The following is a 71228-nucleotide window of genomic DNA, read 5'->3' on the forward strand; positions in this document are numbered from 1 at the left end:
ACTACTGCATGTTTCCATCAATACTTAAACCACCTAAACACATAATTGTACTTATTCCTCAAATTGGACACCCTTTATAAAAAAAAAAACAACAACAAATGTCTCACAATGTATCATGTCAATATTAATATCCTAAAATAAGAAAGCATTGCATGTGATGTAACAGAGAAAAAAAATAAACAAAAAAAAAGGTCAATAGGCATGTTTCGTTTGCTAAATACTTTATTAAAAGACAGTTTCCTATTTACATTTATATGTTTCACAGAAGTTTGTAATTTTTTACTCTGGGATGGGGATACATGATGTGCGTCCTGCACCACCCATACCCATACGATCTGGGGCGTATCGGAGCCATTTCTGCACTGCTTGTGCAAAGACAAACTCGGACATAGAGTTTGCCCCTAACTGCTGCGTCAGGCCATCTAGGAAAAAAATACACACACACAAACACAAAAAGTGAATTAGAGCACATGAATAAGCTCTTGTTAACTGTCTTCAGCGGGGAGAAAGTATGTAAACTCCTAGGCTGATAAACATGAAAGTCACCAGGCGTAAATCTGCAAACTGCCGCATTTGATTCCCAAAGAGCTATGAGCTGTGATAAGTGATAAGTCTTAGCATGGTGTGCCGTGTATCCTTTAAAACAAAATAAACATGGGGTCCTCGGGCTGTACAACTACAACCCGAGGACTAAACAAGCCAAAGACCAAAGACTCCATCTCCAGATTAACCGGACATGAAAGTCTTGTTATTAAGAAAGACAAAGTAATATAGCAAAAAAACTGTAAAACTTACCACCATATATGCATTTGCAGAGCGCTGTATCTTTAAATGCCATTTTTTGCTTTGTCTGGTCCTTGGTTTTTTTCCCTGCCCAGTTGAGTACCGAGGCCAGCTCGTTTGTAATGGCATAAGCCATTACACGGCAGACTCGCACCTCCAGTGTGGTCCCTCCAATCAAGGCAAAGCGTCTCACCTATAGACACATTTTAAGAGATGGAATTAGCGTGTCTCATGTCTTAAATGTGTATGCAAGTGCTTGTGTGTTTAATCAACAGGCCGTTGTTATGTATTTAAATCACATCTGACAGCTATTACACTTTATAGTTACAAAGTGTACATAACCTTTATATACTTACCATTGCCTTATTTGCCTCTTATGATTGAAGAGCTGCCTCTGCATTGTTTAGCTCCTCAATGTTGTGCAAGGGCAAATCCAGAGGCAGTACCCCAGCATCTACCGATTCATTTCAGCAGGGATGGCGGATGGCTCTGACCTCCTCACGGAGTTCGTTAACAGCTGTCGTCAGGTCTGACAGCATATCTTTTGTGAGGTCGCATCTGTTTAAAAAAACAATTCCAGAAAGATTAATGGCTTAAGCAGTGAGAGGCGAAAAACTAATAAATAAATAATAAAACGCAGTTTACGTGTGGACAAAAGGTGCAAACGCAAGGTAGGTGAGCGTGCAACGTAAAGTTAGGTGAGCGTAAAGTTTGAATTGAGTGCGAATCGAAGCGGCCGCTTCGATTCGCACTCAATTCAAACTTTACGTTGCACGCTCACGTTGCACGCTCACCTCACTTTTAATGATTGGAGAGCACCCGGGTGCTCTCCAATCATTAAAAGTAACAAAGTCATTGAACACATTTATACAGTTACCTTTACGTTTATCAATCATATATCACAGATTTACAATTTTTTGTAGTACTATGCTAAAAAGCAACTGCAGAGCGAAAGTCTGGGTCAAGCGCCGAGGCGACGGCAAGAACAAAGAAACCCTCGAAGCATTACAGCTAGCTAGCTAGCTTTGTAAGGGAATATAACGGAAAAGTATGAAATGAAAATGTTTTCTTTGTTGACTTTGTTCGCAGTGCAGTTTATTTGTTGCCGGATTGTAAGATGAAAGTAGACACAATTTCGGGCTCCCACATTTTGTCCGAAACTTTACATTAACAAGTTTGTTTGTTTTTTACTGTTATTCAAATGCAACCGTGGAAATAACGAATAGAACAAAAGTCATTCATTCTTACCTTATATTAATCGTGGTGCAGGCCAGTGCAGTGCATGAACTGATGCCTTCTCCGGTCGCTGAGAGTAAATCTAATGTCCCGCTCTACCGTACAAGACAATGGTTACCTGAAGGGATGTACCACTGTGAGAGGGGGGGCTATGGAATAGTCCAAGTGGTAGCAGCTTTAATTTCCCGCGAAACCATAAATCAATGGTTTTTCAACGTGATTGTTGTCACCTTGTCAACTATAAATAGATCAACAATCAACGATGACAGAACAACAGTGAATCAATGTTATTTCAATGTCAGTGTCAGGTTTCATCAGTATTTCAATGTTGTTTCAACATTGGTTTTGTGTTGACATTTCAAGCATGACGGTTCTGATGGTTCAGATGGAAAATCAACATCTGTTCAATGTCTCCTTGCTATCTGGGTCTTCATATGTATGTGTGTGTGTGTGTGTGGGGGTGGGGGTGGGGGTGGGGGGGGGGGGGGGGCGCCAGAGGGGGTGTTCGCCCAGGGCGCCTAACAGGCTAGGACCGCCACTGCTTGTTGGGAGGAATAAAATCAAAATGTTCCCACACAGGGGAGGACATCCTCCTCTTCTTAGCTGGCTCCATTCTCTCCTGACTTTCTCTCCTCACTCTCATAAACCTCCAAACTGTCTCCAAACTGTCACTAACCGCAACTCTCCATCAAACAGCCACATTTTGAATGAAGTCTGAGGGGTTTATATCGCTGTCATATCTCGCGGCAAAGTTCGAACCACTTCCTGAACCAGTCCCGTGGTACAGTCGGGAAGCTAGGCTTCGGACGTCATCATTTTCAGCTCCTCCCATAAATGAAGCAAGCCTCGTTACCACTGACTGCTCGATACGCGCATCGCGGAAACGCCCCCTCCATTACTCGACACAAGCGTTGAAGCCTCGATACAGAACGTCACATCACTAGTATTAACAGAAGTTCTGAAAAGTGCACCGACTTCCGAGATAAACAGATATCAGCATTGGAAGTCACCGAGAAACTGCAGAGATGAATATTCACTTTATTGCGGCGTTCTCCCTCTTAAGTCATGTAGTATCTCCAGGTAAGCTCGCATTTTATGTATTTTTTTATAACTGTCTCTTAAAATTGAAACTGAGTTTTACGCAGCTAACTACTTTCACTTTTATTAGTGGTAATTACAAATGTTTCTTATTTCATAGAATTAAAAACACTTATGCAATGACAATAAAGCAAAACTGACGCTTTATACATTTTCTTTCACTGAGCATATGGCGTTATTTTTTGCCACTATTCTTAGCGCACGTAACACAATTTTGCAGGGGCAAGTGTTGCATTTTGAGGAGAAATTTATTTTGAGCAAAGAAAAGCTAAATTTGAGTGAACAAAATTCACTGCTGCGTGCAAAAAATGTATTTTAGTGTTTGCTATTATCCATACACACACACACACACACACACAATAGCAGCCCCTCTCGCTCAGGTTTTGCATTTGCATTTGCGTGCAAATTCAAAAACTCAGAATAGTGGCACAAAAATAACGGCATATGAGCACAGCAAAAAGTGACTAATGCCACTTCGAGATGAGATCAGACATTCGTTCTTTTGTCTAGCAGAATGTTTATGTGTGTGTGTGTCTGTATGATTTCTTGAATGAGGAAATATATTGAAACTACTTTCAGATATTGAAAATAAATACTATTCTTAAAACGGGAAAAATATTGCAGTCTTGTTGTTCTTTAGCAAAATGTAAATAAATATATACAACAATCTCAAATCTATAGTATTGTTATTTTTTTTCTTTATTTATTCCATGCAGTGAAACACTCCCTGAAGTTAATTTTCAGTGAATCATCTGGAGTCCAAGACTTTGTGGGTGTCCTGTGGGCTGATGAAACTGAGCTGGTGCACTGCAACACCAACCTCAACAAAGCAGAACCAAAACCAAACTGGCTTAAAGATTTCATGCAAAGCAATCAAGAACACAACGACTTGTACACTCAAGAGTGTCTTCATAGTAAACGTTTTTTTAAAGACATATTAAATGTATTGAGAAGGAGTTGCAGCCAAACTGAAGGTATTGTTGTAAAGCTAAAATGTTCAGAAGCTTTTGCTTTGCCCAAGCAGAACAAGCTTGCTTTGATATCTTCTTTCTTTCTTTCTTCCTTCTGTCCCTCAGGTGTTCACACCCTTCAGAGAATGTATGGCTGTGAATGGGACAATGAGACTGAAGAGGTCAAAAGTTTTGATCGATATGGTTATGATGGAGAAGACCTTATGGAATTTAACCAGGAGACACAGACATGGCTCATTTCAACTCCTTGTGCTAGCATTGTCAAACACAAGTTAGACAATCAGCAAATTAGAATAGCAGATATTAACCATTACCTCACAAACGTGTGTTCTAAATGGCTGAAACAGTATCTGGACTATGGAAATTTTCTACAACGAACAGGTAGGTTTCCATCACATAACGCTATTTTGGGGAAACAATATCTACAGGGGTTATTCATTTCATTTCAAATGAAAGGAATAAAGGAATATATATGCAAAGCATAACGCTGTTCTCTATTAAGGTATAATGCCTTATTTTGGTCTCTTTAGACTGGCCTTCAGTGTCTCTCCTCCAGAAGACTCCCTCCTCTCCAGTCAGCTGCCACGCTACAGGTTTCTATCCTGACCGAGCCGTTATGTTCTGGAGGAAAGATGGAAAAAAACTTTATCAATTCACGGACCGTGAACAGATATACCCTAATCAGGACGGGACGTTCCAAATTAATGTAGTCCTAAAACTTTCATCAGTCACACCTGAGGACTGGTCAAGGTATGACTGTGTGTTTCAGCTTTCTGCTGTCAAAGAAGACATCATCATCAAACTGGACCAAAAAGTGATCAAGAGTAACAGAGGTAAGAGTGAACCCAAAATAATGGATTTAGTGTGTGTGTTCAGGACCAGATGATGGGAAAGTAATAACTTTAAACCTAAGAAATCTACATGCTTTATGTTTTCATTATAAATCCTTGGCAAAGAAGTAGACCAGCAGACAAATAGAAAAGCATTTTTTTGTGTGGTAGTGTGGATGTAATAACTGTTATACAGATACACAACTTTGGATTGATGGATGTTTTGTCTTTCCAGATTATTTAATCTGTACAAGTCCCGAAGAGAACAATGATTATTACATCAAAGTTTCCGTGGGTTTTTTTTTTGTTCTGCTCATCATAGTCCTTGTTTTCATCGTGTACAAGATTACAGGTGATGTGTATATGTATATGGTATTTTCATTAAACGATTATAAAATTTTATTGATTCAGTTTACCACCCAAAAACAGTTCATTTAAATCCAAAACATTCATGATGTTGTGAAAGAAAAGTTAAAAGAACAAACATATATTAAAATATTAAAGAGAGTTAGATTTAATTTGTTGTTCAGTTGTTGGTTTAACGTTTTATATCTAAGGTTTAAGATCATGGTTTGAGTTTGTTTGCCATCTACAATCATTTATAGAATTTTCATCAGTTTAAAATACCCCAAATTAAAATTATTTCAACAGAAAAACTTTAACGATGAATCAGATATAAATTGAACCTAACCTGTGGTGACTATCTGCAGTATAACATAAATTTGATGTCAAGACTTAAGTCATTATATATTTTTGAAGACTGGATATGGTGATTAACACTTTGTTTGTTTGTTTGTGTCTGTGATTCCAGTTGACGAAAGCAATCAAAAGAGTAAGCATGAGTTACATTCATTTGAAATAAAAACTGAGTTAGATAATTTGTTGAGTAAAAACTTTCTTTATTTTTCCAGAAGACTTGGAGACTTTGAAGTACTCCCCCATCGCTGCACTGGTTCTTGCTCTCATCCTTTGTTGTTTAACTGGAGTTCACTTTTATGAAACGAATACTGGTAAGCAAACAAAACATTTAACTCAAATCTTCACATTATATACATTATATAAATAGAACCTCAGGTCAGTACAAAAATTAACATTTGGTTGTTCAATGTGAGATGAACAACACAACATGACATATGTCAATTCAATTCAACTGTTTTCATATAGCACCAAGTCACAACAACACTCAGCCTGCTTTATGTTGTAAGTCAGAGACCTCAAAATAATACAGAGGAAACCCCTCAAATCTGTCGACAACCTATGAATAAGCATTTGGTGGCACTGGGAAGAAAAAAACACATTTTTGACAGGAAGAACCAAACTCAGGAAGGGGCAGTTATCTGCTGCAACCAGTTGAGGGTGGAGACAAACAGAGGGAAACGGAGTTTTATCTGTCCTAAGCACTGGAAACCTAAGTTCTGCTGTTTTACTCTTTTTAATGAGAAGAGACTATCTCCTGGTAATCCTTTAAAACTATTTGTTCGGTCTTTTTCTAATTGTTTTGTTATCAGCTTTAACATTAGAATGGTAACTGAGGCCTGTAAAGTAAAAAATCTAGCTCTTGGTTTGTTTGTTTTTGTGTGAACATGGCACAGTGTCATGATCCTGGGTTTTCAACCAGCGTTTTCCATTCTTACAATTTCTGTCTGTTCTCTGTTTTAATTAATTTAGGCTTGGTTTAATATTATGCTTTTGCTTAGGCTGTTTTCTCCTTTGTGTTTGTTTCTAGTTCCCCTTAGAGTGACAATTTGTGTTTTGATCTCTATTCTTAATACCCAGCCCGTTCTCACTCCCGAGGCGTAACATGCCGACGTTTTGTCACGTCCCGCGGCGTTCCTGAGGAACGCAAAAGGACACCTTCGGCGTTCTTATGGTACGCGGCGGGTTATGGCCGAAATCCAGTGCAATGATGCTCCCGCGGTAATAGACGTTCCAGCCCTGTATTCCAGCCCTAAACCTAACCTTATCCCTAGCCCTAACCATAACCTTTTTCCTGACCTTAACCAAGACTTTAATGATGTTAAATAGCGTGTTTCTAAGCGATTTGAAGAAAAAGAGCAAACATGTGTAGATTGAGTCCATACGGTTCTCATATTTCCTCATTTTTCCGAGGTCGTCATTTAGGAACGTGGTGGGTAGCCAAAAATGTAATATGTTGACGATTTGTCACCTAGCCTAAAATGTTACGCTGTGGGAGTGAGAACGTGTTGCAGCACCATGATTAGCTGGGTTGTGCTCTTGACTTCTGGTTTGTATTAATTCCTTATTGCAGTTATCAGCAGTTCTCTGTTCCCATTGTCAAGTCATCGTCGTCCCTGTTTGTGTTTCCGTTTTTTGTTATTTCCCATTTTATTTTTTTAGTCTTTGTCCCCTGTGTGCTGTTTAATTTTTCCATGTCTTGTCCTCCTTAATTGTTGTCAGCTGTTTTCCCACCTATTGGCCATCTGCTTGTTGTCCTATGACTCTATTTATTCTCTCTGTCTCCAACTGTTCATTGTGGTTTTGTACTGTTTGTCAGTCCTTGTGTTGCTCCATGCTATTTTTTGGATTATTGAACTTACGTTTCCTACAGCATCATCTGTTTGCTGCCACAACTACAATATAAGTTAGTTTCAGTTAAGTTAATGGTTTTCCTTGTCTGCATCTGGGTCTACGCCACAACCTTACACACCATTTGCCCTTCTAGTGAATCTGCTAGAATGTCCACACATTGCAAAGCTTGGCAATGGTTTCCCACAATACAGTGAATGAACAGAATAAAATGACTGACAATGAATGTTCCAGACCAGCAATCTGAAAAAAATGTTCTGCCTTGATAGGTGTTCACATTTACTTATAATCAGTTAATCACATGTATTTAATTAGCAGCATCTGGCTGTTACTTACTATCTTAACTCCTATTGAAGCAGTAAAGGTGTACTTAGATTCTCACAGGACTGCTTCTGCATTTTTATTAAATAATGACATGGTATAATAATGTATGTCACGTATTGTTGCCTACCTGATGTTTACATTATATTCTGATATGTAGTCTTATAAGGGTTATGTTGACAGAAGTTATACTTTTGTTTAATTGACCATAATGTTGTTCAGGCTGGAGCGTTATTTCCTGTATATTTCAGTACTTTGACACAACAAGGGAAAAGTGTTAAGATTACAATCAAAGTGGAAACAGTATTAGAATAAATGTTTTTATAAACCTCTAAGTGTGGTAGGAGAGAGTTCAACAAGGGGACAGAGACATTAATTTTTTGTGTTTCAGATTTCTCCATAATTCTTCGATCTGGTAAGTAAAGCATATTCTGTTATTCTTTCTTATGTGATCTATCTAACGTGTAGATTTTTAAAAGTCTTTGTGGTAACCATTCGTTCTTCTGGTAGATTATGCGTTGAAATGGAGAGAGCCATTACCTGGAATACAATGGGGACCCTGAAACAGGACGCAATTATAAGACCTTGACTTTACATTATTGAAGCATTAATGCATTTGTTTTTTTATTTACTATCGATTGATTTGCACACTGATATTGTTTCGCTGACTTGTTGAATGGACATTATATGGCTCACTACTTGAATGCAAACACAAGGCTGTGTTTGTATATTATTTCAGTGCAAACTGTGTTTTGAATTTATCTTTGTACTATGGATTCATAACTGTGTAGACTCGCAAATTATCACAGTTAGCGCTGGCCAACCGTGGGGATGTGAGGAAGAAGGACCCAAATGCTGGACTCTTTATGATAAACAGTGCATTTATTTACAGTGGTGTAAATAATCCACAGAATAATAAGTCCCCGTGTGTTCCCTTGACTCCCTTGTCGTGTCCGCCCACAAGTCCGTGCTCCATGCTCTTCCACTCCTGTGTGTCCCGGCACCCCGTGCTCACTGCTCTTGTCTTCCACGCTCCTTCCTGGATAAAATAACAAAGAAGCAACCATCAGGACACTCAACCACTGTGGGTATGCACTCACTTGGCTCACAAAGACCACTGACGTTGAGTCTCACACAACAATCCCACGCCGAGGAGCGCTCGGCCATACTCTTAAGTAGCTCCCCGACGAGGCTTCATTAGCTGCAGGTGTGTGTGATCATCCGCTTCAGGCATGGCCAGCCTCCAGATGGTAAATGGCCTGTATTTGTACAGCTTTTCTAGTCCCTAAGGACCCCAAAGCGCTTTATACAACCAGTCATCCACCCATTCACACACTGGTGATGGCAGCTACATTGTAGCAACAGCCACCCTGGGGTGCACTGACAGAGGCGAGGCTGCCGGACACTGGGTTTATGGCTGTCCTTTCTTCAAAGCTTGATTTGTTTAAAAAAAAAAAAAGTTTTCATCCTAAGTCTAAGAGATGGCAGCAGAGACTCTGTAAATCTTTTGGCTGCTCCCTTTCGGGCTCACAGCAGATTTTTGTCAGTGCGACTTGTCATACAGTCCCGATCAAAAGTTTAAAGACCAGTTGAAAAATGGCAAAAAAATCATATTTTGCATGGTTGGATCTTCACAAGGTTCCAAGTCGAGCTTCAACACGCAACAAGAAGAAATGAGAGTGAGACAAAACATTTTTTGAGCATGCAATTTATTGAAAACAACACTTAAACTGAAACAGGCTGTTTTACAGCTGATCAGAAGTTTAGGACCACACCTGCAAAAAAACCCATAAACTCCCCAAAACAGAAATCAAAGTTCCAAAGATGAACTCAATAATGAGTAGCTCCACCGTTATTGTTAATCACTTCAAAAATTCATTGTGGCATACTTGATGTAAGCGTTTCCATGAGGTGAGTGGGAACATTTCTCCAAGTGGTGAAGACGGCCACACGAAGGCAATCTACTGTCTGGAACTGTTGTGTCTGGATATGTTCTAGCCTTTTTAAAGGTATAATACGAAGTGATTATCTTTTTGTGTTTACAAACACTGCCCCGCTCAACAAGTGAGCAGTGTCGGTCAAACCAGTTAGAAGATAAATATAGAGAAGCAGCATTAGCAAAAAGCCATGAATAATACATAATTATCAGAAATGACATGAAGTGACAAAGTAAATATAACATTTTTTTAATCTGTCTAACTTATAAACTTTTTATGTTTTATCTATATTATATATGTGGGATGGGATTTATGGGATTTGGACAGCTGTATTCAAAAAGAACATATTTCTTCTTCACATACTAAATGCCAAATTCTATAACCTGTTTGTGTGTTTTGATTTTTGAGCTGGCTGTATATATTTTTAAAAAGTGCAAATTTGGGAGTATGGATTAAAACACAAATTCAAAAAATAAACTCTGCATTTCCACAACTGAGATCTCACCTTTCTTCTTTGGTAACGACTGCCACAGATGCCACAGATGCCACGGCTGCCACGATTACCACAACTGCAATGGAAACGATAACTAGAACAACGATTGCAGCTCCAATGTCAGTGGGATTCTCTGTTGAATAGAATATGGAAGGACTTTAATAATAAATTTGTGCTGTTACTTAAGAATAAGTGAAGAACAAATCAGTAAGGGCCTGGTAGTTGATGCATCTTATATCTCTGATTGAAATAATAAGATTTATCAGTTCCACAGTTGGTACCTCATTACTTTTTGCTTACTTCAGTTATCTATCATGTGTCCCCACTTCAGTGAACCATCTTACTGAGTTGTTAGTAGTAGAGATTTGATTAGTAAATGTGGTAAAATTGGTAAAAGGTCAACATATCCAATATTGCCTCAAGCAACTTACACCATTATAGAAAGAAATCATCAATCAATTAATACTCTGTGTGAAAGCACTTTGCAAAACTGAGCAGAAAAAAGAAAAGTTGACAGGAAGAAACAGAATCAGGGCCATGACATGCTCATCTGCCACAGCAAGCTGGGAGAAAGTTTCGAGTGAAAAGATGATCATGGAGACACAGCAAGCAACATAATTGATAATTGGACGGTTAGGTCTACAGACCTGGAACATGAAGTCACAGAGTCCGAGACAAATGCACAAAGGAGAGTAATTTGTGTTTGCTGTCTTTTATACACAAGACAAAAAGTTTATTCCATTCATTTCAAGGGTTTTGATGTTAATATTATTATAAGTATTATAATAACTTGTATTGATGAATGATTACAGTGCTTGGTGAGAATCTTGTTGTCCTCTTCTAAATAAATAATTCTAGCGATTATGTGGAACTACTGAGTGCCAACTCAGTATGATGCTTTACATTAATACTGTAGTATTAATAACTACTGTGTAAAAATGCTCCAGTCTTACTCATATTGGTCCTGATCACTGCTCGGTCCAGTTTGGTGATGATGTCATTGTTCACACTATAGAACTGAAACACACAGTGGTACCTCTCCCAGTCTTCAGGTGTGACTGATGAAACATTGAGATCAACACTCGTCTGAAAGGTCCCATCATTGTTGGGAAAGATCTCTCCCAGATCCACACCTTCATGAAGCTCCTCTCCATCTTTCCTCCAGAACATCATGGCTCTGTCAGGATAGAAACCTGTAGCGTGGCAGCTGACTGGAGAGGAGGAAGACTTCTGAAGGAGAGACACTGATGGAAGAACTGGAGAGAGACAGGCAGTTGTTAGATTCTCGTTTGAATTTGACTCTGCTTTAAAAAGCCATACATTTTCTCTTTTACAACTTCACATGATATTCTGTAATTTTACCTGCTGTCTGCAAAAGGTTTCTCCTGTAGTGGACATACTTCTTTAAAAGCCCAGGGCATTCATGCGTGTAAAAGTTTTTATTGTAATTTAATCTAGGTTTTTCAGCATCCCATCTCAGTTTGGTGATGATAGCCTATGGTTTTGGAGCGATCCATGTCAGTGTCTGTAGGTCCGATGATAGAAAGTCTTCTCCATCATATCCATACTGATTGAACCCATTAATCTCTTCAGTCTCATCATCCCATTCACATCCATTCATCCTTTGCAGAATATGAACACCTGAAAAGAGACACGGTGACAAAAACCACGGGAAATTAGTGAGATGTCAGCAGAGCTCATAGCCGATATCAGATCTTTGTCATCTGATACAGACACAAAAAAAGAGGATCTCCTGTTACTAACATAAAAACCAGTCTATCAACTTAAGGACAGTGTTGAAGTGTCACTTTTTTCTGCTTTTATTCACTGTTCTTATTTTCTTTTCACTTGTCTTCATAAGCAGTAAATCTCATTACTATCTATTGCAATGTATATTCTCTAGTAATTTCATGTGTCGTAAATATTTATGTAATTAATTATTTCAGATTTTAATTAATCATTGCCACATTTAATTAATTATTTAATTAATTCATTATGGCAGTCCTGGCATTCCATAGTTTATCAGACATTAACTTTTTGTGTTAATTGTATTTGATTACTATGTGTTATATTGACAAGATTATTTTATGGTCAGCTTATTTTATTTTACAACAAATTTCTAATATATAATATATAATCTAATATATAATTTAGTGTTCAATAACTAAACTAAATTAAGGTTGATCTTACTGTATGTACTGTATGTAGAATGACCACTCGGTAGCTTTCTTGTGATGCTGCTTTACTGAACGTGTATCCAGCATGGGTTATAACAGCACAACAACGGGTGTGGCAGCTAAGAGAAGAACTGCACATCGACAGCCCTGCCACAAAACATGTCATGGTGGCGTAAAGCCGCAACGCCCACCCGCTCGACACAGGCAACCCAGTATATGACACTGTACACTTTCTCTTCAATCAAAGCAATATGCAAAACATTTTTGAACAACGACCTGTATTTTTGAAAATACTACACAGTTGTAACAATAGACTTTCAATTCAGGCTTCCAAAATATACACGAGTCATCTTTTCACAATGCATCTCTTCAAAAACATTCCACAACGTTCCTCAAAATTATCTGCTGGAACCTGAATTCAACATTGTAGGGCCTTATGACATCATGCTTATGTAAAAAATAGTTTTTCAAATGCTTCTATCACTAAACATCACAATAACTAATACGAGACCATGCAATCTGTTTGCAAATTGCAAACTGGTGAAATTGGTGCAAGGCACTATTTCCATTGAAAAGAATGGACATTCAAAGTTAGATTTTTTTTTTTCAAAGGAGCCATGGCTTGAAAAGTGAACACTGAATACTGCAGTAATAAAGGCCCTAAAGTTGAAAAGTGGCGGAAAATCTCTCAAGTCTGTTATGTCACAAATCCACACTCCTGTGGAACTCTCTCAGGTCTGAACCACCTGACCTTTGAAATCGCTGTTGCCATCTCCCCTTAACACATCTGTGCACTGATGCCTCTACACCACAGAGCGCTCCTTTTATTTACACCTATTTCCTCAAGTCAGTTGAGCTCTACTTTTCTGCATGGATTATCTATTATATTTCACTTTCCAGCCAAAACGTCCCGTTCAGATCCAGTGTGTCTATTACCCTGAAAGTGATGATATCTTTAACAAACCTCCATGACTCCTGGAGGATCTGTTTCCTCTTTCTAACTGAAAATGAGTTGCTTCAAAAAAGGACCTCTGGCAATCAAGCTTCTAGCATTCCACCATTGGTTATATCCTTATTCCCACTTACACAGACTTTGTCACTTCCCGATAGAGTCCTTTTATTTATTTATTTTGTCAGATACATATAGAAACAATCAAGCCCCTCATTTTCTTAACCTTTTATGAGATGGTTTGATAAGCACTCTCATGACTATCTGCACTATCATGACTATGTCTTTTAGGAAGGTGACCTTTTGCACAGTTTGCAAATGTTACTAAAAACATTCTTGGTTGAGAGAAAAAGTTCCAGACGTAAGATAGATGTGGTTTTAACACATGAGATAAGAAACAACTCATCAAGACAGTTGACAAAGTAGCAAACTTTATGCACCAAATCAAGTGTTAAATCTTTTTACATGTTTTTTTTTTTTTTTAACAGAAACCTGTCAAATTTCTCCCTCCCACAGTCTCTTTTTTAGGAAATACAAATTCATTTACAAAAGGAAAATAAAAAAGAAATCAACAAGTAAATGCAAAAATGTGTACTTATTTTTTAAAATAAATAGTTCCATAACTGAATTATGAAGGTCTGTTATGCAGCCTCAATGAGTTTCTTGTGACAGACTGTGCCAGTTTCAGGAATTCATTAATAAGTTACTGCTCTCCAAAATATCTAACTGCTGTTCAGTTAATTGTGTTGTTAACTTTTTATTTGCCACTGACATGTCACAAATTTTGACTGAGCATACATGTTTCTCAGTTACTTTGAAATATATTTTCACATATTTATCAGTTTTCAGAGTTTTTAAGAAAACTTTCAACAACAGCCAGAATTGTTTTGAGGTTTTGATGCAATCTGACACCTGACTCTACAGTGACACCTACTGGCCTCTGTTATCATTGTCATATCTTGATGATGTTCCATGTAACATGAATTTTACTCTAAATAGAATTAAAGATTGTAAATAGAATTTATAATATTTTAACTTTACTTGACTCACTATGTAACTGTATTACACTCATTATCTGGAAGTAGATGTCATCCAGTTTGATCTTCACACTGTCAAACAAAGCTATTCCATGTCAGTGGGTTTTATTTTCAAAAGCATGCTTCTCTGATGGACAGTGGATGGACCTCAGTGGCTCTTTATGTAAGAAAATCCAACAATTCTCAACATTTTTTAAACTAATGGTCAACAGAAAACAGCAGTGTGTGTGTGTGTGTGTGTGATTCATAAAGAAATAGACACATAGCACACCTTGCTACATTTGTAATACCATTAAAAAGGAATTATTTAACTGAGAATATAACTCCATGAAGAAAACAGTTTCAACTTTAAAATTTCTAATATATAGCAGAGTTGAAAGAAAAAACTAAATAAAATTAATTAAGATGTAAGTATTTTACCTCATTTTATTTTATTACTTTTTGTTGTTGCGTGTTAATATAAGCCATGTCTCCAGTTATAAAAAATATAATGAAAGAAACCATTATGATGAAGGAGGGGGTTACATTATTGACCTTAAATAAATGAATAACCAAAATGGTGCAAGTAAATTATTTATAGACAGAACAGTTAAAATATAGTGAAACATGAAAACTGTTTGACTTGAATGACTGAACAATCCTTTGGATTATAAAACAAAAAGAGAAAAACGGTTTTCCACAAAAAGTAAAGTTCACATAAACAAACTATTTAAAAAACATCTTCTATGTGTTCGTTTAAGTGGAGATTTGAACACTGTTTTCTGGGTCCAGTGTTTGTATATGTGGATCTTGTTTCAGTTTCTCCAACAGTTCAGCAGTGTTGCCAGGCACTGTTATTTCCAAAGAAGAAAATCACTGGTATTCTTTATAAAATACATAAACTGTATATCAGAGTAAAACAAGTTGTACTTACAAGGTGAACTTGAGTTTCTGCCTGAAATAAAAAGAAAAGAAATCATTTCAGGCATTTGTTCTACATTACAATAAAAGTTTCTGTCATATATATTCAAAAATAAAAGTGTCTAATATAAACAATAGCAAAGAAATAATATAACTGAACCATGCACTGCTGGTCCTGGTTCATTGATAAACTCAGCTCCTTTGATTCTCTGACCTTTCCTCTTTTTGTAAACAGCAAATCCAACAACAGCAAAAATGATGAGAAGAACTGGAACAACCACTGCAGCAGTGATGGAGATCATCCTGTCAGAGGGATTCTCTGCTCAGTAAAAACAGACAAACAAGATCAAATCTGCAGATGAAGCAGGTTAGAATAAACATATTTACGAGTAATATTAAAATAAAGTAATATTTAAAATATCCTGGAAGAGTAGCTGTAAAACAGCTACCTGATCATTTGTTCTATTTTGAGTGTTTTGAATCTATCTGATAGTTTTCAGTTTGTTTAGTTAAATGAAGAGTAATTTTGTCACGTCCAGTGTGGCAGATGTGGGAATTGGAGATAGGACCCAAATTGCGGCAGCTCTGGTGCAGATGAGTATTTATTTAACAAAAGAAAATACAAACAGCAATGGCATGGGTGAGGGTGAAACAGGAAAACCTAAACTGGGTAAAACTAACAAAACAAACCAGAAACAAAGATGCAGGGAGGTCCGGGGAAATACATACGGGGAGACCGAGGGGAAACAACACAGACGAACCAGCAGCGAGGATGAGGTAACACACACTGTCGCTGTGTCCCATTTCAGGGTCTGCACGCTTGAAGTATGCATTTTAAGTGCGGTTACGTCACCGCCACGCGACGACGGCTGTCCCAATTCGAAGTGTACTTCAAATGCATACTCCAAATGCGCGGTCGATTTCCCCAAATATCAAGCGTGGTCCGGTGCACGCTTCGTGGTCCCATATATCCCACAATTCATAGCGCAGCGGTGGGTGTGGATAATTTTGCCGCAAAATACGGCAGAAGGGAGCGGCCGAAAGGTGAACTGTCAAAAGTAAGTACTGAATATGACGTCACTTATTTATGTGCGAATGTTTAATAATGAAGAACATTAAAACATTGCTGTTGGCCACATGTCGGCAAAGTTATGTGACATTAGTGATGTTTGTACTTTCAGCATTAACTTGGTTTTAAAGCCTCTACTTCTAAATATACATATAGTCGACCTTAATCTCACAGAGAATCTGATGATTTTATGGATAATTAAAGTCAGTCATATATCCACAAACACAACAAGCTGAAAGTCAGTGATATAGATTATATATATATATATATATATATATATATATATATATATATATATATATATATATATATATATATATATATATATATATCATAATAATCTGACAATACTATAATATTGGCCATATTATATTTACATTATCATAGTGAGATGATTTTAGTCTCATGAACAACATTAGCTAATTGTTATTTACTAGCTAATCTTAAATGACTGTTCAGTACAGAAATGAAGCCCTTGAATCATGTTTTACAGTCCTGCGGTCTCAGCCTCAGATACTCAACTAATCAAAGTGGTGTCATGACAAAAATGATTGACCAACAAAACAATTTTCTCCTTCATTTATGTCAAACAAAGCTGTATGTAACGTGTCTCGCGGTTAGTATCATGGTTGCTAGGCAACCTGAACAGCGCGACGAAGCATATACCGTCCCATTTCACAAGCCTCTCACTTCCGCACTTCTCGTACTTATAGTACGCACCGTACGTAGTACGCGTAGTGCGCGTACTTCAAGCGTGCAGACCCTGAAATGGGACACAGCCTATAAATACACACGCCAGGAATCAGGGGATGGGAAACAGGAGGGGAACACACCTGGAATACATGACAACTGACGAGGCAGGGGAAACGTAAACAGAACACGCTGGCATAAGACAGAGCCCTTCAAAGTAAAACAGGAAACACATACACGTAATGACACAGACTCAGAGACGCGCACTAAACACAGACCTACTACACTAAGGGAATGCACAAGCAGGGAAGACACCAACCAGAGGGCACACCACTAAACCCTAGAAAATACAAAACCATCAAAAGTAAAAGTACATAACCAAAAACACTGGGTCACTGACCCAGGACCATGACAAATTTGTCACATATTTGATACAAATCTCTTAGTTAAACTGACAGCATATCTTAAAAACATAGAAGCTTGCATTTGGCTGTAAAAATCTTCTAACCAGATATTTAGTCTGGATGGCTTTGCTGAAAAATCTCTGAGTCATGTTTTATCAGGATATATCCTTCAGTGTTCATATTAAATTAATAGGTAGTGTCTGCAATATTGCTAAAATGAGAAACATCTGTCTGAGTGATCCTAAAAAACTAGTTCATAGATTAAATACTTCTCAGCCGGATTACTGTCATTCATTATTATCAATTTCCCCTAAATATTTCCTAAAAACCTTAAAAATGTTACAGTGAGAATATTGACAGAGAAGAGAAAGAGAAACAATATTTCTCTCATAACATATATATGCTATACTCTCTATAGTATTTACAAGTAGAATGGGAGGCAGAGCCTTCAGCTTTCAGGCCCCTCTTCTGTGGAACCAGCTCCCAGTTTGGATTCAGGAGACAGACACTATCTCTACTTTTGATAAAGCTTATAGTCAAGGCTAGATCAGGTACCTCCTTTAGTTATGCTGCTATAGGTTCAGATTGTTCTAGGAAGTCATGTGATACACTGTGATGTACTGAGCATTTCCTCTTTACTCTTAACTCCCCATATATCACTGTAACATGTCATCACATTGTTCTCTTCTTTCTACGTTAGTCTGTGATTTATCTGCTTCATGCTCTCTTTTTTCTCTTCTTTTCTCTCTCCCTCACCCTAAACCAGTCGATGCAGATAGCTGCCCCTCTCTAAGCCTGTTTAAATGTAGTTTTTCCTTCCTACTGTCATCAAGTGTTGCTTATAGACAGTAGTTTGATTGCTGGGGTTTTCTTCTTTTATTCTGATTTGGCGCTATGTAAATTAACCTGATTTGAAACTTTTGCAAAAATGGGTTTCTTAATAATAATAATAACAGTAACAGTTTATATTTACAATGAAAGAGAGAAAATGATTGTAATACATAATAATTAAAAAAATTAAGACATTCATTTTCCCCACAGTGACAGCTGTTCCTCCTGGGATTAAATAAGGACAAAAAAGTCAAGCATTATATTGGAGACAGCAAACAAAATGTTTCTCTCACCTATGACAGGTATTATTTTTCCACAGTTGGTTCTGATCACTTTTTTATCCAGTTTGGTGATGATGTCATCGCCGTCAGAGAGCTGAAACACACAGTCGTATCTGCTCCAGTCTTCTGTTGTGACTGATGAAACATTCACATCAACACACATCTGGAAGGTCTCATCATTGTTGGGGAGGATGTCTCCAGGATCCACACCATCATGAATCTTCTCTCCATCTTTCCTCCAGAACATCACGGCTCTTTGAGGGTAGAAACCTGTAGCGTGGCAGCTGACTGGAGAGGAGGAAGACTTCTGGAGGAGAGACACTGAAGGAAGAACTGGAGAAAAAGAAAGAGAAGAAAATATCAAAAGGATAAAAAGAAGGGTTTTATTTTTCCAAATCTGACAATGTTAGAGCATCTTGATAACATCTAATAAATAATTGCAGACATTTATTTCACAAAAAAATGACACATTAGAGCATCATCAGACAAAACACTGTCATACATACAAGACAAAAATGTATCTGGGAAAATTAAACAATAAATAGAAAAGAAATACCAGAGTGGTTGCTGATGCATGTCGTTTGAAAATTCTACTTGTGCCTGAAAATGTTTCTGATCAAACGTTAAATTGGAAGTGTTGATAAAATCTTACAGATGTACAGGAGATCCAGCCCAGTTTCAGTTACTTTCTAAATCATTAAATATGAAATCAGCTTAAACTTTTCTGCCATTTTCTTTTAAAAGAGATTTGTTATTAGAAAACGATGCAACATAAAATAAACACCACAGCATCCATGAAGCTACATCAGGTTATGTGACTGTACCTGTTCTCTGCAGGGAACGTTTCCCACTTTCCAAAGACATCTTCAGCCACTTTGGACAAGTCGTACTGAGGAACTTGACGGTGTATTTTATTCTATTTTCGTCAGTGTCCCATCTCTGTTTGGTAATGACAGCCTCTGGTTTCAGTACGATCCACCTTAATGTCTTCATATCAAATTCAAGAAAGTCTTCTCCGTTGTAAGCATACCGTAAAAAGTTGATCATCTCTCCAGTGCTTTCATCCCATTCACAGCCACTTACACTCTGTAAAATGTGGATGCCTGAAGAGACAGAAAGAAAACAAAGACTGCAGTGAACTGCATTAATGTTGTTCATTGTATGAGGCACTACTATTCTCCAAGATTTGAGTATTAATAGTTGAATAATTTAATTGAAAAACATTGCAGATTCAAATTAACGTCTGGTTATTTGTGTTTAGAAGAATGTGAAGATAGAGATATGTATATTGTTAAGATTGTTAATATTGTATTATATTATATTATTATTGTTAAAATCAGTAAAATTGAAATCTTAACATTTTTTAACACAAACTTTTGTATTTTTATGATGGTTTTAAGGTCTCAAATAAGAAAAAGGCCAACGAAATTAAAACTTGAAATCTTTCATGATTAACAAAAAACTTTTTGTTATAAAGTTTTGTTTTGCTTTGGTATAGCTAATGTTTTATAATGATCTGACATGAGGCATAACAGGAAATACTTTACCTCCGGGTTGGTTGAACTGCTGCTGTAAACCAAAAATCCAGGCTCGGAATAAGTTTGGCAGAGTCACAAAACACTGTACAGTCAAAGACTTCAGCTGCTGAGGGTTGTCGTCTAATATTTTCTTTGCCCAGTCCTGTCTTGGTTCTAGTATTTTGTTCCTGCTGTCACAGTAACCCGCCTGAATGCCATCAAACACCATTTCACTCAAATACTCTGATATGTTTGCGACTCCTGACGATCCAGTGGCCACATGCTTCAGTGAGTGTTTTGCTGTGAGAAAAACAATATTGTTTTATAGTTAAAAATATGCAAACAATGTCAGCAGCCTAACAGAGGTGTAGTCCTCTTTGTTTTTTCTAAGTGAGGACAAAGAAATTTATTATATTTAGGTTGATCATTTGAAATTCAGTTGTTACTTTAAGAGTATTTCATGGATTAAATAAAGACTAAATCAGTGGTCAAAGCTGTCATCATGTCTAGTAATATGATCTAACTCAAAATCTAGTCAAAACAAAAACTGCTGTTTCATCTCATTAAAGAGATGCAGTGTCAGTTTTGTGACTGACAGGCCAAATTAGCATGAGCAATTTCTGTAATATCAGACATAATTTATTTTGATGCAGGAGAAAGTGTTTAGAATTATTTAGTAAAAGCAGATTCAGGTTTAACTTTTTCGAAAACAACTGAATACTCACGCTGGACAGAAATTGAAGAACTGTTATCAATAAAAAATAATGAAATGATCAACAATCTTCTCTGCTTGTTACTTGTGTATGTGTTGGTGTGTATATTGGACTATAGGGTGCTGTGTTTGTTCACGGGGCCTCTGGATTCAGTCTCTCTGAGAGTCCACAGATGTTGTCCGAAGCTGTAAAGTCCAAAACACACTGTTACTCACACAGCTGTTGGACTTGCTTTTATATGCAACACCATTAATACAGAGTAAATAAGAAAAATAGTTTACTTACTTTGTTCACTTTTTCTTTCTGGAAATAGAAAGGGAAGAAATTTCACACCTTGCTTTCAAAAACACACACTCCTCATTCTGAATCTGAACCTACACAACCCATAGAAGAAAACACACCTGAAGACAGTCAGGAGAAATGGGTTAAGAACTTTTCAGACAGGAATCTCACTGAACCTGAAAAGAGAGTATTAACCAAAGGTCTCAATTTTGCCATTTCTCCACAACAGTTGTCCATAGTGGACCTCATCACAGCCACAGAATCTGCCATACGGATTAATAAATTATCACAGACAGAAGCAGAGCAAATCAGGATGAAAGTCTCAGCCACCCTCTCCAGTGCCAAAGTCCCTCCGTCCAACCTCACAATACAAGAAAAGAAGGCCGTCGCTTCCCTGAGCAAAGACCACAACATCACTGTTTTACCAGCGGATAAGGGAAGATGCACCGTGGTCCTAAACACTGCAGATTAGTGTCTCTCTTCACGTGCATACCCACCACGGAGGCAGTGGAGACTGTCAGAAAACGACTACAAGAAGACAGCGCCTTGGAGGACAGGACCAACTTCACACCTGATCAGATTTGCACACTGTTAGACCTCTGCCTCACCACTACATATTTCAAATACAACGAAGGCTATTACAGACAAAAACATGGCTGTGCCATGGGCTCCCCCGTGTCACCTATTGTAGCCAACCTTTACATGGAGGAAGTGGAAAGGAAGGCTCTTGGCTCTTTCAAAGGAAGAGTACCCAGCCACTGGTACAGATATTTAGACGACACCTGGGTCAAAATCAAGACACAAGAAGTGGAATCCTTCACTGCGCACATCAACGCTGTGGATAAAAACATCAAGTTCACCAGGGAAGACACGAAGGATGACTGTTTGCCCTTCCTGGACTGCGCTGTGCAATTTGAAGAGAATGGCAACCTCAACATCGAAGTTTACCGGAAGCCCACACACATGGACCAGTACCCCCTGTTTGACTCCCATCACCCTCTGGAACACAAACTTGGAGTAATTAGGACCCTACACCACCGGGCAGAACATGTTCCCTCTAAGCCTGAAGGGAAAAAGAAGGAACACACACATGTAAAGGAAGCACTCAAAACGTGCGGCTATCCTAAATGGGCGTTTTTAAAGTCAGCAAAGAGGCACAGAAAAGAAGATCAGACACCAGCGAGGGAGGATAAGAAGGACAGACGCAACAACATTGTCATCCCCTATGTAGCCGGTGTATCAGAGAAACTCAGGAGGGTTTTCTCCAAGCATGACATCCCGGTGTACTTCAGACCCAGCAACACACTCAGACAGAAACTGGTTCACCCGAAAGACAAAACGCCAAAACACAGACTTAACAATGTGGTGTATGCCGTACAGTGCAGCGAGGAATGCCCAGACCTCTACATTGGAGAGACCAAACAGCCACTTCACAAGCGCATGGCACAACACAGAAGAGCCACCTCCACAGGACAAGACTCAGCTGTCCATCTGCATCTAAAGGTCAAAGGTCACTCTTTCGAGGATGCCAATGTTCACATTTTGGACAGAGAGGACAGATGGTTTGAAAGAGGAGTGAAAGAAGCCATCTATGTCCACTGTGAGCGACCATCTTTGAACAGAGGCGGTGGTTTACGACACCAACTCTCTGCCATCTATAATCCAGTTTTGAGATCCCTTCCCAGACGCCTTAAGGCCCACTCACATCCTGGGCCATCTGACCTCAGGAATTCGCATGATAAGGTGGGGCCAGGTTTCACAATGAACTCACCCGAAACTCTGGCTGATTGGGACCCACACCCAGTTCCACACCTTGGCTCAGGCGATTAGAGGATCATCAGGGGGTCCTTTTGTCCCTCTGTGGGGGGGACACTCCCACCAGGTTTATATCTGGGACTCTCCACCATTTGACCGTAGAACTGAAGAAGCCTCTCGGATGAAGGTGAAACGTCTTCAAGTAACTTAAAGAAGTCCAGACGCTTTTCTTTGCAAGCTCCTTTGACTACGATGACCTGGATGACTGAGAACCTTCACAGACAAAGGGAAGAAATATTTCAGAATGTCAGAGAAATTCTGTTTTGCAGTTTGTATCAGAGTATAAGCTCAGCTCATCTGAATATCTCACCTCTCTTCTTTTTGAAAACACAAAATCCAATGATGGTGATCACACACACAAACTACACCCTTTTTGGCTCCTACCTCAAAGCACGCTGTGCGCTGTTGATCTTACGTGCTGCACAATAATATTTAATATTTAGTATTTACTGTTATATTCACATAGATCATTGCAATGATGTTGTTTTCTCTCTTTTTCCTAGTTTTCTCTTTTTTCTTTCTCAACAGGTGATCCAGGTGATTGATATATGTATTTTTTGTCTGTTTGTTTTGTTGGTTTTTGTTTTTTGCCCCTTATCACCGTTCCTCTTTCCCGCTATTTTCTTTCCCTCTTTCTTTCTTCCTTTTCTTTCTAAAAATTGAATCGAATAGACCAATACGGCAAGTCTGGAACGGTCCATTTGGCAAAGTAAATCTGTTGGGCATCTTTCTTTGCCTTTAGACAATAATTCTGATGGCAAAAGAACCAAACGGGACAGGCAAAAAAAAAAAAGAGACAACCACCAACACCTGAAAATCGAGATCTTGAAAGCAAAACAGAGCTACAAAAACCTTCTTTAAAGCAAATTTGCTGCAAAAAAATTTGGGTCTGTCTGGACTTGTATGAAAACCATAGCAAGGTTTCAAGATCCTCAGAGCAGTAGTCAGATCATTTTAGATGGTTTTAATTCAGACAGAGATTTTGCAAACACTTTAAATATGTTTTATGCTCGTTTTAGTTCTTCTGATTTTAGCGAGGATATTTTGGAACTGAAACAGAAACTGAGAGATACTCAGCACTTTATCATTGAACTCAGCGATGTCAAAAAGGCCTTTCATACAGTTAATGTGAACAAGAGCCAGGGTCCTGATAATATTAGTGGCCGCCTAATTAAATCTTGTGCTGAAGAACTCAGTCCTATATTTCAGGTTATTTTTAATAAATCCTTGCAAACACAATATGTGCCCTCTCTTTGGAAAGAAGCAGTTGTGGTTCCTGTCCCTAAATCTAGTTGTCCAAAAATTCTAAACGACTTCAGACCTGTTGCCCTCACTTCAGTTGTAATTAAAGTCTTTGAAAAAAATCATCAGAAATGTGATTATGAAAGAGATTGAACATCAGCTGGATCCAATGCAGTTTACATATAGGCCCAATAGAGGAGTGGAGGACGCACTTTTGACTTTACTGAATCTGATTCTTAAACATGTAGAGAGTAAAAGGACTTTTGCAAGACTTCTTTTCATTGATTTTTCTTCGGCTTTTAATACAACACAGCCCCATATTTTAATTAAAAGACTTTTAGAACAGTTTGAAATCAGGAAAAACCTGGTGGGCTGGATTTTAGATTTTTGAACTGACAGCTCACAAAGAGTGAGAATAAATGGGGTTCTATCTGACCCAGTGTTCTCCTCCACAGGTTCTCCTCAAGGGTGCGTCTCATCGCCCTTATTATTCATTATCTATACAAACATGTGTCAGAGCAGATATGAAAATAGGGCCATCATTAGATATGCAGATGACTCTGTTATTGTCAGCTTACTGAAAGAGGGTGAAACTCACCACGGTCCAGTCATTGATGACTTTGTTCAGTGGTGTGAGGAGTCTTATCTCCAGTTGAACATATCTAAAACAAAAGATATGGTGATTGATTTAGTGAGATGGTCCAGTCGTCTGATCGGTGAGCCTCCCTGTACGCTACAGTGTCAAACCCTGCTCCTCATGTGCTAGTGTTACAGCATGGGAGTGACACTTTTACAGGTGTCTGACTGCCAAAGTTCAGAGCATCTATGCATCCATATTCTGTTGATCATGACTGGGTATTTACAAAATGTTCACAGAAAGAATTGTTAAGTTGGTACCACTCTATACAATAAAATCCATAACATAACCCTCAGACACCAAGTTTAAAGAAAAAGCACAACCATTATTTTCATGTTACTACTTCACAAACCATAAAAACAACACTTATAGGCACACAGATATAAAGTATAATAAAAAAAAATAAAAAAAATAAAAACCCTTCAAAGTCAAAATAAAACTGAAAGAAAAAGGTCCCTCTGCAAAATACCAGGGGGTGGGGGGCTTTTGGTGTCTGTGTTTCTCCTAAATCCGCGATTTCTTAGAAATCACATGGTCTTGCAGCCCCTCCTTCACTGGGGAATATATAAAACTGCTGAATCATCTTTGCACATTCTGCCTTCATCACAGAGCTTCCTGACGCTAGCAACACAGGTAAGATGATTTCAGATGTTGAGCTCAGGAAATTAAAAAGGAAAAAAATTCCCACTGAAATTGAAGAAACTGATTCTATTTATTCTTGTAATCATTTAGTAACCCTTCAAACCTAACCTGTCGCTAGCGACAGACAGGTTTTTTGGAACGTTTTTTTTTAACATCTGTAACTTGAACCATTTATTCTAAAAGAAGTATGACGCTTTCTGAAAGCAGACACTTTTTTTTGATGTGATTTGACAAAACTTGGAGGTGGCGCCCTGTCTGGGATAACCGTAATGACCCGAATCTCACAGAAAAGGTACAGAGTTGGTGCTTTGAGGAACCATTGGGACTTATCGATTGTGTCAATGGTCCAGTTTAGGTTGTTGAAAGATTCTCGCAAGAATGTGTATTTTTTTTTAAATCTGCACTTTTTTCATCCTTCAGGTCATATTTTTGTCGTTTTTAATCCAGAGAACAGACTCCACTGACATCTCATACCTGGATCTCAGCAGTCACCATGGCAACGTAAGTACAAGTGCAGCTGAGATTTAAAAAGAAATGAAAGAAACTTCATCTTTTAATGTACAATATGAGCTCACATACACATAATTTGTAAAGAAACACACAGCATGTGATTATTGATTGAAAGATTTTTTTTATTATTATTTCATTATAATCTGAAAAAAGAGATGAAACAAAAAAATACAATCTGCAAACATACACGGTAATCCATATCGAAAATCCATATTTATTTATTTATTTGGTCCACTCAAAACACTGAACAAACAAAGCACTAAATGGTTTACAAGAATCAGTCATTCACACTAACCTCCTACTGCATCCAAATATATTTTCAAAGTTTAGAAAGGATCATCAAACCTTTTAATTTTTTTTTCTTTTTTGTCAAATGATTTGACTGTGACTTTTTATTAAAAGCCATCCTGTCATGTTTCTGACAGTTAACGGACTGCGGTTCATAATGCTCTGTTCATTTTTATTAAATGAATGTCAAAAATATCCCCAGATACAAAGCCAAAAGTAGTAAAATAATAATAAAATAAATGCTTTTGACAGCATTACATTAGTTTTGGACTAATTTACTTCCTTATTTTTATGTATTTATTTATCTACGTATTTATGAATTTGGTTTTGGATTTTTAAACTTGAGTTGTGTAACGAACAGAAATTCATAAAATAGGTAGTATTAAATTCAGTTCTTTGCATTCTTTGGTGGCCGAAAAAGACTGTGCTCAGAGTGGTCAAAATTCAAAAAATGATCTTTATTTTACATTTCCGGAAAAGGAGACCATAGCCTCCAGGGTTCCAGATTCAGCTGAGATCAGCAGCTCAGTCTCTGGGGAGGCCCTGGCCTCTGGGCAGGCCTCTTGAAGCAGAAACAGTTCAGAACTAGACTTTAAGCTCTTTGAGTTAGTGTCAGATGTACTTTACTTTACTCTATTGATTTATATAGCACTCTTCACAGGATAAAAACCACAAAGTGCTTCACAATAATATAAAACAGATAAACAAAAAACAGCACAATTAAACACAATTGAATATACAGCACAACGTTTGGAGTTTATAAGTCCTAGCCCAGACGGAGCAGAACAAAAACTGTCTAAATTTGACACAGGTTCAGGAGCAACCGTAATAGTCTGCAAACTCACAAACTGAAGAACAGAAATCGCAGCCTTTGATACAGAGACAACGAGAGGATGGGGAACAGATGATAACACAGCAGGTACAAATCAGAGCTAACGAGACACAGGAAGCAACGCAGACTAAACTCAAGACACGTAAGCTTAACACAGAGACATCAGACATGGCAACAGGGAGGGAACATAGACATGGGACCAGGGCAGGCACAGAGGCACAGAAAAGGTGCTCAAAATACAAAACAGAAACCAAACCCTAAAAACAAGAAAATCTTAAGAATTAACCTTAAACATAAAATAATAGTAATAAAAACCAAAACCACTGAGTCAACAGACTTCAGTGGAATACAAATATTATCAGGCTGATCTCACCACAATTTGTTCCTCCAGTTCAAATCACGGACAAACAGTATTCCACAGTTGTTTATGTTTTTAAACCAATTTTGCACAGAGAGACATTTTCTGAAAAATGTATTGATAGCATTGTTGAATATTGTTGTTCTTAGTTTTAAAAAAAAACAAACAAAAAAAACAACTATACGTAAAATAATTACACCATAAAGATGTTTTGTTTAGTGGTTTATTTTATTGCAACCTGGAATTTATTGCAGCCTACTTATATTTGAGGTTTGAGGTGTGGAATAAACTGCAATGGAGAGTTTGAAAACAAAATATGGGTGTGTGTGGTGAGAGGATGTGTTTGGAGGGGGGATTTTTCTTGTAAAACAAAAAATTGTTTGGAAACCACTAGGGGTGGGGGAAAAAATCGATACTGTGTAGTATCGTGATATTTTGTTTGCTAATGTATGGATACAGGGACAGCAGAAATCGATATTTTGTTACAAAAAGGTTTTTGTGCTCTGACTTCAGAGCATGTTGATCCTTTTTCTGAGCAAGAATCCTGACATTCCTTCACTGTCCAAATGTGTTTAACTTTTTTATGGCAGCAATAAACATGACAGTTTACTTATTTTAATTTAAGACATGTTTTATTTTTAATTAAGTTTAAAACTTTTTTATTTAATGTAAAATTAGATTTTGTTTTAATTACTTTCAAATTCTTCAGTTGCTGAAGAGGCTGCATAGTTTTCATAAACTGCATAGTTCAGAATAGCTATAATTGTACCAGGTGGTTGATTCAGTTAAGTTGGACTAGACTGTAATACAAACCGTTCAGTTTGTCAACAATAAAACTGAAATGAGAGAAAGACTGAGTGTGAGACTTTGATATCAGATAAAATGAATATTGATAAAGTTTACCTTTATGTACAATCTGAATATCACAAAATATTTTTAAAAAATGCAATAATATCGTATCATGCGTTAAGTATTGTGATAATATCGTATCGTTGAATGTATGGTGATTCCCACCTCTAGGAACCACTGTACTAGACTAACATGAAGCCTTTGATACCATAGAGGAGATCATATTACAGCAGATAATCAGCAGATTACAAAAGTAGGTTGATTATGTGTCTGTATGTTGGAATGTGCATAATTGTCTTCAATGTGTGGCTTGTGTCACAAAATAAACAAAAGTTAACTGATTTGTATTTTTTTGTTCTCAGGACAAGTGGTAGCTCCTTAAAACACAAGGATATCATTACCAATAGTGTTCTGATCCATCCAGGAACTCCTGCTGTCTACCAGCTGAGACCAAAGAAAGAGAAGTTTGGAACTCTGACAAGAATCACTGTTGGGGAAAAAAATCCAGACACGATAAATAAAACCATCTTACTTGTGGGTGAAACAGGAACAGAAAAATCTACTCTGATCAACGCTCTGATCAACTACAGCATGCGAGTGAAGTGGGAGGATGAAGTCTGGTTTCAGATTGTAGAGGAGAAGGAGAAAAGTCAGGCAGAAAGTCAGACAGAAGATGTGATCGTTTACGAGATCTTTGGTTTTGAAGATGAGACTGTGCCCTACTCTCTGACCATCATCGATACTCCTGGATACGGAGACACAAGAGGGATTGAACATGATGTCATTGTTAGTGAAAGATTATTGGATTTATTTCGATCAGATGATGGTGTTCAAGAAGTTCATGCAGTGGGTCTGGTAATGAAGGCGAGTGATAATTGGCTGAGTGACAGACTGGGATACATCTTTAATTCAGTGACGTCTCTGTTTGGAAAAAACTTGGAGAAAAACATCGTAGCACTCATCACACACTCAGATGGTGTAACACCTGAAAATGCTCTTGAAGCTCTTGAAGCTGCAAAAATTAAATGTGCCAAAGATGAGAATGAACCTGTTTACTTCATGTTCAATAACCAACAAAAAAAACAAAGAACAAAGATAAATAAGAAGGGCTTGGAAATGGCATGGAGTGTATCAGAGGAAGGAATGAGTCAATTTTCACATTTTTTAGTAAATATTACACCACAGAAACTGATGACAACTGTTAAAGTGTTAAATGAACGCATCAGACTGACAGCCTGCATCCAAAACCTGCTAGAGAGGATCGAGTTTATTGAACTGAAACAGACACAAATCACACAGATTAAAGACGAACTGAAGAAACATGAAGAGGAGATGAAGACAAATAAGAACTTCACTATAAAATTTAATGAGACCTACAAAGTTAAAGAAGATATTGAAGTTGGGTGGTGGTGCTTGATTGGTGGCTATGCAGGAGCCGTCACCTGTAGCAAATGTGAGGAGAACTGTCACTATCCTGGATGCACAATTGCCTGGTATCCTGAACACTGTGAGGTGATGGAGAAAAGAGAAAATAGAACATTGCACTGCACTGCTTGTGCCAACAAGTGTCCTGCATCAGATCACGTGAAAGAAAGGAAGATCTATGTGACCAAGACTAGACCTGCTGAGATGACTGAGGACAAAATGAAAAATAAATATGAAGAGAATAAAACAGAAAGTGATAAAAAGTCAAGCCTTCTGGAAAATCTAGAAAAGGAAATGAACCGACTGACAGCAGAGAAGTCACAGTGGCTGGATGAATCCTACCAACATGTTGTCAATTTGCAACAAATCGCCTTGAATGATTTTTCTCTGTCCACTGTTATACACTTGGACGTGCTGATTGAGAAGATGAGGGAGAAAGGAGACACAGGGAAGGTCCAAAAACTGGAGGAGATGAGAAGCAGAGTGGATGAAGGAACCACAGCAGCTCTGCAGTATCTATTTACAGGTATGAAAAAATCTGGAAAAAAATTCTGAAACAAGAAGACAAACAATCAGACAGCGAAGTAGAAATCAACTCAAATCACAAACATTGTCATGACATGACTGTATTTCTGAAAAAGGAAATGCCTGAAGCAGTTTTTCACTTACTTATTTAGTCAATTATCATTTAAACGTATCAGTGACTTTTATTGTTAATTGGCTGCAAGATGATGAGACCAACCATGGATGACAATTTGACAATTTTACTAAATGATGTGATGGGTCCTGTGTTCAGTTAAACATATCCCAAGACAAAATTCTTGGTCATAGAATTTAGAAAACATACACATAGTCATGTTCATTAAGGGTCAGACAGTGGACTGTGTTCCATTGTATAAAGATCTTGGAACAATGATTGACTGAAAACTGAACAATGAAGCAAACTGTGATTTTAAATTTAAAAAAGGGCACCAAAATTTTTCATGTTTAAGGAAACATTCTCATTTCCATACTGACAAATTCATGATGATTTTATTTTACTGTGCTTTTTACCATGGTGTCATGATTTGGGTATTTATATATAAAGAACAGAAGCTTGCTCAATCAAACCATTAAATGGCCCAGCAGGCTGATTGGTAAGTCACACCTTGAACCATTATTCCTGTACACCAGGTAGTTAGAGCAGTTGATGATTTAAGCCTTTGTATAGTAACTTTTAGTTTCTTCCTTGTAGATGTTGGTGTGGGGTATCTAAGTGCAGAAAACAGCTCTTTTGCAACAGAATCAGCCTGGGCGCAAATACGTCCCACATGATGCTCTGTGGCTTCTCTGTTAATACTTACTTTTTACCTTCATTATGCTTGTCTGGCTTATTTTATGTTATCTTAAAGAATGTTCATTGAGAATAGATGACTTACTGCAGACCAAATCAACCAACAGTTATAAAGAAATCAACAAGATTTGCATATAATCTCTTGAATCTTGGGACAAAAATAAGAATTTTATTTTGTTACTGTGTTTAATGCATGGCTATACTTTTTAAGCAGTTCTAGAAACAAGTTTTATTCTTTTATTTGTAGATTAAAAATTAGTAAAAGCCAGCATATTATTCAGAATTTAAAGTGCAGTGAAACCCCGACTTATGAAATTAATTCGTTCTCGAGGGTCTTTCGTAAGTTGAAAATTTTCGCAAGTCGAAGAACCCATCGCACCTTTAGAGTGAATGATAGGCTATAGGCTAATTGCTAACTGCAACAACAGTACGTTGTTCAAGTGGAACAGCGGCGCACAAGTACGAAAGCCAAGGGGGTTGCCGCATGATTCGGAAGGCATTGTGGGCATTGTAGGCATTCTTGGCTCAGCCAATCAGAGCCAGCGGATTTCGTTAAGCGGGCATTTTGCCGTAACACGGGCAGAAATATTGCTGTTGAATTTTTTGTTAAATGGGGTATTCATAAGTTGGGGTTCCACTATATGAAGCTAATAATCTGCTGTATTCATGGAATTTGTTATTGTGTGAAGATAACGTTTTTGAGTTGCTTGGTGATATTGTGAATTTATTGAACTTCAGTGTTTTGTTTTGTTTTTTAAAAAGAAATGTCACATTTACTTTTATATGCTGAGTACCTCTGTACACAAATATTTTCATTTGATTTAATTTCTACTTTCATGACAGTTACAATTGATCAGTGTCCTCAGTTGGTCATCATGCAGAGCAGAGCTGGAGCTGCTGTGCTTTAAATGCATTGCGGATGCCCCGTGATTTTACAGCAGTGTGTGACAACAGCTCCCCTTCCTCCCTGATGTCACAAACTAAACACAAAGTCACTCTGTGTTCTCCAAAAATACACGTGTTTCTGTCACGTTGTTCTAATGTTGTTCTAATGTTGTCAGTGTGAGCTTTATTCTGCTGCTCTTTTCATGGTGACTCAGTGTCCCTAAAGTGGATGTGGGACAATAACATGTTACTGACATGATCCAGAAATACTCCAACAGAGGTTGGATACACAGAGGTTGTTAGAGACACTGACCTCAGACACAGTGTAAAAATCTTCAGTCTTTGAATCTTCAGTGTTTGTGAAGATTCCAGTCCTGAAATCTGATCTTCTTTCATCTGATTGACACCTTGGATTCTTCACGTATGTTCATGCTCTGAATGACTGCTTCAAATTTTTCTGATGACTGAGGCTGATTGGAAACATTTGGATCCTTTCATGTTGGACTTGATTTGTTGAAATTCTCTATATTCTGTTCTTCCAAGTGAAATCATCTCTTGCTTGATGTACTTTTCTATCAATTGTCAATAAAATCTCTGCTTCATTCAGTCAGTTTGCTCAGAGTGTCTTCATTGGATCATCAGCTGATTTTTACTAATCATCAGTGTGCTATGCACTCATTTATTACAGAACAGCTATTCTATTGGTAACTAAAGTAAAACTAATATCTATCTATCTGGGCTCTAGAATGCAACCAATTTGGTCGCAAACGTGACCAAATGTCTCAATTGAGCGACTAAATAAACTTTCAGTAAAATGAAAAAGAGTCTCTGCAACTCTGAGAGTCTCTGTGTGGCCAACAGCAGACAACATTATGCCCATATCATGACCTAAACCAATCATGAAGGTGCTGCATAGAGTAGCTGAAAGCGCCGTTGAAGCGCCACCGACTCCGTGCTGCTACTGTTCAATTGATTTGTGTGTCACGTACATGCTCTGCACAGACATGCAGAAAGGGGAAATGACGTAGGGAATTCCCACAATAATCCAATAGCATGTTCCACCAATGTGCCACAAAAAAAAAATCCCAGGTCACACCGGTGCGACCAGCCGTTCGAGTAAAAAACAAAAGTCTCAGCAACTCTGAAAGTCTCTGTGTGGTCAACAACAGATGCAGATTATGCCCCTATCGTGGTCTAAACCAATCAAAGATAGTCTCAGATGCCCATGCCCAAGGTAAGATGTTCAGATATTCAGATGTTCTTTTAATTTTGAATTTCTTTTTATTTTATATATCTTGAGATATTGAGATATTTTAAGTTTAAATTTCATCTCAGTGAAGCACTTTAAGCACAAGAACTTTTTCAGTAACGTATTTTTCAAACTATAAGGCACATTTAAAATCCTTTCATTTCCTCAAACGTTTGCCTTATGTATGAATTCTGTTTTTGCATTCTGACCTCGAACTGATTTCATTTGGTACATGATGCTCAAAAATCTGTCCAAATGTTTTAGTACAACTTCGGTAAGCTACAAAGCTGCACCGCTTGATGGATTGTTGAAGCATCACGGCCAGAGGTGGGTAGTAACAAGTTACATTTACTTGAGTAAGTTTTTGAAACAAAATGTACAGGGTGGGCCATTTATATGGATACACCGTAATAACATGGGAATGGTTGTTGAAAATGTTACGTCTCAACCAAGTACTGTATGCTTTTTATATTTGTAGTAGTGTCATGGTCCTGGGTCGGTGACCCAGCGCTTTGAGTTTGTTATTAGTATTTTCTAGTTTATTCTGTTTTGTATTGGTGGTTGGGGTTTGGTTGTGTTTATTTTCCCTACCTGCGTCTCCCTCGGTGCTCTGTTCATGTCCCCGTGTTGTTATGTAAAACAGTCTGTGTGTTTCCTGTTTTACTTTGTAGGGTTGTGTCTCGTTATGTCCATTAGTTCCAGCTGTGTCCCCGCCTGTCTGCCATTACCCGATTACCCTGTGTGTGTGTATATATAGTGGGTGTCGGTCTGTGTTTCATGGTGTCTGTTCCTCGTTTGTGTCTCTCTGCCTCCCACCCCATTTGTATGATCCGGTTTGTTATTTAGCTCACCCAGTTTAGGTTTATGTTCTGGCCTACCCTCAGTTCTGTCATTTGTAAATTAAACCCTCACTCTCATCATCATATCGGCTGTCTGCATTTTGGGTCCTCAGTTTCCTCCACACCACACGGCTCACCCCGCCAGCCGTGACAAGTAGTGTGTCACACAAACAGCAAATATTGACAAAAAAAAGTAAGAAATCTTTTGGGGTGCTTTGATTTATTTGATCAAGCCCAAAATGGGCTAAAATCGCCCCTGGTACATTGTATTCTTATATTTCATCCCCAGGTAAAACAGCATTTTACATTAACTGCCATATCATTCAGCTCACAAGCTCCTACAGTTCAGGATACTGTTGTCAACCTTTAGTACTAAAAGAGCATTTAATTTAATACGTTATAAACTGATAGCTCTTAATATCCCAAATGGAAAAGAAATATCTTTATTTGAAATACTATTTCAAATATTTGTGATTTGTGATGTTGATCTGTATTATAATAAGCTGTGTAGACCACCTGTCTTTTATCTTTTGGAAATGATTCACCTTTTTATTTCAAAAATGGCAGCGTATGCACCTAAATGACTTTTTTTTTTCAAATGTCTATAAGTCTTCCTGTGATATATTGCACACATTACACATATTTTATATTACACTTGTTTTGCCACAGCTGTAGTAGCTCTAGCCCAGACCTCATCTGAAAGGGAACAAATACAAATACATATAACCCCCCTAATTCAAACTGAGATGAAAATAGTGTTCATATTAGTGTTCATGTTACCTCTGCATCACTAGGTAAGATTACATTTACATTATTTTTAAAAGCAAAGTAAGACCTGTTGTATTTACACTTAAAGCAGAACTAAAAGAGTCAGTCACATGGTTAATAAATCTCTACACTGGGCCACCACAGCAAAGTTAAGATCAAGATCAAGAGCAGGAGAGGCTTTTTCTAGGGGCAGAACTGGTAGAGTGAACTCACACACTAGTGTAGTGGACTGTGAGCACACATTGGTATATGGGGATATGTCATATACATCCAGTAGATGTCCTACTAGAGCAAATGAAGCTTCAAGAAGCTTTGCGCTGGGGTGAACCAAATGGATGAAAAGCTTCAGTGCTTCATGAAGCTTCATCTGCCCATCACTAGTGCTAAGAACAGGGGTCTGTTTCAGAAAGCGGGTTTAGAAAACTCAGAGTTAAAAATGATACTCAGGGTTGAGTAACCCCGAACTGTCCAACTTGGAATATTCGGTTTCAGAAAGGCTGATAACAATTAGTTCAATCAACGCGGAGTTGCTTTAACCCCAAGTTAAGCGCGCGCACGAGGATACATAAAGCCCTGATTAGTGGAGCACAGATTAAGCGAGTCACCATGGAGACGGAGGGAAAGAAGGCGCGGTCAATGTATTTTACAGCGCTTGAGGCCGAAATTCTGATGGCAGCATATGCCGATAACATGCAAATTTTGCGGAAAAAAAGTAACACAGCCTCAGCTGCAAAAGAAAGGGAGCATGCATGGCAAAACATAGCCGACAGAGTCAATGCGTGAGTGTTAATTTAAACATTGATCTAGGGATTTCCACCCATTTAACAAGTTTTTTTTATTTTATTTTATTTTATTTTTTATTTTATACATTTCATTTTGTGATGTGATGTGAGCGCAGGTGCAACCCAACAGGCCCCAAACGTTCCTGGCAGCAAGTAAAAATGAAATATAAAAATATAGTCGAAACAGGTAAGGTGTAATTGTATTATGAGCCATAGTGCTTGGTCTGTTTGTCCTATGTAAATCAATTGCAGTTAGAGGCTACATTAATTTTCTTTCTGTAAGCACTTATTGAAATTATCTGAGCACATTACAAGTACATATTTGCTTACTCTGTATGCTCAAATGTGACCCGTTATAGCCAACAGAAAAAAAGCGGAGGCCCGAAAAACAGATGGGGGTCCTCCACCACCACCACTCACAGAGGCTGAGCAGTTGGCCCTCAGCCAAAACAGTGGGCGCCCTGTGGCTGAAGGCATCTCTGCGGGGACATCCTCTGAGTCAATAACCCCACAAGACACAAGTGCCTACATAAGAGGTAAATTCAAAATAATACATGATGTGCATACATCCTTTCTTCACAGTCACCTTTGCAGTGCTACTCATTCATTTGATAAACTCTTTACCATAATGAATTATTTTCCTACTGATTTTGCCTTCCCTCAGTCTTGGTTGTCTTTGAGAGCATAATGACAATCAAGTGTAAGGTGATTGGTATATGTTTGTTAATTGCCATTTGGTCCCTTGTAAGTTATAAGTGACCTGTATAAACCTCATATTCTACCAGTTGATGGTGATGGTGTACTGCATCTGGTGCAGCCTCCTGTTGAGCCAGACCAACATGCAGTTGTGAGTACTCTTAATACTCCACAGATTATATGAGTTTACAGTAGAACAGCAATGTTGTTAATTTCTTTACTACAGGAAAATAATGAAGAAACATTGACAGCTGTTACAGAGGAGGAAGCAACAGAGACACTTCATGAGGTTTACATCTTACAATGGAAAATATAACAATTGAATAATATGTGGTACTATAATAAAACCATGGACTTTCTATGTCTCTAACAGAGTGATGATGGAAATGAAGAGGAAGAGGGTCCAGCCACTTCTCCAACAAACCTTTCCTCAGTAAGATGTTCAGCACTGATTTACAACCAACCTAAGTAGGCATGTACTATGAATGTCAATGCTATTTTCTGTGTTTCAATAGCTCCCTGTAAAGCAGCTGTACAAGACCTATTTGATCAAGAAAATAAAAAAAATGCGACTTGGAAATGGAACACTTCAAGCAGCAGATCCAAAAGACCAAGACTGAGATTTTACTGCTGGAACATCAGTTAAGGGTGGGTGAAGTGGTCAGAGATGGACGAATTATTTCAGTGTTTGAACAACATAATAATATACTTATTAATACTTTGTGTACAGGAAATACAGGCGACCAATAAAGCCAGTTGAACAAAAAATCTGTTTATTCTTCTTTCAACATGTTGAGGTGATGGGTCAAAGGAAATGATTGTGACATATGGTGTCTCTGACTGCTCTTCCATCTTGTATGTCCGCGGGAGGGTCCGGATGTTCATGGTTTGGATCACTGCTTTCAACTCACCATGTCCAAATTTTGTGCTCAGTGTACATTCACGAAAAATTCTTGAGTCATGAACAGAGCCTGGCCACTTGGCTTCCACATTTGTGATAATGTTGGCAGCATCACATATGATCTTCACAGTGCAGAGAACACAAATTAGCATCCATTACTATAATGAAATAATTTGTTAGTTTGAAATGCTACAGGGAACTATGTACCTGTACATTAATGCTGTGGAAAGACTTCCTGTTCACATAGTCTCCTTCATTTACTGAAGGAGCAATGATTGGAATGTGAGTGCCATCTATACAGCCAATCACGCCTGGGAATCCTGAAAATAAATGTAAAATTTAAGTAGTAGTTCAAGTATCACCACATCATGAATTAAGTTTTGTTCATCCTGATACCTGCAATTTTGTGGAATCCCTCTTTGATAAATCTTGTGGGTCTATGACCGGGGAACACCACAAACGAGTACAGGAGACGTTTCAGTGCAACTGTAACATTCCTGACTGCCCGACAGACGGTAGCCTTGGAAACGTGCTCAGCGTCACCAATATTATACAGAAAGCTCCCGTTTGCAAAAAAACGAAGTGCAATACAAATAATATGTACAGAACTGAGAGAATGTCCGCGATGTGTCACATGAGCAATATTAGGCCTGAGGATGTTATTCAAATAAATTATAGATTGTGCTGAAAAACGGTAACGTTCACACAGAAAATCATCAGGAAATGATAAAATGTCCAAACGCGCTCTAACCACTCTCTCCCGGCAGAGAGCTCTGCGGAGAATTTGGGCTTCAACATCTACTGGCTCTTCAAGGAAGGGGCACGCCATGTCTGACACTTCCTACAGTCAGGTTTCCGACAAAGAGGCAGAGAAAGTCAGGGTTAGTTGAAGTAAACCTGCTAGGGGGCAGGTTAGCTTCACGGAGTGTGTCGTCATAGTAACTCACTCAGAATTAATCTAAACTCGCTTTGTGAAACCGAAAACCCAGAGTTTTCGTTAACTCAGGGTATACTTACTCAGAGTTTGCACTAAACCGGCTTTCTGAAACAGGGCCCAGGTATTGATCAGAAGGTTGGTGGTTCGATCCCTAGTGTACTTTGATGGATGCCTCCACCGGTGTGTGACTTTTAATTGGTTTCTAATTAAGCGCTTGGGTGACTGTGCCATGTTGTATAAAGAGAGTTGAAAAGCTCAATAATGGTACATACCATGCAGGGGTTTGTCTTTCCATGATGGTTCCTTCTCTTCCTCCGGTTTCTGCTGCCTGAGGTATTCACTGAGCACGTGGTTGGTTGGGGCCATCTTCCTGATGTATTCGTGGATGTTTGTTGTATCATCCTGGATTATGGTACTGATACTCACTAGTCCCTGGCCTCATTCCTTCCGCTTCGCGTACAGCCTCAGGGAGGGCTTGGGGTGCTTATTATCCCAGCAGGGTACCTGATAATGGGCAGGGCATAGGTGTTGATAACCCAGATCTTGTTCTTACCGTTCAGCTGACTCCTCAGGACTACCCAGCCTCAGACTCAGCGTCAGACTGAGTCCAGCACAGATATGCACACTACTAAAAGTCGTGATCGCATCCCCACATATTGCCCCAACATGCTATTAAACCCCGGCCAAATCATTCTCAAAATTAGGGGATACGACAGGCGCAAGCTAACTGCAGCCTTCAATCTACATCAGGCGTAGGGAACTCCAGGCCTTGAGAGCCAGTGTCCTGCAAATTTTAGATCTCACCCTGGGTCAGCACACCTGAATCAAATGATTATTTCATTACCAGGCTTCAAGACATGTTGAGGAGTTAATTTAATCATTTAAATTAGTGATGGACAGATGAAGCTTCATGAAGCACCGAAGCTTTTCATTCAACTGGTTCACCCCAGCGCAAAGCTTCTTGAAGCTTCATTTGCTCTAGTAGGACACCTACAGGACGTAAAAATATTAGTTGGCATGAATTTGAAGAGTGTGGCATTTTGCACACAGCCTGTAAATGTCAACAACAAAAGGAGTGTGTAAAACATGTATATTGTAGTGATGGCAGTATACGGTGTATATTTATACTGACAGTATGGAAAATGATTATTTGGAAATGCTTAAAATGAAAATGATCATTTACTGTGAGGTGAGGTGTGGTTGGGGTGTGGACAGTGGTTGTGCTTTTGTAACGTTGAGGTATGGACAGTGATTAGTGTTTAGGGGACACATCATTGGTTTTTATTTAAAAACAACAGTTTCTCCACTGTGGCAGGTCCTAGGCGATTTCCTTTTTTGGACAATATTTCCCCTGCTTTTGAAAACACTCGCTCACAGGGCACAGATGAGGCAGGGGTACACAGGTATGTCAGTGCTAACTTATATAAGTGAGGATAGACATGTTTTTGTCTCTCCCAGTATTTAAGGGGGTCCTCCAGCCTTCCAATATTTGGCTCCATCATGTACCGTTGGACCTCAATATTCGCGTCTGCTGTCACATTTTGTGTCTGTCTGCCTGACACTTTCTTCCAGGCGACGCCACAGGTTGTTACCTAAACAATAAGGAAAGTTTTATGTGATACTAACAATTAAATTTTCAATTCAATGTTATTTCTATAGCACCAAATCACAACAACAGTCACCTCAAGGCGCTTTATATTGTACAGTAGATCGTACAATAATAGATACAGAGAAAAACCCAACGATCAGTTTATATAAATGCAACTAAAATGCAATAACAATAGTACCGTGGGAAACAGCCTCAACAGATTGTGACGTTGATGGCTGTGGTGGTGGTGCGGAGGAAGAGGAGGTGGTGGAGGCCCTCATTACAGAAGCACATTCTGCTTTCAGTCTTTTTTCTGCTTTGCCAGCTCTTGCAGGGCTGAGAAACCTGAGTTTTCTGAACCTTGGGTCCAGCAGTGTCGCAAGGAACATAATGCTCATGGTTTGTATTTTATCCAGCTTCTCTCTCAATAGCATCCTCAGCTTCTGAGCCAGAGAAGACCCAATGGATGGTGATTTTTCCATTTGTTCATTGGGGCAATGATCCAGCATAGTAAGCAAAGGTATGACCTTTGACCCAGACACCCTTTTTTCCTGAGAGAGCTCAGTGGTTGCATCGTTAAATGGTGCTAGGACAACCAGACATTCTGAAATTATACCAAATTCCTCCGATGAAACAGGTGGGATGTCTGTTGTGAGACTTGCCAAAGCAGCACCCACTGGCTCCCTTTGCTCGAACAGTCTTTGCAGCATATTATAAGTGCTGTTCCAGCAGGTTTCCACCTCCTGTATTAGTTTGACTTGAGGCTTCCTTAGTTGCTCCTGCACCACTGAAAGCCTCTCCTTACAAAATACAATTAAAAAAGCTACATTAGATTGTCAAGGGAGCAGAACTATACACTTAAGTAGCATTAAAGAAACTGTAATTAAGCCACTTAAGAACTTACCTTTGCAGTGGTACTGCTCCTGAAATATCCCACGATCTTCCTGGACTTGGCCCGGATGTCAGAGACCTAAGGGGTCTGGTCAAGGGCCTTCTTCACCACTAAGTTCAGGGTGTGAGCTATGCATATGGCATGTTTGAGTCGTAGCTCCCTTGCACAAGCCCCCATATTGGCAGCCCCATCTGTTACTAGGCATGTGACTTTGTCAGTAATTGCCCATTCTGTCATGAGTGAGCCCAGGGGCGATTTTAGCCCATTTTTGGGGGTGCTTCAGCACCCCCAAAATGAATCAAAGCACCCCCAAAGATTTCTTACTTTTTTTGACAATATTTGCTGTTTGTGTGACACACTACTAAAAATATAAAAAGCATACAGTACTGTACTTGTTTGAGACGTAACATTTTAACAACAAAAGTATAGATAACCCCCCCTCCCAAAATGGTTTGTTCCAACTCTCCCCTGCTCTGACTCTAGCGCTGTTGCTGCCAGAGCGCTGGTGGCTGAGACGCAACGGAGAGGAGGTGTGAGTGCCTCGCTTAAAACAGGACATGTTAGCTGCATTTAACCTTCAGTTACTCTTTATATAGTTGGTAGGATTCAGACCATGTTTCTTTTTAGCTGAAAAACATTACACCAGGTAACCTGCAGTGTTGAAAACGTGTTTTCTGATGATGTTTGCTACCCTACAATCCGTCCTGCTCTGTAGTAAATTTCACATTCTGTCTGGTGTGACATTTCACCGTCCTGTTGCTAACATTGAAATGTATACAGCCTATTTAAAATCTGAAACTTTAAATTCTCTGTAGCCTACTGTTGGTTACCACTGTGCTGTTTGTAATGAATACTAACTAGCTAACTGACTGGATGCCCATTAACCTTATAACTCCTGTTGTGTGTGTGTGTGTGTGTGTGTGTGTTTGTGTTTGTGTGTTTGTGTACAGAGAGACAGCCAAGTTCATAATGGATATGAGGAAGTTTTTTCAAAAAAAGGAGCCACGTTCAGGTAAAAGTGTAAAATCAAATGATCCATCAATCAAGAATAATGTTGGATCAGTGTTTCAATATTTATATCTTTTATTAGATGTTCATGTGGTTTGGTTATTTGTCTTATGGTTGAAAGTAAATTGAGAGAGGACTTTTTTATTAGTGATCTTAATAGTATTTTTTCATATTAATTAAATTTTTCATCTAATCTAATCTATTTGTGTATGATTGTCAGTCCAAAGAGGGAGAGAGGAAAGAGGGAACGTGAGGAGAAAGTACAAGGTCAGGAAGAACCAGGTAAGAAAACAGACAGGGAACAGTGACAGGCACAACAGAAACTGTTAAACTGACAAAGAGAAAAAACCTGATTTTACTCGCACAATCAGGAAGTTGTGTCCTCCCTATATTAAAGCTGCTGTACAGAATCTGCAAAACAAACTGGGTTGAAACATTTTAACCCTCTTTAACAACATTCCAACATAACATTATAATGGATTGGGGAGATTAAAATTAATGATATATTTTTATGTGGTTCAGCCACAACTCTACTAAAACCTCAGCCAGTAATAGGTAGGCCAGCTTTTGGACCATCCAGTTGTCTGTATGACTGCTGCAGTACATACATCACATTTGCACACTATCAGTGCCAAACAGCCCTGGTGGAGTGAGGAGCTGTAAAGAGAAGCAGATGCTCTGTTTCTAAACATGTTTTAAGCTTGTTTCAAAGATTCTGTACAGCAGCTTTCCATGTTTTCCAAAAGCACACATACACTTACCTTATCAGTGTTTCTCAAACTTTTTACAGTGTGTACCACCTGATAAAATGTCAAGCTCTCCTAAGTACCACTATGAAAGCATGAAAGTCATAAATCTTACAACACAAAATTAGTATAATTAAATTAGTAAAATTAGCATTTGCAGTAAAGATGTTTTCATACATTGTATACATTCTACCACATGCAAGGTTGCGTCCATTTTTATAGTTTTTATTAATATTATGTAATAATTTATTTGTAATAATTTATTCTGTTGTGGGAGTGTTTTTGATGTATCTGTATTATATTATACATACACATTAAAAGTGAATCTCTGTCCAAAAAATGCACTCAGTTTACTTTTTACTCACTATGAGCATCATTCATTATTCTCCCCAGTAATTAAGGTTAGGATATGTTTTTTTTTTTTTTATTCCAATCCATTCTTCTTTTGCAGCATTTAAATAACCTTTACCAGATTTGATGGTTTTGTTACAGACTTTTCAAAAAAGTGTTTTGCTTTTCTTTCACAAATGTGGGGATTAAATTGTGTTAAAATGTACAAAACAGTGATGTTATGTTTTGTGACGAGGACCCAGGCACAGAGAGACGTGATGAATTTAAGAATCTTGTGATTTAATAAAGAAATTTGCAGACTTGCACAGAGAGGGTAAAATTATGATGACTGATAATGGAGATGAAGACAACAGACGATGAGGACAGGGAGGAACAGGGGTTTAAATGCACCAAAGTGACAGAGAGAACTCGGGACAACATTTAAGGATGCAGGGACTGACAGAGACAGGTTTATCTTGCCTGGCTGGGCAGCTCTCTGGGTGCTCAGCACCCCCAAAGCTCTGATTCTAGAATCGCCCCTGAGTGAGCCTTTCAGTTGTGCAATATTTTCTGCAGTGTATGCATTAGGAAAATATTGCACTCCTAAAACAACGGTGTTTAATGTGCTGGACTCATCAACAAAATGGCAGGTGACTGCAAGATAGGCCTCTGTGTTGATGGAGGTCCACATATCTGATGTCAGACTCGCAGCTGCTGCCTTCTCAGTGCTGGCCTTAGCTTTCTCCTTCATCTCCTGGTACCTGGTCTCCACCATGACTTTCAGGGCCTAAAGGAAAGAAAAAACATTTTGTTTAAAAGTACGACGTGGCTGTGAAGCAGAGTGTAGTGTAGCTACACACTGAGGCTTTGAGCCTCAATCCTGCCTGTTCACATTTTATTCTGTAAAAACTAAATTTTCACTGCTTTTATGACCTCTTTAGTGGGGAGAACATAGCTAGGATTTAATGATTTAACAAATCTTTTAAATCCTTTGTCCTCCACAATGCTAAATGGCTGGGAGTCCTCGATCACCATGCTAACCAGGTCTTCATCTATTTGAGATTGTTCTCCTGAGGAAAGACAACAAAAACAAAGCACAGATATAAATATCACACACGTAACTTATAACAGTTGTATAATATTGTTATATCATTTAGTAACATTACTGCATGCTATATTATCATGGCATTTGATGGCTCACCTGGTCTTGCTCCACAATCGGTGTTCCCCTTATTCTCATGTAAAGCTCTGTAGTGCCTAAGCATGGATGAGGTGTTGTTGTTATATCCCAGCTCCCTGGCACACAGCAAAAACATCACCTTGTACAAAAGTAAAGACAGCTTAACATGAATTGTATTGCACCATCAGTATTATGAAACTACATCTTCTGTAGAAATGTACATACCTTGTTGGGCAGGGCCGTGCAGAGAGGTTTAAAGGGGCGGGTGCTCAAAGTTAAAAAGGGGCACATTGAACCAGGCTGAATAACAACAACACACATTCATCAAGAATCTAATATGGGAAGCACAGGGCTGTGTTGATCTGAGACTGTAAACATTAAAAAGTCCATAGGAGAGATGGTAGCTGATTAAACAAGTATCATGAGATAACAACAAAATGCAAAGATTGGTGACAGCGCTTGGAACCATAAGGACACAAAAAACTGTGAGAAATAAATTAGGCTCTTCCTGTGAATCACTCTTTGCTTCTCTTCTTCCTTCCATCCCATCATTTCATATATCACTCTCCACTTGCTGTCTATCTGAGAACAAGGCACAACTTGCTATTGCAATAAACTATAATCTAATTATCCACACCTAACAACTCTTGCACTTAATCTATAATAAAATGATGACAGAAAAATGTTATAGCACTGCCTTTAGTAGCCTCACACAGCTCCTACTGTTTCCTCCTCATGTCCTTACCAGCCATGTCTGAACAATGTTATATCATGAGTAATATTTTTTTTTAAAAATCCATCTAAATTAAACACACACATGCACGCACGCACAGTGACATTTTAGACCTTCTTCAGAATACTGTATATACTATGGGCATCATGGTGCTGATCCAGAATCCTTACATTATTATTTATTACTAGAGCTACAATAATAAAGCAATGAGGAGGGGGAAGTAATAAATATGAAATAATGTATTTATGATGATTCCATTTGTTTCACTATCCACTCTGTGCAGGGGCAAAGCTTATTACATTTTTAAACTGTAGAGATACAATAATTTTACTGCTGTAAAATCCAAATTTTGTCTTATTTAAAATATAACTCTAATATAATCTGCTTCTTAATGTATGTTCTTTAAAATAAATGTGTTTTTTAATATATTATAATTATAATAATGCATAATTATGTGGACATGCATATTAGATCGTTTTTAGTGAAATATAATCCTTCCAGAAAGGCAGGAAAAGCCCGGAAACTTACTTTAAAACTAAATATGTTCTAAAAACTTTAAAACTAAATATGTTCCCTAAAACGGTGACAGAGCTACAGACCCATGACAGTCTTACACAGGTAGCCAGCAGCTATGACCAGCACTACTTGTGCAGTTAATAAAAGGACAGGTAATGTTTGTTGCGCTGTTGCACACATAGCACGCTCGTTTGTTTCAGTTCGTCAGTTGCAACAAGACAACTTACCAACGTGTCCGTAATAAGCTAATACTCCTGTGTGCTTTAGACTACAGTGTACGCTGTACACCTGCTTACTGGTTTTGTCGCATCAGTCTGTGTCTCTGAGTTAACTTGTGTTTCTCCTACAGCTCCGGACCGCAAAAAATTGCACATGCTCTTTGTGAGCTCGTTCCCGGCTCGTAACCAGCGCGTTCTGCCGTCAAGGGCGATCATTGGTTAAATGTGATCATGTGACTGATGCAAGCCAGATCCTTTTATTTAGCAAAACTGTGATTAATAGTTAAATATTATTGTTGAGGGGCACAGACAGGACTCCGCACGCACACACACATAAAAAAGAATAAATAATTTTTTTTAAAAAGTTGCCGCAACAAAAGGGCACTTTGAGCACCCATCAGGAAAGGGGCGGGTGCTCAAGCCCCTCTAGCCCCACCCCTCTGCACGTGCCTGCTCAAAGGGGTCTTGGATCAGTGTGTACAAAGTGTCATTTTCCGGCTGAGCTTTAATCAATGCCTCCGCTGTTAGAAAGCTCAGCAGTGACGCCTTCTGGGAAAGAGCTTAACTACATGCATATGATCGGCTGCCTCGTTCACCTACAGCAGTGCTGAGGACATTTAACCATGCATGTGACATTTTGTGTGCATTTATAAAGAAATCATCACATAGGCACTTACTGCATAAAAAACCCACACAATGTCCAAATATTTGTTTTGTTCTAAAAGAGAAAAAAGCTCTTTAAAAAAAAGTCTAAAGTTCACACAACACAAAACACGTTTGTTGATCAGTGTCTGATATGTGGATTTAAGGCCTAACAACAACATTTAACCTGTTCTACAAAATTATTTTTACATTTTTTTTTCTTAAAAATATATCAAGGGCGTTCATTTCTTTACGATGATAAACATCTTTCTGTCTTTTTTTCTTTTTTAGAAAATTGAACAAAAATTGATAAGGTTGTGTATTTGCAGTTTAACCCTTAATGCTTCTACAAACATTTTAATAGAGCTTTAAAAAAAAGTCAATAAAGAAAACAAATAAAGTAGTTAAAAGATTTATCATTTTTATTTATTTGTATTTGAATGAAACATGACTGAACGCCATTTTTATGTGAGCAACAAAACACAGGACAGCATCCCCCCAAAATCCCTGATTTCCATCACATTTTTCTGGCTGATGATTTTCACTAAATTTTGAAAACGATTGCAAGTTTGTCATATTTGACATTAAGTTGAATAAAATAATTATCAAGGCAGCCAGAAGGGGCATAATTGCATCTCATCTGCATATCATTATTGAGATACACACTCGTGACACAGATATACACTCATAACATTCTGGTAAATATTGGGGGGGGGGGAATCATAAATTCATTTTATTGGAAAATAAAACAACTCTAAGCAAAGAGTTGCATGACACTGCCAAAAACCTTTGGCCAGCTGATCCAGCTGAAAGCAGTGGGTCAGGCTGTGGTTTGACACTTAAGAACATAATAAATGTAGAGCGACCTTTTAATACCCACACAGGAGAACAGGCAGTGTTGGAGACAGACGGGACAGTTTGATGTTTCTGAGCTCTGAAACTCAAACTGAAAACTACTAAAAGTTGTTAATATGGATGAAATAGATTAATTTGACTGCAATGGATATTACAGATTCTGACTTGTCTCTTTCAGTAACAACTGAATGATTATATGATGGTATTAAAAATTACTAGAAATTTAAAAACTGTTATGTAGAAAAATCACTAATAAAATAACCATGAATCTTCGGTTCCCTAAACTTGTCTAACTGGAGGGGTGTATCATCGATTGTAGGGTGCTGTGTTTGTCTACGTGATGTTGATTCAGTCACACAGAGAGTTCAGTGACACTGACAGGAGCTGGAGGGTTAAAAAAATAAAACAATTTCAGTTAGTCCACTGATCGTGGAATGGCTTTTGTATGAAACATTAGTGAAACTTTTTTTAATTCACAGACTAAAAAAATACGTTTTTTTCTTAATCTTAAGAATATTAACAGCATTAACAGCCTCGAAGAATGTACATATTTTCCAGCCCAGCTTGGATCTCCATCAGTTATTCCCAAAGTAATAATAATAATAAAAAAAGAAGAACGATTCAAGCCTCACATTTAACAATCCACAGTATCAACAAACTAAATTACTCAAATATGTTTTTCTCACCTTTCCAGTTGGTCCTGATAATGCTTTCATTCAGATTTGTGGTGATGTTCTCACCACCAGAGAGCTGAAAGACACAGTCGTACCTTCCCCAGTCTTCAGGTGTGACTGATAATATGCTCAGGTCAGCATTCATCTGGAAGGTCTCATCATTGTTGGGAAGGATTTCTCCAAGATAAACATCTTCATGAATCTCCTCCCCATCTTTCCTCCAGAACATCACAGCTCTGCCAGGATAGAAACCTGTAGCGTGGCAGCTGATTGGAGAGGAGGGAGTCTTCTGGAGGAGAGACACTGATGGAAGAACTGGAGAGGAGGAAGATAGAAGTTGTGTAGAGTGAGTGAACGTGGATGAAAGTAGTATTGAAAGTTGAGAAAGAAAAACAAGTAAGGAAAGGAAATGCGAACAGTTAAGGAAAAACGCAATTTGCAGTATTTCCACACGTCATATTTAACTGACATTACTTTAACTTGAGGCTATGAAACAGAAATGTGTTATTTTGTTAAACACCTGCTGGCTCCACAGCTCCACTTGGACCTCTGGTGGGAGGTACCAAAACAAAAGAAATGGGTTTAAGGTTGTCCAATGTTGGAAATCGGCCTCTTGCTTCATCGTCTCACATCCTCAGTAGGCAGCACTACCTTCCCCTCCACTGTTCAAGCATTTTGGTTTGAGGCCAGCCCCACATTTTCCATTCATGATCTCCACATCCTGAAGACCTTCTCTTGCCTCCACGTGCTTCGGCAAGGTGCCGAAACTCAACCACTTTATAGGTCTTGAGACATTTCCTCACATTTATACTTTATAAACACTAAATACAGTTTTTATGTTGCATCCTTAACATTAAGCTCCACCTACATGTTTCTCTGATCCTCTTATCATTCTTTTTGTACTCCACAGTTACGCAAGCTTAGACTATTTCTGCTGTGTTAACACTAAAGGGGACTCCTGTTATCATCTCCTTACTCCCACTCACTCTCTGCACTCCAACTTTCACACTTCTTTATACTTTGACTTTTCCTACACTCGCAAGCTTTGTCGCCTTTTCCACCTGTTTTTCTCCATTACCCTGGAAGCTCAACACAAGATGAAGGGATTCCAGCTGTGGCTTCTTCACCACATCCTCCCAACTCTTACTGTCTCTACCTTCCAGCCTAGCCTCCTTCTCCTTGTTTCTCTTTCTGTCATTGGCCCTCCAGTATCCACCTCCTCTCACCACCTCCTGCTGCTCATTTACCTCTGTATTACTCCCATATACCTCCTCATCGCTCAACTCCATAACTGCTGTTATAGCTATCCACCTCCTTCCCTATCACGTTAGTCTGCCCAACCCTCCCACACTGACTCCACTTTCCAGCTTCCAAGTCCAAAGTCTGCAATCCAAAATAAGCGTCAATTAATCTGTTCAGATTGATATAAACCAGCGTAACAGTCCTCAGCAAAAAATTCCAAACACTCGGGCAAATTTCTCGCCCCCACCTGTGCATCACTCCTCTCCAGTATGATCATTTTTCACACTGCCAAGTTGTGAAAATGGCCTAAGCTCTGTTACACATGAGATGATGAAATAGAGCTGAGGTTGTGCTATAATAAAACTGTTTATGATACAGTTGTTCCACATGTTACATTCAACTGTTATCAAATTAAAATGAGGCTTTGAGTGAAGGATTTTTTATATTGATAAATGCCTGCTGCTTCTGCTCCCCTGAGATCTTTATTGGGAGTAAGACACAACGGGACGAGTCGGTCGAGTCAATCAGTTTCAGTCTGGAAACGTGAAAAGTAGGGTTGCCTGTCTCCTGTGGCTTTACTTCCCACCTCTGATTTGCTGATTGTCTGCACCTGTGTCTAGTTTCCCTCCTGTGTGATTGTCTGCCACACCCTCACTGGTTTCACCTGAGTTCACTCCACACTGTGTGGATATATATGCTGTGTCCCAATTCAGGGTCTGCACGCTTGAAGTACGCGCACTACGTACGGTGCGTACTATAAGTACGAGAAGTGAGGAAGTGAGAGGCTTGTGAAATGGGACGGTCTAGCCTTCGTCGCGCTGTTCAGGTTGCCTAGCAACCATGATACTAACCGCGAGAAACACGAGATTGTGTGACATAAATGAAGGAGAAAAAATGTTTTGTTGGTCAATCATTTTTGTCATGACATCACTTTGATTAGTTGAGTATCTGAGGCTGAGACCACAGGACTGTAAAACATGATTGTTGGGCTTCATTTCTGTACTGAACAGTCATTTAAGATTAGCTAGTAAATAATAATTAGCTCTTGTTGTTCATGAGACTAAAATCATCTCACTGTGGTAATGTAAATATAATATGGCCAATATTATAGTATTGTCAGATTATTATGATATATATATATATATATATATATATATATATATATATATATATGTCACATAACTTTGCCGATATGTGGCCAACAGCAATGTTTTATTGTTCTTCGTTATTAAACATTCGCACATAAATAAGTGACGTCATGTTCAGTACTTACTTTTGACAGTTCACTCTTTGCCGCTCCCTTCTGCCATATTTTGCGGCAAAATTATCCACACCCACCGCCGCGCTATGAATTGTGGGATATATGGGACCACGAAGCGTGCACCGGACCACGCTTGATATTTGGGGTAATTGACGGCGCATTTGGAGTATGCATTTGAAGTATGCATTTGAAGTACACTTCGAATTGGGACAGCCGTCGTCGCGTGGCGGTGACGTAATCGCACTTAAAATGCGTACTTCAAGCGTGCAGACCCTGAATTGGGACACAGCAATAGTCTTCTCTCTGAGCCTCACAGGTTTCACACTGTTTCACCTTCTGTGTGACCTTCTGGTGCTCTCCATGTCCTTTGTGCTTTACTCGTTACTGCTACTTTTATTTTTTACCTGTCTGTAGCATCTGTATGACATCCCCCTTTACCTCTCCATATCTCTTTGGGAGGCAAAGTGAGCCAGCAAATGTTGTAAATGTTGAATTAAATGTTTGTGTAGGCAGTATGATCAGAATCTAGAAACTAAAGGGAATGAGAAGCTCTTTGTGTTGAAATCCTTTTTCTCCTGCTTTTTGGTTGTTAGTATAGGTTTGAGAACTGTTGTTTAAACTTTGTTCAGGAATCTTGGGATTGGAAAGAATGGAAAATTACAAACCTGTTAAGTCTAGGCTGAGGATGTAATAGTCAACCTACACATTTTTTTTCAGAGATAACTATTTTTTATAAATATATTTCAACATAAACTACTGCATATAATATAAAAATAATGCATCCATGAAAATGCTTTGGGTCATGCAATTCGACCTTTTCTCTGCAGGGAACTTCTTGCAGTCTTCCAAACTGTCTTCAGCCAAGTTGGACAAACCACAGTGAGAAAGCTTTGAGTATATCTCAGGTCAGCTCTCTCAGCATCCCATCTTATTTTGGTATTGACAGCCTCTGGTTTCAGTGTGATCCATGTCAGTGTCTTTAGATCAAGCTCGATAAAGTCCTCTCCATCATACCCAAAACGCGTCAATCCGGTCACCTTGCCAGTGGTTTCATCCCATTCACAGCCATCTATCCTCTGTAAAAAGTGGACACCTGGAGAAAGAGAAAGAAAACACTCACTAAAATGAACTTGTTAATATTACTCATTTGGTGAATCACTGCTATTCTTCAAGGTTTGAGCTATGCTCAGATCTGAGCTGATCTGTCAACTTTTTATTAGCATGACTAATAGAAGCTAGCTGAAATGCTGTAACATGTACAAATTAACTTGATGTGATAACTCAAAAATAAAAGATGAAGGACAAGAGACAGAAACTAATTTAGCCCAGGAGTAAAAATCTAGATGACAAATTATAAGAATCAGAACAACTGTACAATTGTTAAGGGCAGGACAAACAACAGTGATTCTGTGGAACCAGCTTCCAGTTTGGATTCGGGAGACAGACACTATCTCTACTTTTAAGATTAGGCTTCAAACTTTCCTTTTTCCTAAAGCATATAGTTAGGGCTGGACCAGGTGACCCTGAATCCTCCCTTAGTTATGCTGCAATAGACGTAGGCTGCCGGGGAATTCCCATGATGCATTGAGTTTTTCCTTTCCAGTCACCTTTCTCGCTCACTATGTATTAATAGACCTCTCTGCATTGAATCATATCTGTTATTAACCTCTGTCTCTCTTCCACAGCATGTCTTTATCCTGTCTTCCTTCTCTCACCCCAACCAATCACAGGGGATGGCCCCGCCCCTCCCTGAGCCTGGTTCTGCTGGAGGTTTCTTCCTGTTAAAAGGGAGTTTTTCCTTCCCACTGTCGCCAAAGTGCTTGCTCATAGGGGGTCATATGATTGTTGGGTTTTTCTCTGTATCTATGAAGCGCCTTGAGGCGACTTTTGTTGTGATTTGGCGCTATATAAATAAAATTGAATTGAATTGAATTGATTATAACTGATTCTTTTATCACAGTTTTAAGTATGTTCACATCTACAAGGTTTGATGATTCCTGGATTCAGTGGAGAAGTAAATATTTAAGACTTTAGATCTTTAATTACAAAATGTAAAAAAAAAATAATAATTTACTTAAATCACTTTTGTGTAGGTATTTGCATAATTTGTCCTGACTGGTGTAAGGAATAACATAAAATATCACACCTCCAGTTTGGTTGAAATCCTGCTTCACAGTGGACATTGTATCTGTGAAGAAGGGTGGCAGATTCTCAAAGCACACATGAGTGTAATACTGTAACTGCCGAGGGTCTTTGTCTAGTATTTTCTTCGCCCAGTCCTGTTTTATTTCCAATATCCTGTTTCTGAGGTCACAGTAACCCACCTCAATGCCATCAACCATCCCAACACCCATAAACTCTGAGATGTTTGGGTTTCCAGAAGATGCAGTGATGAAATACTTCAGTGAGTGTCTCTCTGTGGGGCGAACAATGTTTATATTGTTAGTAAATAAGTCAATAAAACATATGAATATAATAAACATGATGCATTCAGTATGATTTGGTGAACACATTCTTGTATGAGAATCAGTAAAAGTGATGTGTGTGTGTGTGTGTGTGTGAAGAAAATCTTAACGTTATTTATATTTTGACAAAGATGTGGATGAAGTTATTAGTTAACTGGAGTATTAAATTGGCTTTTTTCAAAATAAGACATAAGTGCAAATATACAAACAATTTATTTACATTTCACAATCAAATATCACAGACTACTGGGATCAGAGGGCATGTCAATGTGATTGGCTGCTGAGTGAAACCACCTCTACGGCATATTTGGTTCCAATGGACTCTGACTAACTGATAGGTAAATAATAAACCAGTGTGAGTAAAGAAAATAAAAGTTTTCCCTTTTCTGAACTACAAAAATATTGATAATAATCAGCCTAAATCTTTAAAAACTACTTTAATGAGATAAATCTGATTTGAACCTTTTATATAAGAAAACCTGACTTCTTTCACACTTTTTACATCAAACCTTTTCATCTGTATCATTTATGATAGTAATGAAAAAGAGTTGTGACACCAGTAAAATTCATACACATGATAAAATATATATTTGTCCTGTTTTATATTCTCATAAAATGATTAAATGAGCATTGATACTGAGTCTATGAACTACCTACAAAAGCAAAACATATATGCTGCTGTTTACAGATTTGATTAAATGGGTTTTTTTTACCTGCAAATACAGCAGGGCAGAAGAGAAGCAACATAAATAACTTCATCCTTTCTGTATGGTTAAAGCTCCAGGATTTTCAGACCTTGAAAATATGATGGACTTGACTTGGAACTGTGCTAGATTCAAACCGTCACCCACCAGATCAACTCTCTGATGAAAGTCCTCCAAACTAAACAATTATATTTGCTCTTACGCTCAGATACGGCCCACAGTTTCCAAAATGAGCCCGCCTACAGCTGGCAGAAGAAACGCAAAAGGGAGTTCCCACAGACTTTTCACTGTTAAGAGATGGCATGTCATTTTACAACCAGCTTTGTATCAATGCTCTATGCTGAAATAAAAAGCCCCAAGCAGGCATGGGTAAGGACAAATCTCTGAGCAAGTGACAGAAAGATGTCAGAAAGCTTGTTGGGACTAAAAGAACTGAAAGGCTCTGAACAGCAGTGGAGTCAAATGATGGATACTTGGCTCCCCTCAGATGCAGAAAGTAACAGAAGGTATGGAGTTTGCAGGAGTTTAGCTGCTGGTGTTATATGAAGAATATAAGTCCAGGCAGGATTAATAATTTTAAAAAAACTGAATAATTGAAAATTACACATTATTCCTGTGTCCAATCACCCGAATTCAAAGTACATATGGCATAAATTTACTGATACACTTATACAGGTCTTTCTGTAATCTTCTATTATGCAGCTCACACTGAGACCATTCTTTCTTCCTCTTTACATAAGTGTGATGTGTTTTTAGTGAAGCTTTAGTCCTCATAGGATTATAGTATGGTATGTGTCATGCAGTGTTGGTCAAGTTACTTGAAAAAAGTAATCAGTAACTAATTACCGATTACTTCCCCAAAAAAGTAATCCCATTACTTTACTAATTACTTATTTTCAAAAGTAATTAATTACTTAGTTACTTAGTTACTTTTTTAAAACACGCTTTACACCCTGAATAGGTGATAAAGCGATAGATCTTTCAGCCCAATTCTACTTTTTCTGCATAATCATCATACAAAATGTAATCAGATGGAAAAGTCTCTTTTTAAAACTTGTTTTATTCGTTTTAATCTTTTAACTTTATGCATCAAGTAAAAATTTAATTATATGCAACATTCTCTGACTGGAAGAAATTTGTTTAACATTTAAACTTATTTTCTGCACATACCAGCACATAAAATAAAATATTTTTTTATGCTACACTCAGTCTTTCAAATAGATGCAAGTAAAACACAGCAGAAAATAAGTCAAAGACTAGCCGTCCTGTTGCTCTATTTTCACCTGTAAAGCAGGAGTTGGGCAGGCGGAGGTTTACCCTGGTGCAGGTGTGCCGCAGCGGTCAGTGGAAGGATATGGCAGCTTCTCTGTGAATTTCCCATTACGTCGTAGCTACTCGGTGCTTGCTCGGAAGTTTAGGGTTTTTTTCGCTTTAAAAATAAGTTTTTTTCCCACGCACAGCGGACACTAATGTTTTTGTCACTTTTTATGGAATCAAACTCAAAGTAAGGTCAGTACTTCCACGCTTTAAACGCTGCACGCTCATACTCTCTCTGCACTCGATATATGATCCATTGTTGATCTGCACACAGCTGTTGTCACGAACGTCGCACTCGCTTACGTCACTGTCATGAGACATTCTCGCAAAAAATCACGGTTTTAGTAACGCAGTAACGCAGCGTTCCTACAGTAAAGTAACGGTAATCTAATTACCGTTTTTGCAATGGTAATCCCTTACTTTACTCGTTACATGAAAAAAGTAATCAGATTACAGGTTACTGCCCATCTCTGGTGTCATGTTTATAGTATACTGTCGTCTTACATTTTTACAGATGTAGTGATTATCGACAGATGTAAAAATTTTAATGCTGTGGCAAAAACCTGCCCATACTGCAGCACAGGGCGAGCATACAAGGCTCATGCAACTGAACTGAAAACCTTAAGGTCCTTGAAGGGCTCACAGACGTAAGCCATTAAATGAAAGATAAACTTTTTCTTTCCATTTGTGAAATGAAAGTCATCTACCAAGATGTATATTTCAATTTTCTCATTTGACCCTGTTTGACCTTTTTTTTTTTTTCTTAAAAATAACTAAACAATTCACTTTCAACTCTTTAAGATGGAAAAAAATCATGTGCCACAATAATAGAAATTATTTATCATTGTTTTATCATTTGGTTGTGTCGTGGAACGGCTGTGTGTTGCAGGAAAAGAACCCAAAGATAATAAATAAATAAATCAACAATAATAATAACAAACAAAACACTGGGTCATCATTCATTCTGGCTAAACTCTCACTCATGCATGCTTCCTTATATTCATATGACTATGACAGGATTGACCCCCACACTGAAAAAAATATGTTGTTGGATTTACTTAATTCAATGGTGGACATTTGTTGCACACAGATGTTTTGCTTTGGCAGCAACTTAAACAATTGAGTTAAATTAACACAATTTATTCATGTTCAATAAACCTGTGCAATTTGTGTTGATAAAATGTGACTTAAACATGTTTTGATGAAGTAATTTGAGCTCTTGGAATATTTTAATCCTCCACAATTTTCTCACTTTATCCCAACACGATTCAGTAACTTTTACCCAATACTATTTGGTCACTTAAATACTACATGTTATCTTCAAATTACATTTTGCTATTATATTCTAGTATCAAATACACAATTTTCAAATGGAGGCCTTATAACAGATTGTATTGTTCTCTTCCAAGATGGTTGCTGGCATCCACCAGTAACCTTTCAAAACAAAATGTCTAATTTCACTGCATTGACAGTAGGTAAAGAATTAAACTGACATTACTCCACTGAATCTATATAAATCAACAGTTAAATAATGTCAGTTCTTCGGTGTTAAACAACAATTATAACTAAACAATTTGAGGTAATGTTAGTTTCCATTAACATTAAATTAGGTTACTGAATTGGCAAACACCTTCCTATTAACATTACCCATTTTACCCCAATTACTAAAGAAATTAGCACTTGCAGGTCAAAACCTTTATTCAAGAGACGCAAAAATAACATTGATACAGTGACTGTCAAAAATTACAGCACTGATCATACTGACATCTTGGTTCAAAACAGCACACTTAGAAATATTCAACGTTCTTTACTTCAACTGAATGAAACTGAAAATACCATTTCACACGACCCATATGGGATATTTAGACTGTATAACTGTTCACGCTACATCTCTTCACTAGTAAAAGAAAGAAAAAATACAAAGAGAAATTGAAAAATGCTGCCAAACAGACAAACAGAGAACTTGTACAGAGCAAAAGGAAAAACAAACAAGGAATAAAAAGGAATAAAAAAGGTCCAAACAGCATGGCTACTGCAAAGGTCACGTTATCCAGATCTTGAAGAACTACTATACCCTCGATGATGATGCCAACATCAGAAAAGTCATTGCCTGGCGCATCCTCTGGAGACAGATGTTCATTGTGGTTTTCTCAATCTGTGCAGTGGCCTCAGTCAAGTCCTGGTTAAACACAAAACATTTCTTTAAGATTCCTTTTTAAACTCTTTTGACTCTACCAGTTCTAATGTTAGAGTAATTTAAACCATTGCAAGCAACATAGTAAATAGTTATAGCCAAAGAGTGGCCTGCCATGCTGCCATTCATGGTCTAACAGAGTTTCTAAGAGGGTGAAAAACATAATAATTTCAAATGCTTTACATTAGTTTTTGTTAGAAAGACACCGGCCCATCAGAAATCCAGGTTATGTCACTCAGAAGATGTTAGAATTTAGACTTTCAGCCCCACAATTTGGTTAGCTGTTGGTCAGTTGGTCATTTTTTTTTTTCAAACAAAAGCTAATGTAAATATTGGTGGGATTTTCCTTTGTTCACTAGAATGACAAATTTAAAGTTTTTTCACACTGATGTGACCCCTAATACAGGGGTGGGGGTGGGGCCTCAAGGGCCGGCGGCTGAGTTCACTACCAGGCCTCATGTGAACTTCAAATTATTAAAGAGGACTAACCAGTCCAATGAGGATCAAGTGGATAACTAAATGCATTTTTAAATGTTGCAAAGCCACAATCTACTCATAAAACACTCACCATGAACTCCTGCACCAAGATGTTGCAATTGTCTTTCACACAGATGCTGAGCACTTTGACGAGGGAGTCCCTTCGAGCATTAATGTCATCCTTAAGTATTATAACAAAGAAAACAGAGATTTGTGAACTTTTCAGTAGCATAGAAGAAAATGATCCCAGACAAAAACTCTTGACTTTTTAAACCAGTCATCATGCAACACCAGCATCTACAAAGCAATATCAAAAGTTCCTGTTTGACATCAACTTTATGGATATATAGTTTCCAGAACATATATTTTTAAAGAAAGATAACTTTTTCTCAGTGGGCCAGTAAATGCATGACAAAAATTATGGCATCCTTTCAGTGGAATCAGTACTCACAGATAATAGTTGACTGTTTCAAAGGATGCAGCATAAAAATCTTTTACTGACCTAATGAAATACATATACACTTTGTAGTTAAAGAATTTTAAAGTTCTTACTGTCATCATGGCAGCTACATCCTTTAGCTTTGTGCCCTGTTCCCCCGATCACTTTGCAAACACTTTCAGCAGACTGTCAGAGAGAAACTCAGCTCCATCAGAAACCTTGACTGTAAAGGCATGGTTGGGATGTACAGGTTTAGGAGCAGAAGTCCAATTGTGAACATACCATAAACATGCAGACCTGACAATGTTTGCATGAACATGCTTTTCAGCATCTCTTTATTCACCACTTTTTACACACAGTTGCTGTACATACACAGCTGGCTGTAGCTTTCCAGGTCACAGCCCAACACATACCAACAACAACACAACAGCAGAGAGAGCACAGACTTAAGGTGGCAGAGCGTTATTGCGGATGCTTCCACCTCCCGTGCCACAGAACTGCAGACCACGCCCCGCCACACACATTAACCGGGGAAAATAAATATTTATGCAGATATTTTACAAATATTTTTCATTTTTTAGGAGCATAGTGCTTAAAAAAAGAAGAAGTAAATTCAGATCAAGGCTCCGCTAAGCTCTGAAAGCCCAAAGGCGATATAAGGATCACAACAGTTTTTGTTTGCGACCCAGTGTTGTGTGCATTTTAGTTCTATTTTGTTGATTATTTTATTTTATCGCCGTTTCCTGTTTTATTTTGAAGGAATCTTATGTTCTTTGTTCATTGTATTTAGTTCCGCTTCCCATGTCCTGTTATTAGGTTTATGTCAGTCAGCTGTTTCCCCATATGTTCCTACTTCCCCTGATCACCTCCTGTGCATATTTAAGTCCTCTGTTTCCTGTCTTTGTCAGATTGTCTGTTAACGCTATCATAGTCACAATTATAGTGTTTCATAGGTTTTTTTCCCCCAGTTTTCATGTTTTTCTCATGCCATCATCCAAATAAAGGATTGCTTTTTGTTAAAAACTACAACTCCTCTTCAGTGTTTGCTTCTGGGTCCATTCAACAAGACACACTGGCGTACCCCACGGTGACAGGATCATTTAGTGATGGTCAAATGAAGCTTTCTGAAGCATTGTATTGAAAAACGGTTCATTACTTGAAGCTTTTCAACACAGTCCTCTCTGGTGACATCTGGTGGCCAAAAATATGAAGAGCAGCTTGAATCCACAAAATAAAACCAACTGCTTCTCTGTAGCGTTGGCTAGAGAGTGGAATTCTGTCTGATATTGGGCCACCGTTGTGTTGCTTTAAACGTGTATTTTTTGGGGTGACAAAAATGTCGTTTATTTCTTTAATAAATAATTTTGACCAGTAAACTTTCCTTGTTTAAATATGCACTATGGCGTGGTCTTTCTTTGCTTGTGATTTCTTGATGTTGGTAAATACAATAATTGAAAAATACCATGTTACATATAATATACATATAATAATGTACAACACATTATGGAGTATACTTCTGCTGTGAGGTCCTGCCTCCATGTATTTTTGCAGTTAATCGCTAGACGGGTATTTTTATAAATAATATTACATTAGGGAAATTTTCCTATACATATTTTTGACCTGGGGGTAGAATTGATTGTGAACTGGAAAGGGAAAATGCTTATGAACTTGCAAATTAAAAACATGATGTATTTAAGGTAACCCTTTTCCATTTGTATTTAAAAAGGGAATTTGTTCTAGTGTGCGATGGTCCGAACCTGTTCCTTTTCGTGGAGATAATTTCTCCTGCCTTAAGGAAAATCCCTTCACATGGCACAGAGGAGGCTGGAGTGCACAGAAACTGGTAGAGATGCAGTTATAAAGTCTAACTGGGCCCCACAAACTATCAGCTAAAGAGAATAAATAAATTAAATTGCTGCACATTTTGCAGACTAACAGTTTAAGATTATTTAAAACATAAAATATACATTTTTATAACATTAAATGTAAAGAGTGAAATAGAAGTTTTTCTAAAGTTATTTAATGATATTTATATTATGAAAAGCAGATTTTTGATATTTTAAGTTTTTCCCCGTTGTCAGATAAAATAAACACGCACAAAACAAAAGCAAACAACAAGAACACAAAGCTGGAAAACCCACCCGATTGACCAAAATCAACTCAAAATGCTCCCACACAACAGAACCTCCTCTATTCCTCGCTGGCTCCAAATCTCTCAGTGGAAGGATCAGTGGTTCGCTATCTGTCACCATCAAAACACTCCACAAATCCCGCGAATGATTCACTTACTTATAAACCATTGAATCAGACACCGAAGCAGTTAGGTTGTAAATGAAGCTTCGGACGTCACTGATCACGTGACTCTGGCCAAACGAATCAAGCTTCGACACAGTGCTTCTGAAGCAGTGTGTTGATTTTTTTGACACACGCACCGGAGCGTCGGCTTCAAGCGGGCCATCACAAGGATAATTCAAGTTTAGCTTTTTAATTCGTTAGAGACCTTAAACTGGAGTCTCTTTTTTGATATAATTTTTAAAGAATTCAAATTGCATTTATAACATAAATAAAATGTAATTTTCTCTGTAGCAAATCATGGATTTCATAAGCAACATACTATAGTTGTTTATAAAAGCATAACGGCAAAAAAAAAAATTATATATATGTTATCTTCATTTTAGATGTCAAAAAAGTATTTGCGGCTCCCAGTGTTTTCTTTTCTGTGGAAACCAGGTCCAAATGGCTCTTTGGGTGTTCAAGGTTGCTGACCCCTGGCTTAGGCCCATGTGTGGATGGCCATGGTACTTACGATACCTATAGCAGAAATACTGGCAAATAGTAAGGGCAATGGTTGTTGATGCAATAGATGTGCTTAGGATGTCGTGATATTACACAGCAATACTAATCTGTAGGTGTTATAGAATGAATAAATCCACAGACAGGTTTTCTTTGTGAGTTGTATTTACAAAGCCTTTTATTCAACCAGGTCAGGATAACAAAGACAAGAAGCAGTCAAATTTTTAGATTACATTTCTCCTCAACTAAGTATTTACAAATATGGCACAAAATATCAGACCAATTAAATCTAGGTCATCACCGTGTGTCATACAGAAAGCATGTTGCTGTTTTTGTGGAGCATAGGCACTCCTTGGTGTGTAGCAAGCAGTGAGGAGACAGCAAAGCATGGACAAAGAAGCTGTATCAAAGCACTTATCATCATACTTCGTTTTTGCATTGCACACAGGTCCGTCACACCTTATTGCTCGGTCACCCTAGAGTTGGCCAATGGCTGGAGGTGGAAGTGCGAGCAATGCTCAATCAGCACTTCTCCCTCACCACTGAAGCAACAAAGCAAAGGTGAGACTTTCCTCTACAAGTTGGTCTTTGTTACAGAGCGCTTTACTTCTTTGTCAGTAAACAGGTGTATGCAAAATGTTTTCCATCATCTGACTAGCTGGACACAGGAAAACATAATTGGATGGGTAATAGATGTAAAACCCTGGGTAAACAGACTCTGAGAATTTGGTTTCAAAGGTGTACAGATGAACAAGTTTGTCACTATTAGAGGAAGCATCGTAGAAGGACAAAGTGCCTGCAGGCCAATCCAGATACACACCAACTCTGCCCAATCTAGTGAGAGAAAAAACCATCCTCACCTTATTATCATGGTATGCTACAAGCCTTTTATAAAACATGTCTACAAAAGGCATGAAGGGTTTTATTTTAGACACAATTTTGTAAAGTGCGTCTCTCAAAGGAACAAAGGATTCACTTTTATCCACACCAAAATACCAGGATATCTTGTTACATCCAAGCTCTAAATCATTCATTCTTCCCTTCCTTCCAATTTCTTTGTATGCAACAGCTATGCGAACATCACTCGGCATATAACCAGCACTCCACTCTACTTCCCAATAGTGGCGACCAGTCAGCGGCTGTTTGCACAGAACCTGTGTATGTCCATCAAATCTCTGTGGGTGATCTGGATAGGTTTGCCACGTCCCACATGTTGCCTTCTTGTTGTCTTCAGATAGAGTGAGGTAGTTATTTGCAGTGTCTGGGTCCAGAGTGAGATGACAGTAATCTGAATGAAAGGCAAAAACACAATCTTTTAGGAGTCATCTACATAATCTTCCACTTCAGTCAAGTAACTTCTAATATTAAAAAAAACTATATTTGGTTTTTGTTGATAATTACAACAATGCCTTTAAATATTTGATGATTTTGAAAACTAGCAATCTAGGAAGTAAATACTTACTCCAAAGAAAATGACTTCGCTTTTTTATAGTTCTGGGATCCCGTATCTTGGGCTTTGAAAAATGATCAGTAATCATTCTGCCCTCCTTGTACTGATAAATGGTGGCTCCTTTGTAATTCTGGTGTTGTATAGCTGCTACAAGGAAACAGAGCTGGGTGCTGTTCTTGTATGTTCTGTAAAGATCCATGAAAAAATCTGTTACTTTTTTCATATGATCCAAGGTATCGTCTAAATAATACCATGGGTCTTCATTGGCCATTGCATCAAGGTTGAGGTCAGCATTTTTCAAACCGGTGAAAACAAAGCAAAATGCATGATTTACACCTGTGGCAAGTACTGCTCTATCTAATTCTGACTTATTTTGAACAATCTTTATTCCCTCCATCCTCCCTAAAAATGACCTGATGATGTTGATTTCTCTCTCTACATAGTCAAGGCACTTGCTAAGATTTCCCAGATTGTATGGTGACTTGTCTAAGTCATCAAAAACGTCGTTCAGTGAGCTCTCATCCGCTCTACCTTCACGAATGGAGGGAAGCACTCTTTTCAGAGTTCGTTGGAAGTCAGATATTTTATCACTACACAACTTCTGAAAGTTTTGTAGGTAATGTTTGATTTGTGGGAAATGCTTCACCACCACCTCATCCAGAGAGTCATTGCATCTCTCTTTCATCTCCTTTAGAGCTTCCAGAGTATCTTCAATCCTCCTTAGTGAGTCAACGCTGATGTCTTTTACCAGCTCTGCACCTCCATACCCTAATGTCTTCAGTGGCGTCAGCCAAACTTTTATAGGAACAGCATTTTCACCCTTTTCCTTCAGGATCCTTGGCAGTTCTGCAATGGTCTTCATTGCTTCTTCAAATGTTGTAGGGTTGCTGTCCAGAATGAAGTCTCCAAAGAATTTACAGGAGAATTTCTTGCTCAGGTCTTTTTCCTCTTTAGTCAGCTTTCCCGTCCCGGCAAGTTTCCCGTCAACGTGGATCTTCTTTATTAAAGCATCCATGCTTCCCTGGATGTCCTTCACTTGGCTACTGTCTAACTTCTCACTATCAAATGCAAACAAGGCATTGGCCCCATAAAGGATACCAGTGACTATATGTGTAGCTGAGATACTTTCTATAATTTGTCTCTGCGGTTCATTTATGGTGCCAAATATAGATGCTGATAATTTTCTGAGGCTGGTGGTAGCTTGGTACTGAATAGTCACTCTGCTTTGGTTCTTGGATGTCTTTTTATCAGTCAGATATTTGCCAGATCCTCCAACTTCTACACATCCACTAAGAAAACTGGCCTTCAAAGAAGGCTCTAAACCCAACAAGGAGCATCTGGATTCAATGGAGTCGCAAGCAGAAGTTTCAAACGTGCTGCTTCTTTGAGGTCTCTCAACTGTGTGCTCTTGTAGAGTGCGATCATCCCACAAGGTTAAACCTAAAGAAATGGCAAAATGTTAGTTATCTTATGAAGCTTTTGGTAAAGTCAGGAAATAATGTGCAGCTCATGATTTTATGAGCCATTATTATCATCATTATGTTACAAGATCATAACTGTACTTTATGTGTGACTATTGTTTTATTTCCTCCCTGCTTAAGAGCAGTATTGCTTATTCTAATTTGTATTTTCCCAAGCTGACTTGAACTTCCCATTGAGTTCTTTGGGGAAGACATCTGCTTATAATACTTTCCTCCTGTGTTTTAAGGAGGCAGGTAAGAAGCCTCTAGTCTTTCATTGATTTTAGCATCTTTAGCTTATAATAGATAAGTGCCTTAAGACAAATATTGTAATTTGGCACTTAACCTATCATCGTTTCTATAAATAAACATCAGTGACACCTGATTTTGTTTTGCTAAGATTTAGTGATAATTTATTACTTTCCATCCAGTTTTTAAATTCTTAATTTATTCTTATTTATTAATTTATTCTTATTAATATTACTATTATTATCATTATTATTCATCCATTCGCCTCCGTTTATCCTTTTTAGAGTCGCGGGGGGGGGGGGGCGCTGGAGCCTATCCCAGCTGTTATAGGGCCAGAGGCGGGGTACACCCCTGTACAGGTCGCCAGTCTGTCCCAGGGCCAACACTGCATTCACACCTATGGGCAATTTAGATTGTTCAATTAACCTATCCCCACACGGATAGGAAGCTGGAGTACCTGGGGATAACATGCAAACTCCACACTGAAAGACCCCGGCCTCATGGTGGAAATGAACTCAGGCCCTTCTTGCTGTGAGGCAACAGTGCTAACCACCGTACAGTGCTGCCCCCATTATTATTATCATTATTATTATTATTATTATCAGAAAAAAATATTCGTTTCATCAGAAAATACCATTAATTTTGATCTTTAAGACACCTTGAACATATCCAAGCATTTATATTACTGACGAGTATATTTAAACATTTTTTTAAAAGCAAACCATTTATGTTTATAATAAAGACTAAACTTACCACATATTGGCTCATCCGTTAAAGCATTGTAGAGCATTCCGAGATCAAAAGGTCGACCCAGACCAGCCACTGTCATCGTATCTGAAGCCATGTCTCCGACCTGATGAAAAAAAACATTTATCATACACCTTTAAATTCTGCATTCCAAAGAGAGAACCAAGCAGCAGTGGACTGTTGCTCACTGACAAAACATACCAAGAGATACCCTGAACAATCCAAACATGAAGGCAGCTGCTGATAACAAACATAAGGTAGCTCAAATCTGAAATTTGAAAATTAAAATGAGTAATGATTTTTATGACTATGTTGCTTTCATGACCATTGCAGGACAAAATCATAACAGATACAAATTGTATTCAACTCCTAGCACTGCGTTGGCATCGGGTTTAGGTTATTAGTTATTATATTATTCGTTTTTATTTTGTAACAGATGTAATGACTCATATTGGTGTTTGTTAAACTGAAAAGTAGTGGAGTATGTGATGATTGTTCGTGCAGAGCAGAGCAACCTTTGCAGGAACCAGAGTGGTAAGGGATACAGCTGCACATGGCAAGATTTGTACACATACAGATTTGTACAAGCCACTTTTGGCTGCTCACTTGTCACAAAGATTCACAACAGTGGATGCTAATCCCAGGGTCAAACATCTGATATGTGATATCCACCTCTGTTCTATATAGAATAATTAATGTCAATGAAACGAAACACATACAGTTGCACATACAGACCATGTGCAGCTGGTCACATACACACATGCATGTGTGGCAGTACAGTCAAGGAAACTTAATGATTTTATAGTGATGCTGCCTGTGGAAATTTTGCCACCAGGATATCTAAGGGTTTAATATTATTAAAAGAAGGACACATAGGTTTGAACAGAATGAATGACTGCAGCACACCCACTATTGGCCTAAATGCTGCCCTATAAAAACAGCATTACATATGCTTAAAACAACAAAACAAAAGAAAGAAAAGAGAAAGAGTGGGCTAGGATATGACTTACCAGTAATGCAGGGCCAATAAAAGGGATACCACACAGTCTCACTTTCAAGGTGCCGTATTATAGATCACACTGCTACTGGTCCACCCTCAGTTCTATCAAGAAACAAAAGAGAAATCAAATTAATAATCAATAAAAGTCACTATTAGCCTGATTCAGTGGATTAGTGGCAGCTTGGTGTCAAATTTCAGGGGATTAACAGTAACAGCTAAACGTTATAGATAAAATTCAAATTTAATTAACGTTACAATAAACAAGATCAGCAATGAATAGGGGAAAATAGATATAACAGCATGTATGTAAAAATAAATAAAAAGAAACCCATCCAAAAAGTAGCTGCCAGAAAAGACATGTTAAAATCTGTGCATCCACCCAAGGCGGAGCCAAAGATGACATCAGCTAAAGAAACACTTAACTTTTAAAACCAGTTAGAACCAGTGTTCGGTCGGTAGGAGAACAAAAAAATCCAGCTTCAGCCCTCAGATACTCGGCAATCACCAAATCACAGTATGGGGCCTCGGGAAACAGTAACAGAGAAACGGTGTTAGGTTAGATAGCGGATCTTCAAAGAGAAAAGGCCCCGATGTAATGGAGGCCACAGAGTCATGCAAATGTAACCAAAGCTGGCAGGCGTCAATAAACACATGCTGCCGAATGAGGTGGACTGGCAAGCAGACACCCAGAGATAAAATTTGTTTGTTTGTTTGTTTGCATAAATATAACAAGTGGCAATAGTCAAACTACGCAATTAGCCACAGTCTATTTTCCACGTAACATATGAAAATATAGGGTGAAGTCATATACATACGGTGCATTAATCCAGCAGAAAACGGAGTACAGCTCCCCGTGAGATGAACACCCGGTGCCTTAATTGCTCCATGTTTCGTACTTATTAAACAGACAACGCAGCGAACACACTGCGTTGCACACCCAAGTTTACAGCAATGTAAGCCGGCACTTTCGCGAAAATCTCCTCTGTATTACCGGGGCGCCGAGTTTAAGAAACCGCCCCGGTAATACAACTCCCACGTCCATACAATCTCAACAAATCACAAGCATTCTTCGTCTTCTTCCTCCATTTTAACGGCAGGTTGCATCCATAGATTTTGCATTACTGCCATCTCCTGGATTTTACTTAGATCACCTCTAACTCTTTAAATCCTCTTAAAAAGTCCTGTCCTAGAGGGGCTTGAGCACCCGCCCCTTTCCTGATGGGTGCCCAAAGTGCCCTTTTGTTGAGGCAACGTTTTTTAAAAAATATTTATTTATTTTTTTTAATGTGTGTGTGCGTGCGGAGTCCTGTCTGTGCCCCTCAACAATAATATTTAACTATTAATCACAGTTTTGCTAAATAAAAGGATCTGGCTTGCATCAGTCACATGATCACATTTAACCAATGATCGCCCTTGACGGCAGAACGCGCTGGTTACGAGCCGGGAACGAGCTCACAAAGAGCACGCGCATTTTTTGCGGTCCGGAGCTGTAGGAGAAACACAAGTTAACTCAGAGACACAGACCGATGCGACAAAACCAGTAAGTAGGTGTACAGCGTACACTGTAGTGTATAGCACACAGGAGTATTAGCTTATTACGTACACGTTGGTAAGCTGTCTTGTTGCAACAGACGAACTGAAACAAACGAGCGTGCTGTGTGTGCAACAGCGCGACAAACATTACCTGTCCTTTTATTAACTGCACAAGTAGTGCTGGTCATAGCTGCTGGCTACCTGTGTAAGGCTGTCATGGGTCTGTAGCTCTGTCACCGTTTTAGGGAACATATTTAGTTTTAAAGTATTTAGAACATATTTAGTTTTAAAGTAAGTTTCTGGGCTTTTTCTGCCTTTCTGGAGGGATTATATTTCACTAAAAAAAACTAAAAAACTAATAATCTAATATGCATGTCCACATAATTATGCATTATTATAAATATAATATATTAAAAAACACACGCTTTATTTTAAAGAACATACATTAAGAAGCAGATTATATTAGATTTATATTTTAAATAAGACAAAATTTGGATTTTACAGCAGTAAAATTATTGTATCTCTACAGTTTAAAATGTAATAAGCTTTGCTCCTGCACAGAGTGGATAGTGAAACAAATGGAATCATAAATACATTATTTCATATTTATTCCTTATTGCTTTATTATTGTAGCTCTAGTAATAAATAATAATGTAAGGATTCTGAATCAGCACCATGATGCCCATAGTATGTACAGTATTCTGAAGAAGGTCTAAAATGTCACTGTGTGTGCGTGCATGTGTGTGTTTTATTTAGATGGATTTTTTTAAATTATTACTTATGATATAACATTGTCCAGACATGGCTGGTAAGGACATGAGGAGGAAACAGTAGGAGCTGTGTGCGGCTACTAAAGGCAGTGCTATAACATTTTTCTCTCATCATTTTATTATAGATTAAGTGCAAGAGTTAGGTGTGGATAATTAAATTATAGTTTATTGCAATAGCAAGTTGTGCCTTGTTCTCAGATAGACAGCAAGTGGAGAGTGATATATGAAATGATGGGATGGAAGGAAGAGGCAAAGAGTGATTCACAGGAAGAGCCTAAATTATTTCTCACAGTTTTTTGTTGCCTTATGGTTCCAAGCGCTGTCACCAATCTTTGCATTTTGTTATTATCTCATGATACTTGTTTAATCAGCTACCATCTCTCCTATGGACTTTTTAATGTCTACAGTCTCAGATCAACACAGCCCTGCCCTCCAGCACTATCAGCAGCAACCCCTCAACAGCAACATTGTACCCATCAGGTAAAACATCGGCTACGTTTGCTTTGCCTTGTTGCCCATATTAGATTCTTGATGAATGTGTGTTGTTGTTATTCAGCCTGGTTCAATGTGCCCCTTTTTAACTTTGAGCACCCGCCCCTTTAAATGTCTCTGCACGGCCCTGTATTTGTCCATTTGTGCTACTTAATTGTATATGACGTTAATTAAAAAAAAAAGAATACATATTACATATACATATGCATAATACATATTACGGAAGCGTAGAGCTGCCATCCAGGCAAAAGAAAAATACAAGTGTATCACGTTATAACGTGAAAAGTTTATTGTTCTAACAAGATACTTTTCCTGTTTGTACAATATACTTTTCACGTTTGAACAACATAATATCACGTTATTACAATATACATAATTATCACGTTCGTACAATATAATTATTATATTGTACGAACGTGATAATTATATTGTACGAACAGGAAAAGTATCTTGTTAGAACAATAAACATTTCACGTTATAACGTGATACACTTGTATTTTTCTTTTGCCTGGATGGCAGCTCTACGCTTCCGTAAACATATACATACACTTCATATCTCTGTAACGGAAAAGATAGGATCGTGAAAGACCCCGATTCCCTCCCATTTTCGTGCCATTTTGCTGTGCTAAAATAAGTTCATATTTGCCTGATGGTATTATTATTTTATATAATATTTTAGACTTAACCCAGTTCCTTATATTAGACTAAAATGTCTAAGCTACACAAAAGCGACACATTTGATTCTAAGTGTCAGTTAATGCCTTCCTTTTTATTATGACTTTATTCTGCACTACGTGCTTTCAATTTTTATGTTCGTCCACCAGATGACGCTACTTGTTTTTATTATTCATAGCAGCTTGTGGTTGGGTGTCAAGTTTATAATTAGGTTATGATTAGGTTTAGGCTGAGGGTTAGGATTAGGCGTTCATATTTTAATGGTTAGGGTTAAGGAAAGCATTATGTGAATGAGATGTCCTCACTAAGATATGAAAACGAGTGTGTGTGTGTGTCTAACTTATTTTCTCTTAGAAGACCATTCTTGGAATTATAAACTAGTTTAATAATAAAAATATGCTAACCTTTTGGAGCTGCAAAAGTTATCCCGGGAGCAAGAACTAAAGTAAAACTAGACTGTACAGCATACAGCAGACTCTGGAAATGATCGTGCACTCTGAGAGAGAAAACTGCTCTCCAGCCTCCTCTGAGGACTCGTCCATGTCAGTCACAGAGGCAGAAAGAGACCAGCTGGACTCCAGCTCTGGCACATCTGAACATGGATAAAGGAGCAACAGGATGGACTTGTCCATCTCCACATTTTGGTGTCCCCACACAAGACTATGTCCTTGCACCCAGAGGTTTAGTCCGGGGACACTACACAGTATGCCACTATGCCATGAGTGACCCAAAGTCCAGCTTTGCAGATCCCTCTCATCACTAAATGTAAGGGCAGTGTGATGTTTTTTTGTCATAAGGGTCAAATGCATTAGCATTTTAAGGCTTAAAGAAAAACAGGCAATGACACAAACTTATGGGACAGAGTGCTCTTTGAGATTCTATGAACGGGATCACTTTATTTTGAGTTTAGCTGTTGTTTATTTAGTCAACAGACGGATCATCTTCCTTTAAGGCCAAAGACTTGTATGACCCGAGTAGCAGGAAAATAACACCAACATATAGAAGGTTGTTGGTTATGACTTGTACACAGTAGCTGGCAGTGGAATGGATACTGTCCATAAAGACCTGGAACAATATTAAGGGCAATTTTTCCTTCTTTTTTTAACATGAGCATTGTTTATATAGTAAATATTTAGGGTTTGGAGCAGGATTGACCTGTTCTTTGTTTAACCATCCACAACTGTGCTGGTTCTGCATATCTGGTCTCTCTCAGGTGTCCACGGGATGAACAGTTGTTAATGAAAGAGTGACTATGGATAAATTGAAGATTTTACAGAACTACAACAACAACAAAAAATTCCAACACACCGAAAGCACACACACACACACACACACACACACACACACAAAACAGATTAAAAACAAAAAAATTAATAAGAAGAGATTTATGAAACACTATTGATGGAGTCTGATCTGAATGAGTTTCATCAGTTTGGGAGTGCTGTTGGTAAATGGTCCATCTCCTCTGGTCATCAAACAGAGACCATGAAATACCCACAGGATGCTTTAAAAATAATAATAAAAAAAATAAAAATCAATACACACATTAACTTGTAGCCAGAGTAGTTCAACAGCTATTGTAATGTTATATTCAAGTCTCTCACTGCTTTGCAATTTTCAGGTAGAAGCTGCAGTCTGTAAGTGTCTGAGTGAAGCCAGCATAAAGTGATTTACAGCAGTCAAGGTGAGACAGAAATTATAAAGATGTCCTTTTTTAATGAAACATGAAAGCCAAATTTATTTTGACAACAAACCAAGCTGATTTTCAATTTTGAGACCAATGATTAAAACAGCTGGGACTGATGAAGTGTGTCATCTCCATATCATTGGTGAAATATACTGTATTTTGAATAATCTTGCTGATGGCAGTGCACCAGGTTCTAGTTTGACAGGTAAGAACATAATACATGTAGAGCAGATTCTGTAATATCAGACATAATTTATTTTGATGCAGGAGAAAGTGTTTAGAATTATTTAGTAAAAGCAGATTCAGGTTTAACTTTTTCGAAAACAACTGAATGAAACATTCAGATCAACACTCATCTGGAAGGTCTCATCATTGTTGGGGAGAATCTCTCCAGGATCCACACCATCATGAAGCTCCTCTCCATCTTTCCTCCAGAACATCACGGCAGTGTCAGGGTAGAAACCTGTAGCGTGGCAGCTGACTGGAGAGGAGGGAGTCTTCTGGAGGAGAGACACTGAGGGAAGAACTGGGGGTGGGGTTGGGGGAGAGCGGCACGGAGAATGCATGGAATAACATGGGAAAGTAAAAACAGAAAAGGAAAGAGGAATCAAGGTGGAGGAATTGAATCAGGACATATGAAGAAAATATCTGCCCGAAATCAGTCTCATAAAAATAAAATTTAAAGTGTATCAGGTCATGTGATTCTACCTGATTTCTGTAGGGGGCTTTTTGCACTTACACAGAAAACAGCGATCGTAAAGAGCTGTTATATATTGCACCTTGTGTTAAGCACTGCTATTTTCAAAGGTTTGAGTTGTGCTCATAATTCAAGTCCAA

At 38.2% G+C, this 71228-nt stretch overlaps 4 protein-coding genes, 2 long non-coding RNA genes and 2 pseudogenes across 9 annotated transcripts; 2 read left to right on the plus strand and 6 right to left on the minus strand.

Annotated features, from left to right (window-relative positions):
* Positions 1-216: 216 nt before the first annotated feature.
* On the minus strand, positions 217-2404 carry LOC148096643 (uncharacterized). The gene is made up of 4 exons (XR_015717074.1): positions 2032-2404; positions 1140-1341; positions 796-976; positions 217-422 (listed from the first exon to the last, which is right to left on the minus strand). It is a non-coding gene; the product is annotated as an uncharacterized LOC148096643 (long non-coding RNA).
* Positions 2405-2935: 531 nt separating this feature from the next.
* LOC148096644 (zinc-alpha-2-glycoprotein-like) lies at positions 2936-8916 on the plus strand. Of its 2 annotated transcripts, none has more exons than XM_087834710.1 (9): positions 2936-3099; positions 3834-4091; positions 4194-4469; positions 4619-4921; positions 5154-5270; positions 5730-5750; positions 5830-5928; positions 8178-8201; positions 8297-8916. In XM_087834710.1, exons 1-9 carry the CDS (start codon positions 3045-3047, stop codon positions 8347-8349), a joined length of 1206 nt encoding a protein of 401 aa, XP_087690836.1. In that variant the 5' UTR covers positions 2936-3044; the 3' UTR covers positions 8350-8916. The 2 variants fall into 2 exon arrangements, with proteins under 2 accessions (XP_087690836.1, XP_087690837.1); XM_087834711.1 differs by having other exon boundaries at positions 5833-5928.
* LOC102793836 (major histocompatibility complex class I-related protein 1-like) lies at positions 8798-14292 on the minus strand (annotated as a pseudogene).
* Positions 14293-15114: 822 nt separating this feature from the next.
* Positions 15115-20384, minus strand: LOC148096645 (major histocompatibility complex class I-related protein 1-like). Its single transcript, XM_087834743.1, has 6 exons — positions 20102-20384; positions 19379-19657; positions 18567-18887; positions 15494-15598; positions 15293-15313; positions 15115-15209 (listed from the first exon to the last, which is right to left on the minus strand). The coding sequence occupies exons 1-6, from the start codon at positions 20298-20300 to the stop codon at positions 15115-15117; spliced, it is 1020 nt and encodes a 339-aa protein (XP_087690869.1). The 5' UTR covers positions 20301-20384.
* A 4973-nt stretch (positions 20385-25357) lies between these two features.
* Positions 25358-30288, plus strand: LOC148096646 (uncharacterized; annotated as a pseudogene).
* A 16019-nt stretch (positions 30289-46307) lies between these two features.
* Positions 46308-53683, minus strand: LOC148096647 (major histocompatibility complex class I-related protein 1-like). 2 transcript variants are annotated; one of them, XM_087834731.1, is made up of 5 exons: positions 53118-53683; positions 52086-52355; positions 50754-51032; positions 47449-47751; positions 46308-47146 (listed from the first exon to the last, which is right to left on the minus strand). In XM_087834731.1, the coding sequence occupies exons 1-5, from the start codon at positions 53161-53163 to the stop codon at positions 47115-47117; spliced, it is 930 nt and encodes a 309-aa protein (XP_087690857.1). In that variant the 5' UTR covers positions 53164-53683; the 3' UTR covers positions 46308-47114. The 2 variants fall into 2 exon arrangements, with proteins under 2 accessions (XP_087690857.1, XP_087690856.1); XM_087834730.1 differs by lacking the exon at positions 53118-53683 and having other exon boundaries at positions 52086-52467.
* Positions 53684-56374: 2691 nt separating this feature from the next.
* LOC148096648 (uncharacterized) lies at positions 56375-57751 on the minus strand. Its single transcript, XR_015717075.1, has 3 exons — positions 57649-57751; positions 57188-57277; positions 56375-56604 (listed from the first exon to the last, which is right to left on the minus strand). It is a non-coding gene; the product is annotated as an uncharacterized LOC148096648 (long non-coding RNA).
* A 2740-nt stretch (positions 57752-60491) lies between these two features.
* LOC148096649 (stonustoxin subunit beta-like) lies at positions 60492-66261 on the minus strand. 2 transcript variants are annotated; one of them, XM_087834698.1, is made up of 6 exons: positions 66050-66261; positions 65658-65757; positions 65245-65336; positions 64241-64340; positions 61791-63218; positions 60492-61616 (listed from the first exon to the last, which is right to left on the minus strand). In XM_087834698.1, exons 4-6 carry the CDS (start codon positions 64329-64331, stop codon positions 60943-60945), a joined length of 2193 nt encoding a protein of 730 aa, XP_087690824.1. In that variant the 5' UTR covers positions 64332-64340; positions 65245-65336; positions 65658-65757; positions 66050-66261; the 3' UTR covers positions 60492-60942. The 2 variants fall into 2 exon arrangements, with proteins under 2 accessions (XP_087690824.1, XP_087690823.1); XM_087834697.1 differs by having other exon boundaries at positions 65245-65757.
* Positions 66262-71228: the final 4967 nt, after the last annotated feature.

This window comes from Neolamprologus brichardi, chromosome 22 (assembly GCF_056152115.1).
Source record: "Neolamprologus brichardi isolate AB-2024 chromosome 22, ASM5615211v1, whole genome shotgun sequence".
Classification (NCBI taxonomy): domain Eukaryota; kingdom Metazoa; phylum Chordata; class Actinopteri; order Cichliformes; family Cichlidae; genus Neolamprologus; species Neolamprologus brichardi.

What these genes read in the sequence shown, in the direction of transcription:
- LOC148096645 (XM_087834743.1), bottom strand. Translation starts at nt 20,300, where the DNA reads ATGGTGTTTGATGGCATTCAGGCGGGTTACTGTGACAGCAGGAACAAA. An exon ending in AAAAATAATACCTGTCATAG is followed by an intron (nt 15,599 to 18,566) that starts GTGAGAGAAACA and finishes TTTACTGAGCAG; the next exon opens with AGAATCCCTCTGACAGGATG. An exon ending in CAGAAACTCAAGTTCACCTT is followed by an intron (nt 15,210 to 15,292) that starts GTAAGTACAACT and finishes TGGAAATAACAG; the next exon opens with TGCCTGGCAACACTGCTGAA.
- LOC148096644 (XM_087834710.1), top strand. Translation starts at nt 3,045, where the DNA reads ATGAATATTCACTTTATTGCGGCGTTCTCCCTCTTAAGTCATGTAGTA. An exon ending in AAGTCATGTAGTATCTCCAG is followed by an intron (nt 3,100 to 3,833) that starts GTAAGCTCGCAT and finishes TATTCCATGCAG; the next exon opens with TGAAACACTCCCTGAAGTTA. An exon ending in TGACGAAAGCAATCAAAAGA is followed by an intron (nt 5,751 to 5,829) that starts GTAAGCATGAGT and finishes TTATTTTTCCAG; the next exon opens with AAGACTTGGAGACTTTGAAG.
- LOC148096649 (XM_087834698.1), bottom strand. Translation starts at nt 64,331, where the DNA reads ATGGCTTCAGATACGATGACAGTGGCTGGTCTGGGTCGACCTTTTGAT. An exon ending in AACGGATGAGCCAATATGTG is followed by an intron (nt 63,219 to 64,240) that starts GTAAGTTTAGTC and finishes CCATTTCTTTAG; the next exon opens with GTTTAACCTTGTGGGATGAT. An exon ending in GCGAAGTCATTTTCTTTGGA is followed by an intron (nt 61,617 to 61,790) that starts GTAAGTATTTAC and finishes CCTTTCATTCAG; the next exon opens with ATTACTGTCATCTCACTCTG.
- LOC148096647 (XM_087834730.1), bottom strand. Translation starts at nt 52,452, where the DNA reads ATGTGTTCACCAAATCATACTGAATGCATCATGTTTATTATATTCATA. An exon ending in AAGTTCCCTGCAGAGAAAAG is followed by an intron (nt 47,752 to 50,753) that starts GTCGAATTGCAT and finishes CCTCCTCTCCAG; the next exon opens with TTCTTCCATCAGTGTCTCTC. An exon ending in TATCAGGACCAACTGGAAAG is followed by an intron (nt 47,147 to 47,448) that starts GTGAGAAAAACA and finishes TTAACCCTCCAG; the next exon opens with CTCCTGTCAGTGTCACTGAA.